Below are 66500 nucleotides of genomic sequence, written 5' to 3'. Positions count from 1 at the left end.
TTCCCTACAGCTCCTCTTTTCCTTCTGGGCTGTCACCAGAATTGCCACTTGACTTCTGTTCACATCATCATAGGCTTTTAAAAAATGCACACCCAAATTATTCCAGCAACTACCCATTACCCAGTTCCAAAGCCACTTCCACATTTTTAGATATTTGTTCTAGCAGCACTCACACTTCTAGATACCAATTTTCTGTCTTAGTCCATTCAGGCTGCTATAACAAAATACCACAAAATCAGTGGCTTATAAGCAACAAAAAATTATTTCTTAAGTTATGGAGGCTGAGAAATCCAAGATCAATTTGCCAGCAGATTTGGTTTCCAGTGAAGACTTCCTGGTTCATAGACAGTTGCCTTTTTGCTGTCTTTTCACATGGTGGAAGAATTCTGTGAGGCCTCTTTTATAGAAGCATTAATTTCACCTAATCGCCTCCTAATAATATCACCTTGTGGATTTTAATTTCAACATATGAATTTGGATAGGAGACACAAACATTCAGACAATAGCAGATTTTCATTACATATTTTCAACACTTGATTATGAATGTTTTCAAATATACAGAAAATTTGAAAGGACACCACAGTGAAAAGCCAAATAACCATCACTTAGAGACTACAGTTAACATTTTAATATACTTGCTTTAGTACATATCCATTTCTCATTCTTTTATCCATTCATCAATTCAAATTATCTTTGATGCATTTGAAAATAAATGGCAGATATCAGTATTCTTTGCCCCCAAACACTCCAGCATTTATATCATTAACTACAATTCAATATTTAGTTAAGATTTTTCCTTTTGAGTTTGTATTAGTCTTCTATTGCTGCACTAAAAATTATCACAAATTTAGAAGCTTGAAAGAATACCTGTTTATTAGATCGCAGCTCTGTAGGTCAGAAGCCCAGTATGGTATACCTGGATTCTCTGCTCAGGGTAACAAAATACTGAAATCAATGGATAAGACAGACCAAGTTCTCATCTGAAGCCTCTGAGGAAGAATCCACTTCCAAGCTCATTCTGGTTGTGGCTGAATTCAGTTCCATGCAACTCTTAGACTGAAGTCCCAGTAATTACTAGCTATCAGTCAGGGGCTGCTATCAAGTCCCAGAGACCACCAATATTATGTGTGATGTGACCTTCACTATTCAGTAGCAGAGAATATCCCTTGCACCAAATCTCTTTACTGCTTTCATTCTTTCTGACTCCTCCATCGTTTACATCTTGACCCAGATTTAAAGAGACCATGTGATTAGGTCAGGCTTACCTATATAATCTCACTTAAAGTCAACTACTATATGATATAACCTAATCACAAGAATGAAAGACATAATATTCATATTTCCAAGGATTATATAGTCCATGTACACCAGGAAGCAATGAATTTTGCATATAATCTTAAAATTCTGCCTACCATAGAAGTAAAATTTACATAACTTAAAAGACAGATCATGAATGTATCATTCCATGAATTCTAACAATTGAATTCACCCCATGAAGTTCCCTTATGTTTTTTCTCAGTAAATACCTACCTACACATCCCTCAGATAAAACCATTATTCTGATTGTAGTCTATCAGATTAGTTTTGTTTCTTCTAGGTCAGAAGTTGGCAAACTCTACAGCTCATGGGCCTAACTTTACACACTGTCTACTTTTATAAATAAAGTTTTATTGGAATATGGGCATGTTTATTCATTGACTTATTGTCTATGACTGCTTTCTCACTACAGCAGGAGATTTAAGTTTTTGCAACAGAGACCACATGGCCCACAAAACTTAAAATATATGCTATCTTACCCTTTATAGATAAATATTGTCAATTCTTATTCTAGATTTTCATATGAATGGAATCTTACAGTATGTATTTCTTTGTGAAAGGCTTCTTTCACTTACCATGTTTTTGAGATTCTTCCATGTTGCTGCATCTGTCAGTAGCTAGTTTATATACTGATTAATAGTACTCTATTGTAAGGCTACACCACAGTTTATTTATTCTTCTACTGTTGAGCACTTGCCCTTTTTCCATATTTTAACAATTATGAATAAAAATACTACAAGCATTTTGGTATACATCTTTTTGTGGATGCATGCTTTATTTCTCTTGTGTAAATACATAGCAGTAGAATTGCTAGGTCATAAGGAAAACGTATATTTAGCTTTATAAGAAACTGCCATAGTCCTGCCTACCAATGAACATAGCTCCCAGTTCCATCTGACAAGGAAGCCTAAGCAGAACACCCAGGAAGCTGTGTAGCCCATATTAGAGCCTCATGTACAGTAGCAAATGAGAAGAGAACCCAGCCAACATATCTGTCCATCTGCAGCACCAAGCCAGTGGAATTGTGTGACCAGGGAGCTCGGTGGGCAGTTCTACCTGATTTGGGTACTCAGACATTGAGCAGTAATGGCTGTGGAGCTTGTTTCACAGACCTACCTGAGCAGGGAAACAAAGTTGCAGCCTTATCCAACTGCTGAGTATAACATCAATCCCCACCTGGCTAGGAACTTGACCAGAGAATCCAGGTGACCACAGAGCTCATATTACAGCTGTGCTTGGGCAGGAAACCAACCCAGTTTTCCTATCCAACTGTTCTCAAATAGTGGCATCCTTCTGACTTCAGACTTCAGGTAGTGGCCTCACCCAAACTGAGGCATGAATTGCAAGCCTAATCTGGTAAATGTGCTACCCAGTGACCTGTCCAGAACTCCAAGCTGAGTGAAGAACCATCTCTGACAGAGTAAATCTGTAAAATCCTGAAGAGGAGACCACTTATTCATATGAACATATAACAATGCAAGGAATCAAGGATCACAATGAATTAGGTAAACATGACACCACCAAAGGAAACTAATAAAGCTCCAATAAATCAAAGGAAGGAACTGACCTTATGAACAGAATGATTCTCTTGAAGAAGTTTAGTGAAACAGAAGAAAACACAGATAGACAAATAAAATTAGAAAAACAATGCATGAATAAAATGAGAAGTTCAAAAAGAAACGGAAATCATTAAAAAAACCCAAAATTTTAGATTTGACGAATACAATGACATAGAGAGCTTCAAGAACAGACTCAATTAAACAGAAGAAAGAATAAATGAACTAGAAGAAAAGTAATTTTGAAATTATCTAGTCAGAGTATCAAAAAGAAAGCAGAATGAAAAAAAGTGGACTGATGTGATATTATCAAACAAAACAATATATGCATTACGAGAATTCTAGAGGGAGAAAAGAAAGATAAATGGACAAAATGTATTATTTAAATCAATAATGGCTGAAAACTTCCCAAATGTGGGGAGAAAATAGACATCCAGATTCATGAGGTATGAAAGGCCCCAAATAGTTTGAAAATGAAGGGAGCTATATTGAAGCACAATTAAATTGTCAAAACTCTAAGAAAAATAATTTTGAAAGAAGCAATAGAAAAGTGACTCATCACACACAAGGGAACCCTCATAATAGTATGAGTGGATAATTCAATAAAAACTTTTATTCCAGGAGAGAGTGGGATGATATATGTGAAAATATTGAAAGAAAAATATTGTCCACAAAGGATGTTATACCCATCAAAACATTCCTTCAAAAATGAGAGATAAAGACTTTCCTGAACAAACAAAACTAAGGAAGTTTATCACCACTAGACCTGCCTTACTAGAAATGTTAAAGGGTGTTTTTCAAGCAAAAATAAAAAGATGTGAATTAACAACATAAAAACATGAATGTATGTATAAAACTCACTAGTAAAGGTAAATATATAGTAGTCTAAGTCAGATTCCCTAATATTGTAATGGTGGTGCTCTAGTTTAGCAACTAGTTTTACAACTCTAGTTTAAAAGATTTTTTAAAAGTTATTAAAAATAACATGAACAACAATTTGTTATTAGATACACAAGGTAAAAATATGTAAATTGTAACATCAATAACAAAATGTAGCAGGGGGAGTTAAAGTTTACATATGTTATCAAAGTTAAGTTGTTATCAGCTTAAAATAAGACATTATATATATATGTGTGTATATATATAATTTATATAATATATAATTATATATATAATTAATTTTATATAAACTTCATGGCAATCACAAAGGAAAATCTGTAGTAAATAAACAAAACATTAGGATAAAGGAGTCTAAGCATACTGCTGTAAAAAGTTATCAAATGATAAGGCTACCCTGGTGGCACAGTGGTTGAGAGTCCGCCTGCCGATGTAGGGGACATGGGTTCATGCCCCGGTCCAGGAAGATCCCACGTGCCACGGAGCAGCTAGGCCCATGAGCCATGGCCACTGAGCCTGTGCATCCAGAGCCTGTGCTCCACAATGGGAGAGGCCACAACAGTGAGAGGCCCGCGTACTGCAAAAAAAAAAAAAAAAAAGTTATCAAATGATAAAAGAAGACAGCAAGATTGGAAGGAACAAAGGAACTATAAAACATTCTGAAAATAATAAATAAAATGGCAATAGTAAGTTCTTACATATCAATAAGTACTTTAAATATAAATGGATTAAATTCTCCAATAAAAACACATATAATGTCTGAATGGATAAGAATATGAAATCCAACAATATGCTGCATATAAGACACTCACTTTGGTTTTAAAGAACACGTAGACTGAGAGGGAAGGGATGGGAAAAGATATTTCAAGCAAATGATAACCAAGAGAAAACAGGGTTAGCTAAACTTTCATCAGACAAAATACACTTTAAGTGAAAAATGGTAACAAGAGACAAAGAAGAAGAGACAAAGACAAGAAGACAAAGAAAATCAGTCATAAGCAGGAAGTAACATTTGTAAGTAATTTTGCACACAAAATTTTAGCATCAAAATACATAAAGCAAATATTAACAGAAAAGGAGAAGTAATCAGCAGTACAATAATAGTTGGAGACTTTAATACCCAACTCTCAACAATGGAAAGATCATCCAGACAGAGAATATATAAGAAAATAGCAGATTTGAAAATCCCTATAAACCAAACAGATATATAGAGAACATCCCATCTAATAACAACAGAAAACACATTCATCTCAAGTACATATGGACCATTTTCTAAGGTAGATCATATTTTAGACCACAAAACAAGTTTTAGTAAATTTAAGACTGAAATCATACCAAGTATTTTTTCCCACCACAATTGTATGAAACTAGAAATAAATAAGAGGAAGAAAGCTGAAGAATATACAAATACATGGAAATTAAACTATATATTCTTGAAGAACTAGCAGATATAAGAAGTCAAAAGGTAAATTTAACAAAATATATTGAAACAAATGAAAATGGAATCACAATGTACCAAAACTTATGGCAGGCAGTAAAAGCAACCTTAAGAGGAAAGTATATAGCAAGAAACAGATACATAAAGTGAAGAGAAAGATCTCAAATAAACAACCAAATTTACACATAAAGTAAATAGAAAAAGAACAAACTATGCTCAAAATTAGCTAAAGAAAATAAATAATATTAAAAGAAATATAAATAAAATAGAAACTGGAAATATAATAGAAAAATGATAAAAATATGAGTTGGCTTTTGAAAAGATAAGATTTGCAAACTTTTAGCTAGATTAACTAAGAAAAATAGAGAAAGATTACTGAAATTAATAAAATTATAATGAAAGAGGAGAAATTACTATTGATACCACAGAAATAAAGATCAGAAGAGACTACTATGAACAATAATACACCAACAAATTAGACAGTTTAGAAGAAATGGATAAATGTCTAAAAACACACAACCTCCCAAAACTGAATTATGAAGTAACAAAATATGAACAGACCAATATTGAGCATGAAGATTAAAGCAGTAATCAGAAAATTCCCAACAATGAAAAGCCTATGACCAAATGTTTCACTGGTAAATTCTGCCAAATATTTAAGAGGAATTACTGGCAATTCTAAAATTTTTCCAAAAAATTAAAGACACTCCCAATCTCATTTTACAAGGCTAGCATTACTCTATCCTAAAGAGAGATAAAGACACTGCAAGGAAAGTAAACTACAGGCCAATATCCTTAATTAATACAGATGCAAAAATTCTCAACAAAATACTAGCAAAACGAATTCAACAGCACATGACACACCATGAGCGATTAGGATTTATCCCTGGGGCACAAGGATAGATCAACATACACAAATCAATAAATATAATATATTGCATTAATAGAATAAAATATAAAAATCATTTGATCATCTCAATAGAGGAAGAAAAGCATTTGACAAAATTTAACATCCATTCATGATAAAAACTATCAACAGATTGAGTATAGAAAGAATGTACCTCAACAAAATAAAAATCATATGTGACAAACCTCAGATAACTTCGTACTCAATGATGAAATGTTGAATGCTTTGCCCCTAAGGTAAGGAATAAGACATGTGTGACCACTCTTATCACTCCTATTCAAAATAGGGCTGGAAGTACTAGCCAGAGAAATCAGGCAATAAAAAGAAATAAAAGGCATCTGAATCAAAGAGGAAGAAGTAAAATTTCCTCTGTTTGCAGATAACATGATATTACATATAGAAAAGCCTAAAGACTCCACCAAAAAACACTAAGAACTAATGATGAATTAAGTACAGTTGCAGTATACAAACAAGATACAAAAATCAGTTTCATTTCTATACACTAACAATGAATTATTTCAAGAAGAAATAACCAATTCAATGTACTCTAGCATCAGAAAAAAGATACTTAGGAATAAATTTAGCCAAGGAGATGAAAGTTCTGTACCCTGGAAACTATAAGATATTGATGAAAAAAATCAAAGAAAGCACAAATAAATGGAAAGATATCCTGTGTTATTGTATTGAAAAACTTAATATTGTTTCAATGTCCATACAACCTAAAACCGTCTATAGAATCAATGAAATCTCTATCAAGATTTGAATGGCATATTTCAGAGATACAAATGACAACCCTAAAATATGTTTGAAAACATGAAAGACCTTAAAGAGCTAAAGCAATTCTGAGAAAGAAGAACAAAGCTGGAGACATCACACTTGCTGACTTCAAACTATATTACAAAGCAATAGTAACCAAAACAGTATGGTATTGGCATAAAAACAGACACATAGATCAATGGAACAGAATAGAGACCAGAAACAAACCCATGCATATATGGTCAACTAATCATTTACAAGGTCACTAAGAACACACAAAGAGAAGAGGATAGTCTCTTCAACAAATAGTGCTGGGAAAACTAGACATCAATATACAAAACAAATGGAATTAAACCCTCATCTTATGCAACACAAAAAATTTTCTCAAAATTGATTAAAGACATAAATGTAATATCTGAAACCATAAAACTCCTAGAAAAAAGCAGGACAAAACTCTTTGACATTGGTCTTGACACTGAGTTTTTGGGTATGACATCTAAAGCACAAGCAGACAAGTGAGACCTCATCAAATTAAAAAGTCTTTTCACAGCAAGAAAAGATCAACAAAATAAAAGGTAACATACAAAATGGGAGAAAATATTTACAGATATTATATCCAATAAGGGGTTAAAATCCAAAATACATAAGGCACTGATACAATTTAATAGGAAATAAATGCAATTGTAAATGAGCAAATCTCTTGAATACATATTTTTCCGAAGAAGATATTCAAATGGACAATGGGTACATGAAAAGATGCTCAATATTCCTAATCATCAGGGAAATGCAAATCAAAATCTGTGAGAATGGATATTATCAAAGAGACAAGTGATAATAAGCTCTGGTGAGAATGTAGAGAAAAGGAAATCCTTATGTACTATTGGTAGGAATGTAAATTGGTGAAGACAATGTGGAAAAAAGTATGGAGTTTCCTCTGAAAATTAATAATAGAACTACCATAAGAGCCGGCAAATCCCACTTCTGGGTATATATCCGAAGGAAGTAAAATTACTAAGTCTAAGAGATGACTGCACTCTCACGTTCCTTGCAGCATTATTTAAAATAGCCAAGACATGGAAACAATCTAAGTGTCTATGGATAAATAAGGAAAATGTGGTATATATGGAATATTATTCCATAATGTAATATTATTCAGCCATGAAATATGGAAGGAAACTTGTTGTTTGCAACAACATGGATGGACCTTGAAGACATTATACTAAGTGAAATAATTCAGACATGGAAAGACTGTATGATCTCACATACATGAAATCTAAAAAAACTCATAGAAACAGAGAGTAGATTGGTGGCTTCCAGAAGAGGGGTGGTTGGAAATGGGGAAATGGTAGAAGGTAGTCATAAGTTATTTACAAACCTCCAGTTGTAAGATAAATAAGTTCCTAGGATATAATGTACAGCATATTGTCTATATTTAATAATACAGTACTGTAAATTTGAGAGTTGCTAAGAGACTAAATCTTAGGAGTCATCAAAAGAAAAAAAATTGGGGCTTCCCAGGTGGCGCAGTGGTTGAGAGTCTGCCTGCCGATGCAGGGGACGCGGGTTCGTGCCCCGGTCCGGGAGGATCCCACGTGCCGCGGAGCAGCTGGGCCCGTGGGCCATGGCCGCTGGGCCTGCGCGTCCGGAGCCTGTGCTCCGCAGCGGGGGAGGCCACAGCAGTGAGAGGCCTGCATACAGCAAAAAAAAAAAAAAAAAAAATTGTAGCAAATGTGAGTTGATGGACGTTAACTAAATTTATCATGGTAATTAATTCACAGTATATACGTTTATAGAATCATTACGCTGCACACCTTAAACTTATACAATATCGTATGTCAATTATATCTACTGAAACTGGAAAAATAAAAATTAAAATATAAAATAATTGCAACTGGCAGAGCTTTTCCCAGAGTAGATGTATCATTTTATATTCCCACCACGAACGTCAGTTGCTTTATACTCTTTGCTAGCAACTTATTGTCAGCCTTTTTAATATTAGCTATTCTACTGAGTGCGTAGTAGCATTACATAGTGTTTTGTTTTTCATTTCTCTGTTGAATACTGATGTAGAGAATTTTTTCATATGCTTATGATCATTCATATATGTTCCTTTGTGATGTACCTGCTCAAATATTTTGCCCATTTTAATTGCTTTTTTATTATTGAGTTGGAGGATTTTTAAATATATTCTGGATTCCAGTCTTTTTTCATACATATGCTTTGCAAATATTTCTCCTAGTCTGTGGTTTGGTTATTTATTTTCTTAATGATGTCTTTTTTTTTTTTTTTTTGGGGTCCGCGGGCCTCTCACTGTCGTGGCCTCTCCCGTTGTGGAGCACAGGCTCCGGACGCGCAGGCTCAGCGGCCATGGCTCACGGGCCTACCCGCTCCGCGGCATGTGGGATCTCCCCGGCCCAGGGCACGACCCCGTGTGCCCTGCATCGGCAGGCGGACTCTCAACCACTGCGCCACCAGGGAAGCCCCTTTTTTTTTTTTTTTTGCGGTCCGCGGGCCTCTCACTGTCGTGGCCTCTCCCGTTGTGGAGCACAGGCTCCAGACGCGCAGGCTCAGTGGTCATGGCTCAGGGGCCCAGCCGCTCCGCGGCATGTGGGATCTTCCCGAACCGGGGCACGAACCCGTGTCTCATGCATCAGCAGGCAGGCGGACCCTCAACCACTGCGCCACCAGGGAAGCCCATTAATGATGTCTTTTAATGAACAGTTTTAAAGTTAGACAAAATCTATTTTTTTTTCAGAAAAATGCCACTATTGGTCAGGAGGGAAAGGGTGGGCATCAACAGGAAACACAATGTTACCAGCGGGAATAGGAAGTAACAGCAGTGATGAGGCAACTTTGTGCCACTTTGAGGAATATCACCCAAAATTACAAGTTCAAATATTCAGTCATAATTCCAGAAATAAAAGAGCACATATTAGAAATTAGAGGAGTGTTGCAGAGGCTCAAGTCCTTTAAAGGTCATATGGAAAAACTGAAAAAAAATTTATTACATAATTATCTCCTGATAACTTAAATTTTGTCTTATGTAAATTGTCTTTATATCATATAGAAATTCTCTACTTTTGTTTAGTAACTTTTCAGAGGTAGGCAGCCAATTTTAAGTACTGACCTTTAAGTACTGACCATATTAGCATGACACACAGATGAAAAATAATGAGTTGTTTTTTTGCTTGTTGAAAGAAAATTTCTATAGTCAGTCGAGGTACACTTAATCCTACTTATTATGAACTGATGTCATAGAACAGAAGCAATATATTAAATTCATAAATACAGTAATAATACCATATTGCTCTGTTATGTATTTATGTACATAATATTCAAAATACTTTATGGACATAAACTTAAAAAAGAAATTGTTTCCTCAGTTGTAGAAAGATTTTTAAGGATCCTGAAACACTTCCAAGTGATCCATGAATAGAACCCTTATCTTACTCATTCTCTGAACTATTTGTCATTTTTATTCCCATCATCAGTTTACACTGGTGTTCTCCAAAGGTTACAAAATGCATGATGTCACAACAGATTGCTTGCAGAAGCATATTGAAAACTCAGCTATCTTTTATTAAGCTAAATACGAAGGAACTTTGCAAATATGTAAAATGATGCTGCTTAGTAATTTTTTTATTTTGGACTATAATTATTTATCTTAAATATATAATTCATCTTACCATGTAATGAATGTATTATTGCTATTTTAATGGATTAATACATAATTATTTTTTTAAATTCTCATCAGTTTTAAACAAAAGCTTTTTGTTTAATCATTAAATTTTTTTTTAATGTAAAGGAATCCTGAGACCAAAAATTTGAGAACTGCTGAACTATATCATCTTATAATTTTTTTTAAGTAAAATATTCTATGATGACTGACTCAAACAGAACAGAATTCAGCATTAGGCCCATAAATATAATAATATTCCAGTGATGGATTTTTTCTGCCTTGCCTGCTAATTTTCAAAGAGCTCAAAAACACTGTAAAAAGGAGAAGGTCTTCATTTCTTTATCTGGAGGAAACTAACTACACTAATGCCTTTTTAAATCCCTTGTATTTACTCTATGTTTCCAATTCTCCATGGCTAAGTTTCTTTTCTCCCTCCCTCTTCTTCTAACCTTTAAATTTGATTGATCCTTCTTTGATATTTAAAGGCTGCATATAGATCAATTAAAATGTAAGACCCTATAGGAAAATTCTCTCTGAAAAAAGGATAAAACTGGGAAAGAGGCCTCTTCTGTACTTTGGTCATCTTTAAAATCTGGTCAGAATTAGCAGATTTGGGTCTTCCCTGGTGGCTCTGTGGTTGAGAGTCCACCTGCCGATGCAGGGGACACGAGTTCGTGCCCCAGTCCAGGAAGATCCCACATGCTGCGGAGTGGTTAGGCCCGTGAGCCATGGCCGCTGAGCCTGTGCGTCCGGAGCCTGTGCTCCGCAACGGGAGAGTCCACAACAGTGAGAGGCCCGCGTACCACAAAAAAAAAAAAAAAAAAAAAGAATTAGCAGATTTGTATTTGAATTGGCAGGTACATATTCTCCAAGGAGAAAGTCACTATCTGGAATAATATGATTAAAAGAACACATTTTATTTCCTTTACAGTAAGCACATGCATGCTTTAGTATATAATATTTGCAATTCTCTGATTAGATAAATAAAATATGTATTATCTATGACTTTATATGTTTTAAGCACACAGTATTGATTTTGGTTGCATAGCTTACTTCAACATTTGACAAATGTCCTGAGATGTGTCTATGAATACACAGTGCTTTATAAGGGTGTTGAATGAATACACGTGTATGTAAATTCTCAGAGACTGTGCTGCTGGTTTCTTTAAATATGGTGGTTATTCTCAAGGTTTATGTTATCCAACAATGCTGCCATTTTAGCCAAATGGTAACCTAATTAAAGTAGTAAAGATTTAGGAATAAAAACATACCTCATAGATATTGTGGGTTCAGTTCCAAACCACCTCAATAAAGTGAATATCACAATAAAGCAAGGCAAATTTTGGCTTCCCATATAAACATTATGTTTACACTATATTGTAGTCTATTGAGTGTGCAATGGCATTTTGTCTAAAAAACAATGTACATACCTTAATTAAAAATTACTTTATTGCTAAAAATGGTAACCATCTGAGCTTTTAGCAAGTCATAGTCTTTTTGCTGGTGGAGGGTCTTGCCTCAATGTTGACAGCTGCTGACAGATCAGGGTCATGGTTGTTGAAGGTTGGGATAGCTGTGACAATTTTTTAAAGTAATACAATAAAGTTTGAGTCATTGATGGACTCTTTCTTTCATGAACAATTTCCTGTAGCATGTAGTGCTGTATGACAGCATTTTACCCACAGAAAAACTTCTTTCAAAACTGGAGTCAGTACTCAAACTCTGCCCTTGCTTTACCAACTAACTTTATGTAATATTCTAAATCCTTTGTTGTCATTTCAACAATCTTCACATTATATGTACCAGGAGTAAATTCCATCTCAAGAAACCCCTTATTTGCTCATCCATAAGAAGCACCTCCTCATCCACTAAAGTTTTATCATGAGATTGTAGCAATTCAGTTACATCACAGGCTCCACTTCTAATTCTAGTTCTCTTGCTATTTCCACCACACCTACAGTTACTTCCTCCACGGAAGTCTTGAATCCCTCAAAGTCATCCATGAACTTTGGAATTAGCTTCTTCCAAACTCCTGTTGATGTTGACATTTTTACCTCTTCCCATGAATCACAAACATTCTTAATGACATCTAGAATAAGAAATTCTTTCCAGAAGGTTTTCAATTTACTTTGCCCAGACCCACAGAGGAATCATTGTCTATGGCAGCTATAGCCTTACAAAATGTATTGCTTAAATTAGACTTGAACATTGAAATCACACCTTGATCCGTGGGTTGCAGAATGGATGTTGTGTCAGCAGGCATGAAAACATTAATCTTGCTGTACATCTTCAGCAGAGCTCTTGGGTGACCAGGTGCATTGTCAATGAGCAGTAATATTTTGAAAGAACTTTTTTCTGAGTAGTACATTTCAGCAATGGATTAAAACATTCAGTAAAACATGTTGGTTTACATGTGCTGTCATCCATGCTTTCTTGTTCCATTTACAGAGCACAGTCAGAGTAAATTTAGCATACTTCTTAAGGGCCCTAGGATTTTCAGAATGGTAAATGAGTATTGGCTTCAACTTAAAGTCACCATCTGCATTAGCCCCTAACAAGAGAGACAGCCTGTCCTTTGAAGCCAGGCATTTACTTCTCCTCTCTAGGTATGAATTCCCTAGATGGCACTCTCTTCCAATATAAGGCTGTTTCATCTACGTTTAAAATCTGTTGTTTTGTGTAGCTAACTTTATTAATTATCTTAGCTGTATTTTTCTGGGTAACTTGCTGCTGTTTCTACATCAGCACATGCTGCTTCACCTTGCATTTTTACGTTATGGAGATGGCTTCTTTTTTAAACATCATGAACCAATCTCTGCTAGCTTCAAACTTTACTTCTGCAATTTTCTCAACTCTGTCAAACTTCATAGACTTGAAAGAGTTAGGACCTTGCACTGGATTAGGCTTTGGCTTAAGGGCTTAATATTGTGGCTGGTTTGATCTTCCATCTGGACTGCTAAAACTTTTTCCATATCAGCAATAAGGCCATTTTGCTTTCTTATCATTTGTGCATTTGCTAGAGTAGCACTTAATTTTTTTCAAAAACTTTCCCTTTGCATCCATAACTTGGCTAACGATTTGACACAAGAGGCCTAGCTTTCAGCCTATCTTGGCTTTTAACATGCCTACCTCACTGAGCTTAAATTCGTTCTAGCTTTTGACTTAAAATGAGAGATGTGCAACTCTTCCTTTCCCTTAAACACTAAGAGACCATTGTAAGGTTATTAATTGGCTTAGTTTCAATATTTTGTATCTTAGGGAATACAGAGGCCTGAGGAGAGGGAGAGAAATGGGGGAACAGCTGGTGAGTGGAGCAGTCAGAACACACTAACATCCAGTTTACTACAGTGTGCCAAGCACAGCCTAGTTACTTTTTGTATGTTACTAATTTAATTCTCATAGCAACCCTAAAGAGCTGTTATAAGTATCCTTATTTTTCAGTTGATGGAACTATGATTCAGAAAGATTAAATGACTTGCTCAGGGCTACTCAGCTAGTAAGTGGCAGAACTAGGATTCAAATCCATTTTGCTTGACTAATAGGAGAAGATAATCTGCATTCCATTTATATTTAGATTTTTGAACACATTATCATTTATGCCAGTGTGTCTCAATACCTTACACAATCTCAGGCACACAGTAGTTAATATGTTTCTTTTAGGGAATTCTAAAATGGCTTCAATTATATAAGCACAGTGGAGAATGGTGGCCTACAAATATAGAGATCTTATTCAAAGTATGATGGGCTTACATCTCGATAAACCCATAATAAGTTGAAAATATCATAAGTCAAAAATGCATTTGGGCTTCCCTGGTGGTGCAGTGGTTGAGAGCCCGCCTGCCGGTGCAGGGGACACGGGTTCGTGCCCTGGTCCGAGAAGATCCCACATGCCACGGAGTGGCTGGGCCCATGAGCCATGGCCGCTGAGCCTGCGCGTCCGGAGCCAGTGCTCCGCAACGGGAGAGGCCACAACAGTGAGAGGCCCGAGTACCGCAAAAAAAAAGCATTTAATACACCTAATCAACTGAACATAAAAGCTTAGCCTATCCTACCTTACATTAGCCTAAAGTTGGGAAAAATCATCTAACACAAAGCCAGTTTTATAATAAAGTGTGGAATATCTCAGGTAATTTATTGAATACTATACTGAAAGTGAAAACAGAATGTTTGTAAGGGTACAGAATGGTTGTAAGTAAATCAGTTGTTTACCCTCACAATCACATAGCTGACTGGGAGCTATGGCTTGCTGCTGCTACTCAGCATCATGAGAGAGTATCCTACTGCATGTCACTAACCTGAGAAAATATCAAAATTTAAAATTCGAAGTTTAGTTTCTACTGAATGCATATCTGTTTGGCACTATTGTAAAGCCAAACAAATTGTAAGTTGAAACATCATAAATCAGGGATCATCTGTATTGGGGAAAGATTAATCCTGCTTGACATTTTGGGACAGGATTGTTGTTCAATTTCAATATCTAAGAATTGAGAGAGTTAGCTTCCAATTCCTTTTGCACCAATTTGGTATACTTTTCTATTTGCTTACTTGTAAAGCTTGGATGCAAACATAGCAACAGTAATCATGCTTTACTTCTAACTTCTAATTGTCTGTAAACCAACAATAGCATACTTTATTAACTGATTCTTATAGAGCATACTTAGCATTCCAAAGCATTCCATTCCTCCTACCACAGTACCACCTGCAGCTCCTTTCCTACTCTTATCAGTGAAGTCATTCTATTCTCATGTACATGACTTGCAGTTTCAGTTTTAGATCCACCTGCTTCTATATCATATCCCTAAGATGCTGTGTGAATTACATTATTTTCTTTCCCACCTGGGTTACCAGCCTTGAAACTGTTAAGTGCATTTTGTTCCTTTTCTCTTGCCCACATAAGTTGCCAAGGATTTTTTTTTTAATGTTATGTATTAAGTCATACAGGGATAATTGAAATCTGTCTCTATATGCTTCATTCAAACCCTATCCATAGTTGGCTGAGTGAGTATTAAGAAGCACTAAGGGTACTCTCAGTGGTAGCCCAAAGTCACCAGACTTGGCATTGGAAATGCTGAATTCTAGTCCAGACTGACATCTACCATTTCTTTTTACTTTGGACATGTCTCCTAACCTCTCTGATTCTCATTTTATTTACCTAATAAATTAATTTTAGAGACTACAAATCCCTCACAGGACCTTTGCCAATGCATGTATACATGTATGTATACATACATATGTACTTATTAATTTAATAGTCATTGATTTCTTCCCCTGCCCACCCCCTCCCCAACTTAAGACAGAACTTGCAACAAGTAGAGTTGTAAGGAATTCACAAATAGTTTGAGATAGAATTAAAGTGACCGTATCTAGGAAACCAATTACTAGAAACCTAAAATAAAGGCGAGAAGTACGCTTGTGTTTTCACTAATCTCAGAGGTTGTGAAACAGTAGTAGAATGCTAACAATCACATATTTTCAAAGAATATGGGGGAAAATTAATAAGGCCATGCCCTTAGGCACTTTGAATACCTGGTAACATAGTCCTTGAGATGACAAAATATTGTGTTTATTTTCATGGAGCTACCTTTCTGTTTTTTAGAGATTTATAAGGTTGTAAAAAAGTATTTTCTTCTCTAGAAGATTATCAAAATCAGTAAAAATGCACAATTCTCAGATAACAAGATGCTACCTCAGATACAAGAATCAGTCCTCTGTTATTTCGAACTTGAAAGTTTTTCTAGTTAAATCTGTTTTGTTAATGGATTTTTTTCATGCTGAAAATCATTTCCTCATCTTTGCAAAACATTGTGTCATATTGGCTACTCAGCATGGTAACTGATTAAAAACCACTAGGTGAGAAACTGTGAAATGTCTTTATTAATGATATTAAATCTAAATAATAAATTTCAAACTTAGTACATAGGTAGATGGCATATCGTCTCTTTTGCTGATTGGAGAAGACCCATCATGTTATTATTGGAACATATACTAGTCATTAGAGTCCAGACTTAATAAGTGACAGGAAGTGGGGAATTATAGCAATTGGCCATTTAGGGCTGGGAGAAATTCTTGCCTTAATTATCTGGCTATTTCAGATAAAGGATTTTTCCTCTGAATAGTGAGAAAATTACTTCATTTCTCCACTTCTCTCTGAAGGTAGGGGATTAATCTGTCTGAAATTTTAACTTAGCTCAAATACTTGGTATATGATCTATTAAAACCTAATTTACTTTATGAAAATACTAAATTGGAGGATGGCCACTCTATTATCCTTGGACAGTTATTAAATCAAATGAATTGCAAGGTGCATCCAGTTTTGTGAGAAATAATTGTTTAGATGAAACAGCCCAAGACTTGGCTAAACAATGCTAAATCATTTATTCATCACAGTAGTCATTAATTGAGAGAACAATGGACTGGAAATCAAGAAGTCAGGGTTCAAGTCTCCAGTGCTGCCATTTAAGAGCTGTAGAATCTTAGACAATTTATTTAATCTCAGTTACCTCATTATAAAATAATATATTGAACTAAGTGCCTTCAGTCTTAGTCTGTTCAAGCTACTATAACAAAATTCCAAAGACTGGGAAACTTAAGAAAAACAGAAATTTATTTCTCACAGTTTTAGAGGCTGGGAAATAAAAAACGAAGGTGATAAAAACATGGTTTCATTCTGCTGAGGGCCGTCTTCCTGGTTCATAGCCAGGACCTTCCTACTGTGTCCTCACATGGTGGAAGGGACAAGAGATCTCTCTGAAGCCTCTTTTATAAAGGCACTAATCCCATTAATGAGGGCAGCCCTTATGACCTAATCGCTTCCCAAAGGCCTCCACCTCCTAATATAATCTCTTTAGGTATTATGATGTCTACCTGTGAATTTTAGGGAGATGCAAACTTTTAGACCATAGCATTCCACCCATGGTCCCCCCAAATTCTTGTCCTTCTCATGTGTCATCAACTCAAGAGTATACATCCAAAATCTCATCTAAATATGATTTTAATCAGATATGAGTGACATCATTCATCCTGAGGTAAGCTGCTCTCCAGCTATAAACCTGTAAAATCAAGCATGTTATGTGCTTCTAAAATAAAGTGATGTGAGAGGCATAGGATGAATACTCCTATTCTAAAAGAGAGAAATAGTATTCCCACCACAAAAAAGAAATGATAATTATAAGATGTGATAGAGGTGCTAGTTAATTCTACACTGCCAATCATATTACAGTATATAAATGTATCAAATCAACATGTTTGTTGTACACCTTAAACTTAGACAATGTTATATGTCCAATATATTTCAAGAAATAAGAAAAAAATTAAAAAACACAAAAGGGAGAAATAGGAAAGAGTAAAGGGATAATGATTCCTGAGCAAGTCCAAAACCTTAAGACCCACTGGGTTTGTGGTTTTGTAAGCATATAGGGTAGGGGGTCTCCAGAGGAAAAGAACCAGATATAACTTTCTTAACATGAGAGAAGCCATTTTAGGCCTAAGCCACTTTGCTATCTAAGCATAGCCACAATGCTTGCAGAAGAATAGGTCTCAGTAGTTAATAATTTTAAGGGAATAAAAGAAGATAAAAAACAGCTATTACCAGGCCAGGGAGATAACATAACCATATCGGATACAATATATCAGTTGTAAAGACACCCAGTTCTGTTTCAAAGGTAAAGATTAGCCCAAAGCACATTCTTCAACTGTTTTGCAAAATTCAAACCCCCTCGAGCACTCAACCACCAGATTAACTGGAAATTAAGGAATGGTAATGTTGACCTTTTCTGACCCTTGTGACTTCAATCAACTAGAGCCTGGACACTGTCAACCTTTGCCTCAATTCTGTGCTGAATTCTCCTTTGCTTAAGCCCCTCATGAATATGCATACAATCTTAGCTTAAAATTTCTCCAATTATTTTGTACAGGGAGACACTGCTTTGGGAAATATCCCAGGTGTTCTCCTTACCTGCTTCAAGTAATAAACCCTTCCTTCTCACACTCTTTGGCTTGGTTGTGTCTTTTGGCTCAACACCCACCAAGAGGCAAATCCAGATTTTAGATAACAGTCCCAACTTCCAGATACTCTGGGGTGGTGGTGGGGCCTACAAGTTTTGCTGGGTGCACATACCAGTTATGGGTTGTAGTCCTGTGCCTGTGACTCTCCTAGGTTGCAATTGCACAGGTGGCTCTACTGGTTTGTGGTCTCAGGGGTTGAGCTGTCTGCTTATCTCTGGATCCTCTGGGCATTGTCCTAGCAGGAGTTCTCTGTGGTAACCCTGTCCCTATAGTGGACCTCTGCCAGTGTTGTGTGCCTGGAGCCCTTTGTGGCTCTATCCTTTGAGATCTAAGATGATATAGCCACACTCCTGGCCTTTGAAAGCTGCACCTCGGATAATTGAGGAGGCTGGAGCTGGAATTTAAGGAGCAGAAGTCACAATATGAGGTGGCACATGGCAGAGACAGCCCATTCTTTGAAATCATTCTGCCCTGCAGGCCCTTGCACTATGGATCTGCGGTAGAAGGGGTAGTCCCAAAGATCTCTGAAATGCCCTAAAATAGGTCATTTTTCCACTGTCTTGGACAATAGGTCCTGGATTCTGTTTAGAAAGCCAGTCAATCTCTGCATTGTCTTGATGAATAGCTCCTAATTTCCACTGAAATGATCAATCCATACCAATCTCTTCATCAAATTTGGCACACCACTTGTGTTCTCTCTTAACAAGTTTTCTTATTTCTTTCAACATGAATAGCTCAAGAATTTTCCAAATTTTTAAAGTCAACTTCCTTTTTGATTAACAACTCCACCTTCAAATCATTTCTTTTCTCAAATTATAATATAAGCATTCAAGAGAAACCAGACCCCTCCTTCAACACTTTGCTTATAAATTTCTTCAGTCAAATAGTCAATTTTATTGATCACAATTTCTACTTTCCACAACACACTAGGACATGAACACTATTCAGCCAACCTCTTTGCCACTTTATAACAAGGATTGCCTTTTCTCCAGTTTCCAATAACATATTATTCATTTTCATCTGACACCTCATCAGAATGGCCTTTACTATCCATATTTCTGTTGCAGGAAGAGGGACCCCTTCCAGGGCCCGAGAGTGGGCTCTTGTCTAGCACTCAAAAATGAATGGTCGGAGGATACACACGTGCCGACAAAGCAAGAGACTTTATTGGGAAGGGGTGCCCAGGCGGAGAGCAGCAGGGTAAGGGAACCTGGGAGAACTGCTCTGCCACATGGCTTGCAGTCTCGGGTTTTATGGTAATGGGTTAGTTTCAGGGTTGTCTCTGGCCAATCATCCTGACACAGGGTTCTTCTTGGTGACACGTGCATCACTCAGCCAAGAGGGATTCCAGTGAGAAGGATTCTGGGAGGTATGGACATATGGACTCGTGTCTGGAACCAATCTCCTGCAGATATCAAGGGATGACAAAATTCTTTTAGCCTCTGCCCATTGCCTAGTTCCAAAGCCGCTTCCACATTTGTAGGCATTTGTTACAGCAGCAACCCCACTTCTTGATACCAATTTTCTGTCTTAGTCTGTTCAGGTTGCTATAGCAAAATACCACAGACTGAGTAGCTTATAATAAATAGAGATTTATTTCTTACAGTTCTGGAGGTTGGGAAGCCCACAATCAAGGTATTAGCATGGTTGCGTTCTGGTGAGAGCTGTAAACAAAAATTTTGCCCACCATTCCAGTTCTACAAGGATCAAGTCATTAGTCACTGCAGTTGCCCACTGAGAGTGTATCCTGAGGGGAATTCAGGATGGAAGAAACAGGATGAAGCATTGTGTGCTTTTAGATATATGGACTCCTAGATAGTTAAGATGCATGTCTAGGGAAGCAATTCAATGACCCCAGATTCTTGCATCTTCCCATACACAGAAAAGCACTAAAATTGTTAACTGAGATATCTGATCCTTGTGACTAGCAGTAATATTTTACCAAGATGTATGCGTGACTACATGCATTTCCCAGCCCCCCCAAAAAACATTATATGTATACTAGCTGCTCCCCTAGTTCTTTGGAGTGGTTCCTCAGAACTATCTGAGAGACTTTCTCCCAGGTTATAGTCTTCAGTAAGTCCCCAAATAAAACTGAAACTTACAGCTCTCATGTTGTGCTTTTTTTTTTCCAGTTGACAACTTTGGAGATCACAAAGGGACCCGGAGAAGACTTCTCACCTTTGCCTGAAGTCTACGAGGACTTGGAGCCTTGGTACTAGCAAAGGGTCCTTGTGCCTGTCCACCTCCTCAGTGAGTTTGGACAAATATGGGTAAAACTCTCTTGGTCTTGTATCTCCCAATTATTGGTTAATGATTCTGAGCTTCATTTGGTGATAAATAAAAAGGTAACTGACTCCTCAGTTGAGAGACACTGAGGAGGATTTGCTCAGTTGAGAGACACTGGAAAGATTTGCTCGGATAAATGACATTGAATGGTTTGGACTAGGTAAGAGGTTGGCTTACTGTCTTTCCTCAGTTTGGCTACCTTAACAGCATTTGTTGAAATAAAAGTGGAGATACCATATGAGAGCTCTCTGATCCAAAGAAAAGGGACACAGCTCCTCCTGGCCAGTTACAGATTTTTCAGGCAACTGAGAAATATACAGGAGTGGTAGAAGTGAGTCCTCATACTGTGCAGCAGTCCCATAGGGAAACCTACTCATTAATTTAAAACTTACCTATTCAGGGTTTCCCTAGTGGTGCAGTGATTAAGAATCCACCTGCCAATGCAGGGGACTCGGTTTGGAGCCCTGGTCCGGGAAGATCCCACATGCAGCAGAGCAACTATTCCCATGCACCACAACTACTGAGCCTGAGCTCTAGAGCCCATGAGCCACAACTACTGAAGCCCTCACACCTACAGCCCATGCTCCACAACAAGAGAAGCCACCACAATGAGAAGCCTGTGCACCGCAATGAAAGACTGGACCCCGCTCGCTGCAACCAGAGAAAGCACGCACACAGCAACAAAGACCCAAAGCAGCCACAATAAATAAATAAATAAATTTATTAAAGAAAAAAGCAACAACAACTTAGCCATTCAGGGATGTACAATATAAGAGTTGGCCACTCAGTACTTCGAGCACCCATGGTGATTTTAGACTGCTGGAGAGGGAAGCTGAGACACATAAAAGAGCTGAAATGACTCTAGGGTGATATATAGAGGAGTTAAGCTCACAAACAGCATACTGGGACCACACACAATTTTATGAGCAAGTTTATTCCAACAAACAGACATTAAAATGGGGAATAGAGTTTCTCAAATAGAGAAATGAGGGGCGCTAGATAACCTATGACTAATGCCCCAGCCGGGTTTATGTATGAACAGAATTTATACTTGCAAGTACTTACTTAAACGGGAATTAAAGGAAGTCCTGTCCTGAAATGGCCAAGATAGGGCTCTTTTGACATTCCAAAAACTGTGTGTGTGTGTGTGTGTGTGTGTGTGTGTGTGTGTGTGTGTGCATGCACAGTTAGAGAAAGCCGGAAGAAGGTAAGAATTCTTACTATGTCAGTCAGTCTCCTGGATCTCTACCCGCAGGGTCTGTTGGGAACAAGAGTGCTAAGAGTTTTTCATCTTTTCTAAAATTAGATTAGTGGGAGAAAATATTTGTAGGGCTAGCTCCTTGGGCTCAGCAATTCTTGGTTTGAAATTTGGTAGAGTACTCTAGGTTCGTTGATCCTTTTCCTCCCAGAAGAGGTCACTGTTTTTCTTTGTATCTGTCTTTTGTGCCCTTTGTCATGAGGAGGAAAACCATTGGTCTGATTAGGTTTTCCTTTTGTCTTGTTATGTATCCTGAGAACACGACTTATTGACCAGTGAGAATATTCTCTGGTTTCCACCATCTGAGAGGCACACATACTGGCATGCATTTAGTGGTCAGTTGAATACACTGGGATTCCAAGCTGAGCATTCTTTGTCCGACAGTGTCACTTCTCAGGGGAGTTTGTCATAAGGGCTCTCAATGTATGAGGCCTTTATCATCTCAACCTTTGTTGTTCCTGCTGTAAAATGAAGGTCTTTTTCTTAGATTATCCTTGGGAGTGAACTTTCTGCGTCTTGTGAGAGATGCATACTTTTCAATTTCTTGTGGGACACCACTTACATCCTTGGTCAAGCCATAAAAAGGCTTATTGGTTTGAGTTGCTATTGAGATCCTACTGGTCAATGGCCAAACAATGGATCCTTTGAATTGGAAAGACTTCTAAATCATTAAAATTTTAGAGAGTTCTCATCTTAAATAATTGTACCTATTTAATTGGTATGCAAAATCCCCAAAAGCCTTCAAAATAATTTCAATAAAGGATTTGTTATACAAGTCTAATGCAAGATTTAAAGATATAAATGTACCTAAAACAAAAGACAATAAGATTGACAGAGCTCTTACTGCTCGACTCTATCCTCCTTTATCTGAGTGCTTATTCTAGTAATCCTCTGTCTGGATTGCCTTTCCAAGCTGAAGAGACTATTAAACAGTTACCTTTAGAAACAGGACCACCTGAGTCTGGTCCTCTTCAGGTCAAAGGCCAAACTGAGGGCCGTAATTAAAGAATTTCTTAAACTCATGTTTTTGCCAATGGATTTCCAAGGTAAGAGGCCACTGGTCTGACTAAACTTGTAACCATAGCTAATCTTCAGAGCTAGATAGGAATGTTTTGGTCCTCTACCTTAAATTAAACGTACCCAGAGGGAAAGAAAAATATTCTAACATAGGTGGATGGATATGGCAGTCCTTCAATATCATTTAGGTGGTCACCCAACTCTTTGTAGAATTAAAAACAGCTGTCCTTGATTTTACAAATCTAGTATTTATAGGACCAAAGATGTGTCTTAAGAAACAATGTGTATGTGTCTATATGTGTGTGTGTGTGTGTTGTAGATGTGTGGTATTGCCAAAATTAATTTGTAAAAGAGCTTTATTTAGTTGGCTTAAAGAAAATTGCTTGTATAAATTCTCAGAAATCTAAAAGAAATAGACAGATGAATGGATAAAGAAGATGTGGCACATATGTACAATGGAATATTGCTCAGCCATAAAAAGAAACAAAATTGAGTTATTTGTAGTGAGGTTGATGGACCTAGAGACTGTCATACAAAGTGAAGTAAGTCAGAAAGGGAAAAACAAATACCGTATGCTAACACATATTTATGGAATCTAAAAAAGTGGTTCAGAAGAACCTACGGGCAGGGCAGGAATAAAGATGCAGACATAGAGAATGGACTTGAGAACATGGAGAGAGGGAAGGGTAAGCTCGGACAAAGTGAGAGAGTGGCATAGACATATAGACACTGCCAAATGTAAAATAGATAGCTAGTTGGAAGAAGCTGCATAGCACAGGGAGATCAGCCCAGTGCTTTGTGACCACCTAGAGGGGTGGGAGAGGGAGGGTGGGAGGCAGAAGCAACAGGGAGGAGATATGGGGATATATGTATACATATAGCTGATTCACTTTGTTATATAGCAGAAACTAACACAACATTGTAAAGCAATTATACTCCAATAAAGATGTTAAAAAAAATTAGATGAATTTAAAGTTCATGTTGTCTAGGAAATACACAGTATTAAATTAATACTTGGTATTAAATTAAATTTCTTGATTTAATACAGACAAGTCTTTAGAGTCATCAACATTAAGTATAATACTTTTATTGTGTCTAGCTTTACTAGAAGTCAAATAAGATCTTATATTTGTTGCAGAATTTGTCAGCAAGAGAAACGACTTGATATGATGAAATGCTTATAAGTAAATTAAAAATGTATTAAGAGAGTTTAGGTGAACTCTTTAAGAATAATTATGTTTTATGGTATGTCTACTTAAAAATACTTACACCAAATCTTTTTGATAACTTGAAACTTTAGAGTTTTCCTAATTTAAATGATGAAAGTTTATTGAATAACTAGGTAATTCTCATATAAATGAGATTCTAAAGCATTAATTACTGAACACAGGTTTCCTTTTATAGAGAAAATAAAGATATTTAGGACTAAATATCTAAAGATATTTAATAAATATGTTTGGTGCTACACTAAGACATTTTCTATAAGAAAGCATGTTTTTTAAAAAAAACTATAAATAGTATTTAGAAGTTTGCCAATCTACAGAATGCTAACATAAAAAATAGTTCACAATTGCTTACTTCTTAGATTTGCTAGAAATTAAGGCTTTTAAGAGTTGAGAATTGTAATTAAAACCACAAATATTAATAAAGAAAACATTTGTATGTAAAGAAAAAGAAGGTATAAAGAATGGAAACATGGGTAAGTGAAGAGAAAGTAATTTTGCCCTAAAGAAAGGTTAAAAAGAGGGAGAGAAAAAAAGGGGAAACATTGGACAAAATCTAAAGGTAAAAAAAAAAGTGACTTATAGAAGGTTTGTGGATAAGAAACCCTGAGAAAAACGTTCTGTACATGATCAGGACTGGCTAAGATTAGAACAATTTTAACTGAGTAAATGAATTTTAGTATTAAAGGTAAGATGGTGCAAGAGGACTGGGGTTGGCTGCGTGAACACAGACTGAAGGGGTTAGTGCACCATGGCTGGCCGGGAGGGAGTCCAGGAAAAGGTCTGGAGCTGCCGAAGAGGCAAGAGACTTTTTCTTCCCTCTTTGTTTCCTGGTGCGCGAAGAAGGGGATTAAGAGTGCTGCTTAAAGGAACTCCAGAGACGGGCACGAGCCACGGCTAAAAGCGCGGACCCCAGAGACGGGAGGGAGACGCTAAGGCTGCTGCTGCTGCCACCAAGGGGCCTGTGTGCGAGCAGAGATCACTATCCACACCCCTCTTCCGGGGATCCTGTGCATCCCGCCACTGCCAGGTTCCCGGGATCCAGGGACAACTTCCCAGGGAGAACACACAGCGGGCCTCAGGCTGGTGCAACGACACGCCGGCCTCTGCCGCCGCAGGCTTGCCCTGCACTCCGAGCCCCTCCCTCCTCCCGGCCTGAGTGAGCCAGAGCCCCCGAATCAGCGGCTCCTTTAACCCCGTCCTGTCTGAGCAAAAAACAGACGCCCTCCAGCGACCTACACGCAGAGGCGGGTCCAAATCCAAAGCTGAGCCCCTGGGAGCTGTGAGAACAAAGAAGAGAAAGGGAAATCTCTCCCAGCAGCCTCAGAAACAGCGGATTAAAGCTCCACAATCAACTTGATGTACCCTGCATCGGTGGAATACATGAATAGACAACGAATCATCCCAAATTGAGGAGGTGGACTTTGAGAGCAAGATTTATGATTTTTTCCCCTTTTCCTCTTTTTGTGAGTGTGTATGTGTATGCTTCTGTGTGAAATTTTGTCTGTATAGCTTTGCTTCCACCATTTGTCCTAGGGTTCTATCCATCCATTTTTTGGTTGTTGTTGCTGTTGTTGATTTTTTAATTTTTTCTTAATAATTAATTTTAATTTTAATAACTTTATTTTACTTTATCTTCTCTCTCTCTTTCTTTCTTTCTTTCCTTCCTTCCCTCCTTTACACAAAGAATCATCCCAAATTGAGGAGGTGGACTTTGAGAGCAAGATTTATGATTTTTTCCCCTTTTCCTCTTTTTGTGAGGGTGTATGTGTATGCTTCTGTGTGAGATTTTGTCTGTATAGATATGCTTCCACCATTTGTCCTAAGGTTCTATCAGTCCGTTTTTTTTCTTAATAATTATTTTTTAATTTAATAACTTTACTATATTTTATTTTATTTATTTAACTGGATCTCCTTTCTTTCTTTCTTTTTTCCTTCCTTCCTTCCCTGCTTTCTTCCTTCCTTCCTTCCTCCCTCCCACCTTGCTTTCTTACTTTCCATCTTTCCATCTTTCCTTCTTTCCATATTTTCTTCTTTCTTTCTTTCTTTCTTTCTTTCTTTCTTTCTTTCTTTCTTTCTTTTTGTTTCATTCTTTCTTTCTTCCTTCCCTCCCTCCCTCCTTTCTTTCTTTCTTTCTTTCTTTCTTTCTTTCTTTCTTTCTTTCTTTCTTTCTTTCTTTCTTCCTTCCCTCCCCCCTTCCTTCCTTTCTTTCTTTCTCTCTTTCTTTCTTTCTTTCTTTCTTTCTTTCTTTCTTTCTTTCTTTCTTTCTTTCCTTCTTCTTACTTCTACTAATTCTTTCTCTCTAATTTTCTCTCTTTTATTCTGAGCTGTGTGGATGAAAGGCTCTTGGTGCTGCAGCCAGGAGTCAGTGCTGTGCCTCTGATGTGGGAGAGCCAACTTCAGGACACTGGTCAACAAGAGACATCCCAGCTCCACATAATATCAAATGGCAGAAATCTCCCAGAGATCTCCATCTCAACACCAACACCCAGCTTCACTCAACGACCAGAAAGCTACAGTGCTGGACACCCTTTGCCAAACAACTAGGAAAACAGGAAGACAACCCCACCCATTAACAGAGAAGCTGCCTAAAATCATAATAAGTCCACAGACACCCCAAAACACACCACCAGACGTGGACCCACCCACCAGAGGGACGAGATCCAGCCTCATCCACCAGAACATAGGCACTAGTCCCTCCAACAGGAAGCCTACAAAACCCGCTGAACCAACCTTAGCCACTGGGACAGACATCAAAAACAACGAGAACTACGAACCTGCAGCCTGCAAAAAGGAGACCCTAAAAACAGTAAGATAAGCAAAATGAGAAGACAAAAAAACACACAGCAGATGAAGGAGCAAGATAATAACACACCAGACCTAACAAATGAAGAGGAAATCGGCAGTCTACCTGGAAAAGAATGCAGAATAATGATAGTAAAGATGATCGAAAATCTTGGAAATAGAATAGACAAAATGCAAGAAACATTTAACAAGGACCTAGAAGAACTAAAGATGAAGCAAGCAATGATGAACAACAAAATAAATGAAATGAAAAATACTCTAGATGGTATCAATAGCAGAATAACTGAGGCAGAAGAATGGATAAGTAACCTGGAAGATAAAATAGTGGAAGTAACTACTGCAGAGCAGAATAAAGAAAAAAGAATGAAAAGAACTGACGACAGTCTCAGAGACCTCTGGGCCAACATTAAACGCACCAACATTTGAATTATAGGGGTTCCAGAAGAAGAAGAGGAAAAGAAAGGGGCTGAGAAAATATTTGAAGAGATTATAGTTGAAAACTCCCCTAATATTTGAAAGGAAAGAGTTAATCAAGTCCAGGAAGCGCAGAGAGTCCTATACAGGATAAATCCAAGGAGAAATATGCCAAGACACATATTAATCAAACTGTCAAAAATTAAATACAAAGAAAGCGTATTAAAAACAGCAAGGGAAAAACAACAAATAACACACAAGGGAATCCCCATAAGGTTAACAGCTGATCTCACAGCAGAAACTCTGCAAGCCAGAAGGGAGTGGCAGGACATACTGAATGTGACGAAGGAGAAAAACCTGCAACCAAGATTACTCTACCCAGCAAGGATCTCATTCAGATTTGATGGAGAAATTAAAATCTTTACAGACAAGCAAAAGCCGAGAGAGTTCAGCACCACCAAACCAGCTTTACAACAAATGCTAAAGGAACTTCTCTAGGCAGGAAACACAAGAGCAGGAAAAGACCTACAATAATGAACCCAAAACAATTTCGAAAATGAGAATAGGAACATACATATCGATAAGTACCTTAAATGTAAATGGACTAAATGCTGCCACCAAAAGTCACAGATTGGCTGAATGGATACAAAAACAAGACCCATATATATGCTCTCTACAAGAGACCCACTTCAGACCTAGAGACCCATACAGACTGAAAGTAAGGGGATGGAAAAAGTTATTCCATGCAAATGGAAACCAAAAGAAAGCTGGAGTAGCAATTCACATATCAGAAAATATAGACTTTAAAATAAAGACATCAACATCAACATCATTAATCATTAGAGAAATGCAAATCAAAACTACAATGAGATATCATCTCACATCAGTCAGAATGGCTATCATCAAAAAATCTAGAAACAGTAAATGCTTGACAGGGTGTGGAGAAAAGGGAACACTCTTGCACTGCTGGTGGGCATGTGAATTGGTTCAGCCACTGTGGAGAACAGTATGGAGGTTCCTTAAAAAACTACAAATAGAACTATCATATGACCCAGCAATCCCACTACTGGGCATATACCCTGAGAAAACCCAAATTCAAAAAGAGTCATGTACCAAAAGGTTCATTGCAGCTCTATTTACAATAGCCCAGAGATGGAACTAACCTAAGTGCCCATCATCAGATGAATGGATAAAGAAGATGTGGCACATATATACAATGGAATATTACTCAGCCATAAAAAGAAACAAAATTGATCTATTTGTAATGAGGTGGATAGACCTAGAGTCTATCATACAGAGTGAAGTAAGTCAGAAAGAGAAGGACAAATACCGTATGCTAACACATATATATGGAATTTAAGAAAAAGAATGTCATGAAGAACCTAGGGGTAAGACAGGAATAAAGACAGAGACCTACTGGAGAACAGACTTGAGGATATGGAGAGGGGGAAGAGTGAGCTGTGACAAAGTGAGAGAGGGGCATGGACATATATACACTACCAAACGTAAGGTAGATAGCTAGTGGGAAGCAGCCACATAGCACAGGGATATCAGCTCGGTGCTTTGTGACCACCTGTAGGGGTGGGATTGGGAGGGTGGGAGGGAGGGAGATGCAGGAGGGAAGAGATATGGGAACATATGTATATGTATAACTGATTCACTTTTTTATAAAGCAGAAAATAACACACCATTGTAAAGCAAGTATACCCCAATAAAGAGGTTAAAAATAAACATTAAAATTAAAAAAAATAAAAATAAAGATAAAAGAACAAAGTTTTCATTAGTTATCTTTTTATAGCACAGGGGAGTCCACTTCTCTGTACAGTAGAAACGAACACAACATTGTAAAACAACTATACCCCAATAAAAAAAAAGAGAACAAAGTTTCATTTTTTAATTCTTAAAATTAATTAATTAATTTCTTTTTGACTGCATTGGGTCTTCATTGCTGCCTGTAGGCTTTTTCTAGTTGCTGCAAGTGGGGGCTACTCTTTGTTGTGGTGCGCAGTCTTCTCATTGCAGTGGCTCCTTTTGTTATGGAGCACGGTCTCTAGGTGCGAGGGCTTCAGTAGTTGTGGCTCGTGGGCTCTAGAGCGCAGGCTCAGTAGTTGTGGCTTATGGGCCTAGTTGCTCCACAGCACGTGGAATATTTCTGGACCAGGGCTCAAACCCATATCCTCTGCATTGGCAGGCGGATTCTTTACCACTTCGCCACCAGGGAAGTCCAAGAACAAAGTTTTAATGGAATATTGTTATGGTCTTGACAACAGATTTTAAAGTTTCTTTACCTTTTAAGTTATGTGTTGTAACATTCTGTATTTGCCTTTAAAATCTTTTGTCACTTTACTTGGGTGGATAACTAAGTATTGGTTCACAGTGGACTATGATCCTATTTGACCAAGTGTTTCTAAACTTTGATATCTTTGATTATCTTTCCAAATCAAATTCTAAGTGAAGTTCTTTTGACCTCTAGCTAATTTTGTGATGCTACAGAGGGCCCTGGAAACATCTGAAAGAGAGATACTAAACTAATTAGGCTTATTTTTGTTGTCAAATTACATGGGAAATATTAAATGAATGATGATAAACCTTCTTAGGTTATGTTATATGGTTAGATGTCATTAATATAAATGTTCTAGAAATTATATGAAATTTCTAAAATTTAAATGTGTCCTGATATAATGTCATCAGTTTTAATTCTAATTATTATTTTAATATTGTGTGTCACAAAAATTACTGAGTTTCTTTGGCACTTGCATTGTAATAAGATCTTTAATGGTGTGTTTTTAAATATTTTGTCATTTATAGACAGTTATTGTTTTACCCCTGTTGCTTTTACAAAAATTCCTAATCTTCAAAAACATTCAAGAAAGGACTATTTGACAAGAACAAGTTTCTGATAACTTTCGGATCATACAACTGAACTGGGTAAGAAATTAAAGAATTCTAATGGAAAATATGATGGCAAGTCTTGGTGTGGCTTTCCGGCCTTGTGAGGCATTTTAAAAGTTCAGTCTGAGATTCCTTATGAGAAGCTCCAGCACAGCCAATTCAAAAGAGCCTATATGATCAATTACATTTATAAAAATTATCAGACCAAGTTTATTGAAACCAGACATTTTGAAAACAAAATAGTCTTAATTTGGCTACATTTGGTATAAATGAGGGTAATTTTAGAGAGAAAAAGTACTTATGTTTCAGTAGATATTAAGTTCTAGTGTTCTTAATTTCTTTGACATTTTTTATTTACTTCGTAAGACTCACTTCTAAGATGGCTGTATGTGGCCATGTAACATTATTGTAAAGTTTAATTGAATTATTAAAAGAACATTCTAAGTTTCTGAAGCTTATCACAGTAAACTATTTTTTGGATGAAGATCAGGTGCTCCATGTCCTGCAACAGGAGATTATGCATACTGGAAAAGACATCATTTAAAGCGCTCTCTCCAGCCTAGATTGAAGGACCATTATCAGGTACTCTTGACTAGGTCATGCACAGCAAACGTGAAGGGAACTGAGCCTTGAATTCATATTTCCCACTTAAAAGGGCCCCTGCACTGTACTGGTCTATAGAGAGGACTGCTGACCTCAAAATAACCTTAAAACAATGGTCAAACAGAGGAGAAATTATACCCACCCTAGGACGAGAGGAAGACAACATCAGAAGCAGACAGCTATCCCAAGATTCCAGACATGACCTATATAATTATTTATAATATTTTTTGATATTTTGGATGATTGCACATGAATCAAATGTTTTTCTATCATGGGCACAATCCTATGCAAAATTTAGAAATTAATCCAATTGTTGACTTTATGGTCAGTTACCTACATCCAGCACTTTGGTGTTACCTTGGTGGATTTCTACCGTCAAAGGCTGTAATTGAGCAGCACTTAGGAAGTTTGTTCTAGAAGAAAGAAGTTACAGTTCTGTTCAGGCAACTATTGATATTACTAGATTGGATCCCCCCCTCACCTGACTATACAATCATACTTTCTTTGACCATGGTCATATATATGAATTTTCTTTAAAGATTACTCAAGCTCAAGAACATAACTTCCTGACTACGGAAGGACTGTCTCTCAGTTATGAGATGGATTTATATGGCTAAAACTATGCTATGGTTATTTAAGCCTCCCCACCACATGTTGGGAACAATTAAATCATACTAAAGACAATCAGTCCATTAACACTAGAAAATTAGGCTGAGTGCCTTATGAACAATGCCAGTATAGTTGATTTACAATATTGTGTTAGTTTCAGGTGTAGAGCAAAGTAATTGTTATATATAGATAGACATATTTTTCACATTATTTTCCATTGTAGGTTATTACAAGACATTGAATATAGTTCCTTGTGCTACATAATAAATTATTGTTGCTTATCTATTTCATGTATAACAGTTTGTATCTGTTAATCTCATACTCCTAATTTCCACCCCCTTTCCTCTTTGGTAGCCATAAGTTTGTTTTCTATGTCTGTGAGTCTGTTTCTGTTTTGTATATAGATTCATTTGTATTATTTTTTAGATTCCACATATAAGTGATATCATATAACACTTGTCTTTGTCTGACTTACTTCACTTAGAATGTACTCTCTAGGTCCATGCAGGTTGCTGCAAATGACAAATTTCATTCTTTTTTACGGCAGCAAAATATTATATTGTATGATCATCTTAAGCCACTTGTCTGTTAATGGGTGCTTGGGTTATTTCTGTGTCTTGGCCATTGTAAATTTTGCTGCTATGAATATTGGAGTGCATGTATCTTTTCGAATTAGAGCTTTCATCTTTTTTGGATATATGCCCAGGAGTGGGATTGCTGAATCTTATGGTAGCTCTATTTTTAGTTTTTTAAGGAATCTCAATACTGCTTTCCATAGTAGTTGCACCAATTTACATTCTCACCAACAGGGTAGGAGGGTTCCCTTTTCTCCACACCTTTTCCAGCATTTATTACTTGTAGACATTTTTTTATGATATCCATTCTGATAAGTGTGAGGTGATACCTCATTGTGGTTTTGATTTGCATTTCTCTAATAATTAATGATGTTGAGCACCTTTTCACATGCTTGTTGGCCATCTGTATGTCTTCTCTGGAGAAATGTCTATTTAGGTCTTATGTTCATTATTTGATTGGTATTTTTTTTTTGATATTGAGTTGTGTGAGCTGTTTGCATATTTTGGATATTAACCCCTTGTTGGTTACATTGTTTGCAGCTATTTTCTCCCTTTCTGTAGGTTGTCTTTTCGTTTTGTTTATGGTTTCCTTTTCTGTGCAAAATCTTTTAATTAGGTCTCATTTTTTTTTTTTTGCTTTTTTTTCTCTTGCCTTGAGAGACTGATCTAAGAAAGTATTGCTATGATTCATATCTGAGAATGTTTTGCCTATGTTCCCTAGGAGTTTTACGGTGTCATGTCTTATATTTAGTTCTTTAAACTGTTTTGAGTTTATTTTTTGTATATGGTGTGACAGAGTGTTCTAACTTCATTGATTTACATGTAGTTGTCCACCTTTCCCAACACCACTTGTTACAGAGATTACCTTTTCTCCATTGTACATCATTGCCTTTAAAGAAAGGGATTGGTATGGGACAGACTGTGTCAGATGAGTGGGGATATACTGGGCACACCCGATGGAAGTTCTTGGCTTAAATATTTACTTATGACCTTACGAGTTCTACTAACTATATTACTTATACACTGTCTATTTTATAAGATTATTGTTTCTTACATTACCCATTGTGCATACAAGTCTCTGACAAAAGTAATGATGGCTGAATGTATATATGATGAACATATATATGAATGTATATATGATGGTGAACATATATAGTTCTATATATTATTAATTGTAATAGTGCAATTCTAGATATGGAAGAATCAACAAGGGGAAAGTTTCTGGATAACAATAGACTAGTAAGAGAGATGATCCAGATACTTTTTAAGTTATTAGCAGGGCTTAATCCAGAAATAGCCTATTGTGTGGTCTATCAAATTAATCCTCATCTGACCTAGGAATGAGCTTTCCTAGCACCATGGGACAAATGCCTTAGTCATGAAATGCCTCCCAAATTTTGGTGAAATTTATCACAAACAGGGGGCACTGTAAACAAAAATGTTACCTGCCATTTCAGTTCTACAAGAATCATATCATTAGCCACTGCGGTCACCCACCAAGAGTGTACCCTGAAGGAAATTCAGGATGGAAAAAATAGGATGAAATATTCTGTGCTTTTGGATATACAGGCCCCTAAATAACTAAGATGCATAGCTATGGAAGCATTTCAATGACTCCAGATTCTTGCGTCTTCCCATACATGGAAAAGCACTAAAATCATTAACTGAGATATCTGATCTTCATTACTAGCCATGACATTTTACCAAGATGCATTCTTTTTTTTTTTTTTTTTTTTGCGGTATGCAGGCCTCTCACTGTTGTGGCCTCTCCCGTTGCGGAGCACAGGCTCCGGACGCGCAGGCTCAGCGGCCATGGCTCACGGGCCCAGCCTCTCCGCGGCATGTGGGATCTTCCCAGACCGGGGCACGAACCCGCATCCCCTGCATCGGCAGGCGGACTCTCAACCACTGCACCACCAGGGAAGCCCCCAAGATGCATTCTTGACCCCAGGTATTTCCCAGCCAAAAGAAACTTCTCTATATACTGGCTCTTCCCTTACCTCCTTGAAGCAGTTCCTCAGAGCTACCTCCCATCTATAGTCGTCAGTATGTCCCCCAATAGAACTGAATCTTACAGCTCTCATGTCGTGCATTTTTTCAGTCAATGGAATTCTCTTCCTGGTTCATAAATAGGGCATTCTTGCTGTGTTTTCACGTGGTGGAAGGGAAAGGGATCTCTCTGATGCCTCTTTTACAAAGACACTAATCCCATGCATAAGGGCTCCATTCTTATGACCTGATTACCTTCCAAAGGTCCCACGTCCTATTATTATCATATTGGACATTAGGATTTCAACATACGAATTTTGGGAGGATACAAAGTTTCAGACCATAGCATCCTCCACTTTTCTTTATAGCTCTAAAAATCTATCTCTAAATACAAAAATGAAATCAAGTAAATGTGTTCCTGAATTCCTGAAACTTTAAACACCTTTGGATTGTGTATTCTCATGCCTATTTTACTCTAAAAGCTCTTTAAAATAGGATGCCATATTCAGTGAGTTCAAATTTAACATGTAGTACGGGCAGTATGCAGTTGATTCTACTTCCATACCTTCAAGTCTTGGAAAAAATAACATTCCAAAGACAAGCCTAAGCCACATTCTCTGTTCCTGCCTAGAACAGAGCCAGAGTAAGTGACACGAACACTCTGTGTTGAGAACAGAGGCCTCATTCAACTATAAAATGTCACTGGGGATTCTTTGCTCTACCTTCTTGACCTTCCCAATGCAAGCCTCTTCCGAGCTGGTCCCTGGGACTAGTCAGGTGGACAGAGACAGGACTACTTCTTTCCAAAGACAGAATGAACAAGCCCATCAGTCCTCAGGGGCTTGCAGCTAAAGGATGCAGACCCTTTCACTTTTGGCGAGAGGGCAACTCAGGCTTCTTTGTCCCTCTGTTTCTTTGAAACCTGGGTAAAGCTGTGTTGTGTTATTCTACTTTCCTGGGAAACCTACCCACCTTTCTAGCCAAGCTCCTATTTTTTAATCACCCAAGCTATATCTCCACTGGGCATCCCTGGATATGACTTAGCTCTGTATGTCTGGACTTAAAGGATTAAGCTCACACTTTTCTCTCTTAGAATTTCACCTCTCACACCACCCCCACAGGAAATAGCATGTGCCAATAAATGGACTCAACCTTTTTCAAAAAACAAAATTAACATGTCGAATAAATGTGTAAGTACACAGAATTTAATGAATATTTTGATGTTTCAAACATAGTAAAGATTTTTATTTCTTTTCTGTTTGGATACTTCAAAACCAATTGTCTCTAAAAGTTATTAATTTTTAAGTCATATAGTATGTATTAATTTCAAATTTACTTGTCAGTGAAAACAAATTGATCCCTAACTGTGCCTTGTCAAACAAATGACTGAAAATATTTTAAAATTGAATGCCAAACATTAAGAGAACATTGTCTTTATGCACATTTAAGCAAATGTATTGTATGTATAAACAGTTGTAAAGAGGTAAGACTATTTGAGAATAAGTAATACTGTTAGCATGTATCTCATGGAAAATCTGTGGACTTTCAGAACACTTTTATACTTTTAGTAAGAGTAATTTCAATCTTTATTTCTTTTCCATTTGTCTCCTGCATAACAATTTATTAAGTGTTTAAGCAAATGATGTAAAAAGGAAAAACAGTGCTACTGCAGCTTCGTGGATGCACCATAGGATGAATAAATTCTGGTGTCAAAGTACGTTATAATGAAGAGATATCATATTGAGTGTTTCAAAGCACATTATCTATACTAGCATCAAACATGTGAAAACTGAAATAAAATACACAGTACTATACACTTTCACTCCAAAAATATTAAAAGTAGATATTAATCTAATAAAACATGTACAGGGTCTGTATGCTGAAAAGAACAAAATGCTGATGAAATAAATCAAAGAAGATAAATGGAGAGACATATTGTGTTCATAGACTGGAAGACTCAGCATAGTAAAGATGTCAATTCTCCCCAGTGTAACCTGCAGGTTTAACGTAATGCCCATTAAAATCCAAGCAAATTTTGGTAGACGTTGAGAAGCTTATTCTAAAATTTATGCAAAAAGGCAAAGGAATTAGAATAGCCAAAATAATGTTGAAAAGTAAAATACAATGGGAATAATCACCCTATCTTATGTTAAGAATTACTTATATTGCTACAGTAATCAACAGAGTGTGATATTGTGGAGGGGTAGACATATTGATCAATGTAACAAAAGAGAGAACCGAGGACTAGAACTAAAAAGATATGCCCAGTCGATTTTTTTTTACAAAGGTGCAAAGCAATTTAATGTAGGAAGGATAGTCTTTTTGACAAGTGGTGATGGAATAATTGGACACTATAGGCAAAAAAAAAAAAAAAAGAACCTTGACTTCAACCTCACATCTCATACAAAAATTAGCCAAAAATGTATCACAGACTTAATTATAAAATGTTAAACTATAAAACTTTTAGAAAAACTTGTACACATTTTTCAGGATCTAGGGCCATGTGGAGTTCTTAGACTTGATATCAAATGGATGATCCATAAAAGGTAAAATTGATAAGTTGGAATTCATCAAACTTTATAACTTTTGCTCTGTGACTTTGTTAATGGGGTGAAAAGATAAGCTATAGACTGGGAGAAAAATGTTTGCAAACCATATATTCATAAAAGTTCTTGTTTTTAGAACATATAAAGAACTATATAAAGACTCAAATGCTTAAAAAAAACAACCTAATTAGAAATGGTCAAGACATGAAGAGACATCTCATAGGATAACATACAAAATTGAAAATAAGCACATGAAGTGTTGTTCAACATCATTAGCTAGAAGAGAATTGTGAATTAAAACTACAATGAAATATCACTGAATGCATATCAAGGTGGCTTTGAAAAAAGAGTGACAACACCAAATTGTTGGAAGAATGTGGACAAACTGGATAACCCATACTTTGGTGAATGTAAAATGGTATAGTCACTCTGAAAACTAGTTTGTCAGTTTCTTAAAAAATTAAACGTGCAACCACCATACAACCCAGCAATCACACTTTTGAACATTTGTCCCAGAGAAATAAAAGCCTATGTTCACACAAAAATATGTATATGAATATTTATAGCAGCTTTTTTCATAATATACAAAAGGTGGAAAAACATAAAAATGAATGTCTTATTTTTAAAATTTCTATTCAATTTATTTAAACTAAACTAAAAAGTTTAGCCATTTCTCCCATCTCTCCCATCACCCCCCCCCAACCTCTTAAAACCACTAATCTGTTCTCTGTATCTATGTACTTGCTTTATTTTTAGTTTATTTTTTTTAATTTCACATTTAAGAGAGATCATATGGTATTTCTTTTTCTCTGTATGACTTAGTTCACTTAGTATAATGTCCTCCTGGTTTATCCATGCTGTTACAAATGACAGGATTTCCTTCTTTTCTATGGCTGAATAATATTCCACTGTATGTATATGTGTGCGTGTGTGTGAATATATATATATACGTATATATATAAATATACATATATATATATATATATATATATATAATCTTTTTAATCCATTCATCCATCAGTGGATACTGAGGTTGTTTCCATATTTTGGCTATTATAAATAATGCTGCAATGAACATGTCGGTGCATATATATTTTTGAATTAGTGTTTTAGATTTTTTTGGATAAATACCCAGAAGTGGAATTGCTGGATCATATGGTAGTTCTATTTCCAACATTTGGAGGAAGCTTCATCCTGTTTTTCATAGAGACTGCACCAATTTATATTCCCACTAACAGTATACTAGGGTTTTCTTTTCTCCACATCCTCCCCAAACTTGTTTTTTTTTTTTTTGTCCTTTTCATGGTTGCCATTCTCACAAGTATTAGGTGATATCTCATAGCTTTGATTTGCATTTCCCTGATGATTAAGAATGTTGAGCATCTTTTCATGTGTCTGTTGACAACCTGCATGTCTTCTTTGGAAAAAAAAAAATGTCTATTCAGATCCTCTGTCCAGTTTTTAAATTGGATTGTTGTTTTTTTGTTATTGAGTTGAATGAGTTTTTAACATATTTTGCATGTTAACCTCTTATCAGATATATCCTTTTTGGGCTTCCCTGGTGGCGCAGTGGTTGAGAGTCCACCTGCTAATGCAGGGGACACAGGTTTGTGCCCCAGTCTGGAAAGGTCCCACATGCCAGTGAGTGGCTGGGCCCGTGAGCCATGGCCACTAAGCCTGCACGTCTGGAGCCTGTGCTCCACAACGGGAGAGGCCACAACAGTGAGAGGCCTGCATACTGCCAAAAAAAAAAAAAAAGATATATCCTTTGTAAATATTTTTGAACATTCAGTAAGTTGCCATTTTGTTTAGTTGATAATTTCCTTTGCTTTGCAAAAGCTTTTTAGTTTGATGTAGTCCATTTATATTTGCTATTGTCGCTCTTGCCAGAAGAGATAGATCTCAAAAAAAAAAAAAATGACTGATGTTAAAGAGTATCCTGCTTACGTTTTCTTTTAGAAGTTTAAGGTTTCAGGCCTTACATTTAAGTCTTTATATTTAAGTAATATGATTATAAAAATCATTTATGTGGTCTTTATTGTTCCTTACAAATTTTAGGAATATTTGTTCCAGATCCATGAAATGTGTAATTGGTGTGTATATATATATATATATATATGAACATCTTTATTGTAGTATAATTGCTTTACATTGTTGTGTTAGTTTCTGCTGTATTACAAAGTGAATCAGCTATATGTATACATATATACACTCCCTCTTGTGTCTCCCTCCCACCCTCCCTATCCCAGCCCTCTAGGTGGTCAAAAGCACCAAGCTGATCTCCCTGTGCTATACAGCTGCTTCCCACTAGCTATCTATTTTACACTTGGTAGTGTATATATGTCCATACCGCTCTCTCACTTTGCCCCAGCTTACACTTACCCCCACCCCATGTCCTCAAGTCCATTCTCTACATCTGCATCTTTATTCCTGTCCTGCCCCTAAGTTCTTCAGACCATTTTTTTTTAGATTCCATATATATTGCACTGAATCTGTAGATTGCTTTTGGTAGTATGAACACTTTAACAATATTAATTCTTCCAATCCATGATATGGTATATCTTTCTATTTATTTGCATTGTCTTCAATTTCTTTCATCAATATCTTATAGTTTTTGAGTACAGGTCTTTTAACTCCTTGGTTAGATGTATTCTGAGGTATTTTATCCATTTTGATGCAATTGTGAATGAAATTATTTTACTAATTTCTCTTTCTGATACTTTGTTGTTAGTGTATAGAAATACAACATATTTTTGTATATTAATATTGTACCCTTTGACTTTACTGAATTCTTCATTAATTATAAAAGGTTTTTTTGCTGGAGTCTTTGGGGTTTTGTATATATAGTATCATGTCATTTGCAAATAGTGACAGTTTTGCTTCTTCCTGTCCAATTTGGATGCATTTATCTCTTTCTGTTGTCTGATTGCTGAGGCTACAACCTCCAATACTATTTTGAATAAAAGTGGCAAGAGTGGGCATCCTTGTCTTTTTCCTGATCTTAGAGGAAAATCTTTTGGCTTTTCACCATTGAGTGTTATGTTAGCTGTGGGTTTGTCATATATGGCTTTTATTATGTTGGAGTATATTCCCTCTATACTCATCTTGTTCAGTTTTTTATCTTAAATTGATGTAGAGTTTTATCAAATGCTCTTTCTACGTCAATTGAGATTACATGATTTTACTTAAATTGAAATATAGTTAATTTACAATGATGTGTTAGTTTCAGGTGTGCAGCAAAGGGATTCAGTTCTACATAAATACACACACACACACACACACACACATATATATATATTCTTTTTCAGATTATTTTCCCCTTATAGGTTATTACAAAATATTCAGTATAGTTCCATGCATTATATGGTAGGTCCTTGTTGGTGTTCTATTTTATATGTAGTTGTGTGTATATGTTAATCCCAATCTCCTAATTTATCCCTCCACTTTCCTCCTTGGTAACCATAAGTTTGTTTTCTAAGTCTGTGTGCCTATTTATGTTTTATATTTAAGATCTTTTGTATTATCTTTTTAGGATTCCACATATAAGCGATATCATATGATATTTGTCTATGTCTGGCTTACTTCACTTAGTATGATAATCTCTAGGTCCATCCATGTTGCTGTCAATGGCATTATTTCATTTATTTTTATGACTGAGTAATATTCCATTGTATATATATATATATATATATATATATATATATATATATATACCACATCTTCTTTATCCATTCATCTGTTGAGGGACATTTAGATTGCTTCCTTGTCTTGGCTATTGTAAATAGTGCTGCAATGAACACTGGAGTGCATGTCTCTTTCAAATTATGTTTTTCCCCATATATAGGCCCAGGAGTGGGATTGCAGGATTACAGTAAGCCCCCTACATATGAATGAGTTATTTTCTGATAGTGCATTCGTAAAACCAACTTGATTGTAAGTCCAACAAAGTTAGCCTAGGTACCCAACTAACACAATCAGCTATATAGTACTGTACTGTAATAGGTTTATAATACTTTTCACACAAATAATACATTAAAAAACACAAAAAATAAAGAAAAAAATTTAATCTTACAGTATATTACCTAGAAAAGTACAGAGGTACCAGCTACACCACCGCTGCTTTTACCCTTGCTTTGGGACATCCTGGGCTTGAAATAAAGATACTGTGCTACTGTACTCTATACAGTACTGTACAGTAAAGTACACAAAAGCACAACCACTTGTAGAGGGTACACACACATGACAATGTAAGCCAGATACATGAACTAGCTTATGTGATTTGACATGTGAACACAGGTTCACATCTTTGAAAGTTTGCAATTTGAAGGTATGTGTGTAGGGGACTTACTGTATATGGTAGCTCTAGTTATAGTTTTATAAGGAACTGGATACTGTTCTCCATAGTAGCTGCACCAATTTACATTCCTGTCAACAGTATAACAGGGTTCTTTTTTCTCCACACCCTCTCCAACATTTACTTTTTGTAGACTTTATGATGATGGTCATTCTGACCAGTGTGCAGTGATGTTGAGCGTTTTTCATGTGCCTATTGACCATCTGTATGTCTTCTTTGGAGAAATGTCTATTTAGGTCTTCTACCCATTTTTTGATTAGGTTGTGTGTGTTCTTTTTTTTTTTTTTTGGATATTGAGCTATATGAGCTGTTTGTATTTTTTGTATATTAACCCCTTGTCAGTCACATGGTTTGCAAATATTTTCTCCCATTCTGTAGGTTGTCTTTTCATTTTGTTTATGGTTTCATTTCCTGTGTAAAATGTTTTAAGTTTAATTAGGTCCCATTTATTTATTTTTGTCTTTATTTTCACTACTCTAGGAGGTATATCCAAAACAATGTTGCTGTGATCTATGTCAAAGAGTGTTTGGCCTATGATTTCCTCTAGGAGCTTTAGAGTATCCGGTCTAACATTTAGATCTTTAATCCATTTTGAGTTTATTTTTGTGTGTGGTGTTATAGAATATTCTAATTTTATCCTTTTACATGTAGCTGTCCAGTCCCAGCACCACTTGTTGAAGAGACTGTCTTTTCTCCACTGTATATTCTTGCCTCTTTTGTCATAGATTAATCAACCATAGGTGTGTGGGTTTATTTCTGGGCTTTCTATCCAGTTCCATTGATCTGTATTTCTGTTTTTGTGCCAGTACCACACTGTCTTGATGACTGTAGCTTTGTAGTATAGTCTGAAGTTAAGGAGCTTGATTCCTTCTGCTCTGCTTTTCTTTCTCAAGTTTGCTCTGGCTATTCGGGGTCTTTCATGTTTCCATACAAATTGTAAATTCTTTCTTTCTAGTTCTGTGAGAAATGCCATTTGTAATTTGATAGGGATTGCATTGAACCTGTAGATTGCCTTGAGTAATATATTCATGTTGACAATATTGATTCTTCCAATCCAAGAACATGGTATATCTTTCCCCCTGTTTCTGTCATCTTCGATTTCTTTCATCAGCGTCGTATACTTTTTGGAATTACATGTATTTTACCTCCTTAAGTAGGTTTATTCCTAGGTGTTTTATTCTTTTTGATGTGACAGTAAATGGGATTGTTTCTTTAATTTCTATTTCTGATCTTTCATGGTTAGTGTATAGAAAGGCAACAGATTTCTGTGTATTAATTTTGTATCCTGCAACTTGACCAAATTCATTGATTAGCTCTAGTAGGAGGATTTTCTATGTATAGTATCTCATCATATGCAAACAGTTACAGTTTTACTTCTTTTCCAATTTGGATTCCTTTTTTTTCTCTCTTTTTTCTTCTCTGATTGCTGTAGTTAGGACTTCCAAAACTACATTGAATAAAAGTGGTGAGAGTGGACATCCTTGGCTTGTTCCTGGTCTTAAAGGAAATGCTTTCAGCCTTTCACTATTGAGTATAATATTAGCTGTGGGCTTGTCATATATGGCCTCTACTATGTTGAGTTATGTTCTCTCTATGCCCACTTTCTGGAAAGGTGTTGTATCATAAATGAATGTTGAATTTTACCAAATGCTTTTTCTGCATTTATTAAGATGATCATATGGTTTTTATTCTTCAATTTGTTAATGTGGTGTGTCACACTAACTGAATTGTGGATATTAAAAAATCCTTGCATCCCTGGGATAAATCCCTCTTGATCATGTCGTATGATCCTTTTACTGTATTATTTGGTTCAGGTTGCTAGTAATTTGTTGAGGATTTTTGCTTCTATGTTAATAAGTGATATTGGCCTATAATTTTCTTTTCTGTGTGTTATCTTTGTCTGGTTTTTGTATCAGGGTGAGGGAGGTCTTATAGAATATGTTTGGAAGTGCTTCCTTCATCCTCTGCAAATTTTTGGAGTAGTTTCTGGAGGATAAGTATTAACTATTCTGTAAGTATTTGGTAGAATTTGCATGTGAAGCCATCTGGTCCTGGACATTTGTTTTTTTTGGAGTTTTACCCCAGGAAACAAGAAAAATGTCAAATAAACAACCTAACCTTTTACACCTAAAGTAATTAGAGAAAAAAGAACAAACAAAACCCAAAGTTAGTAGAAGGAAATAAATCATAAATATCAGAGCAAAAAAAAAATGAAATAGGGATGAAGAAAACAATAGAAAAGATCAATGAAACAAAAAGCTGGGTCTTTGAAAAGATAAAAATATTTCTAAACACTTAGCCAGACTCATCAAGAAAAAAAGAGAGAGCTCAAATCAATAAAATTAGAAATGGAAAAAGAGTAGTTACAACTGACACCACGGAAATACTAAGGATCATAAAAGACTACTACAAATAACTATATGCCAGTAAATTGGACAACCTAAAAGAAATGGAGAAATTCTTAGAAAGGTACAATCTCCCAAGCCTGAACAAAGAAGAAATAGAAAATATGAACAGACTAATTACAAGTACTTAAGTCGAATGTGTTATTACAAACTTGATATAATTATCTTCCTTATTAGATTTCTGAAAGAGTGCACAGGAGATTAAATTTTTGACTTTTCACATATGGAAGCATGCTTATTTTACTCCCATACTTGATTGATAAATTGTCTAGATATAGACTTCTAGGTTGTAAATTAATAATTCTGAAGTCATGATTCATTGTTTTCTAGCTTCCAGTTCTGTTGTCCAGAAGTCCTTTGCCATTCTTATTCCTTCTCTTTTGAATGTGAACTGGTTTTTATATGTGTGTGTGTGTACACACATGCACATGTGCTCATGCAAACAGGCATGCATGCATGTATGCATGCACCTGCACAAAAGACAGAAAGGGGGTAAGGAGAGAAGGAAAGGAGAAAGAATGAGAATTGTAAGTTTGAAGGTGTCCTAAGGTTTCTTTTTTTTTTTTTTTTTTTTTTTTTTTTTTTTTGCGTTACACGGGTCTCTCACTGCTGTGGCCTCTCCCGTTGTGGAGCACAGGCTCCGGATGCACAGGCCCAGCGGCCATGGCTCATGGCCCCAGCCACTCTGTGGCATGCGGGATCCTCCCGGATCGGGGCACGAACCCATGTTCCCTGCATTGACAGGCGGACTCTCAACCACTGCGCCACCAGGGAAGCCCTGAAGGTGTCCTTTTAATCCATAATATACTAAAACTTCCAGATGATGTCCTTTGACATTTTTCTTTTTTAATTCATTATGATGGGCACTTGATAGATCATTTAAATCCAGAAATTTAGTCCTCCTAATGTTCTTGCATTGTTTCTTTGATAATTCATGTTCCATTTCTTTTTTAACAAAGCATCCCCAAATTTAATAGCATAAAGTAAATATTTATTATTATTTTGGAAGTTTTTGTTAGTTTGCAGAGATCACTTGAGTGGTTCTCATTAGGAGTCTTTCATGTGGTTACAGTCAAATGGTGGTAGGGGTTGGAGTCATCTGAAAACTTGACTGGCTTACTGTCCATGATGACTTCTTCATATATGTGTCTGGCAACTCAGCTGAGATGGCTGAAATATCTGAGGGTCAGGCAGTCATTTCCTTCCATACACAGGCTTCATCAAAGCATGGTTATATCGGGGTAGTCAGATCTCTCACATGGAGGCTGGATTTCCCCAGAGCACACATTCCAAATGTGAGTGTTCCAAGAATTAGGAAGCAAAAGCCACTCATCTTTTTAAATCAGTTGTTCTCAGCTGGAGGTTATTTTGCCCCTACCCCAGGGGATATTTGGCTATGTCTGAAGATATATTTAGTTGTCACAAGAGTAGGGGGGAGGGAGGGTACAACTGGATTCTGGATAGCAGAGGCAAGGGATGCTGTTAAACAGCCTATGGTGTACAGGACAGAGCCATACAACAAAGAATTATTCAACCTCAAATGTCAAAAGTGCCAAATTTGAGAAACTTCATCTTAAAGTTTCGGCTCAGAACTGGCACAGCATAACTTCTGCCACATTCTATTGGTTAAAGCAGCCATAGGCTAGAAGTTTGGCCACTAGAGACTTTGGCACAAAAGTGGTCTGAATTCAGTGATACCAGGTACAACTAAGGATGAAGGTAAGGTGCTTTTTGAAAACATCACAGTGAATTAATTGAAAGGGTACATAATAATCAATGAGACCATTATATTTAATTTTATCTGTCAAACTGGAGAGTAGTTTGGATGAGCTTAACATTAAACCCATGAACTTTGAGTTAGCAGATTACCCTCCATAATGTGAGTGGGCTCATTGCAATCAGCTGAAGAAAAAAAAAAAAAAGACCGTCTTCCCTGGGGAAAAGGGAATTTTCTAACTGACTGCCTTCATCTGAACCATTGGTTTTCCTGGTTTTCCAAGCCTCTGGTCTTCAGGCTGAAACTGCAATGTCGACTCAGATCTCGAGCCTATCAGCCCATACGACAGATTTAGAATTGCCAGTTTCCATAATCATGTGAATCAATCCCTTATCTCTCATTCCCCCCCCCCTCTCTCTATATATATAATTTCCTTCCTGTTGGTTTTGCTTCTCTGGAGAATCCTGACTAATACAGACACACACAGCACCCCTTTTTCTTGGGTTTTCAGAATACCTGTAGTTAAACTTACACATCCAGACAAGAGTTTGAATGATTTCTCTCCAGAGAAACTCATTAGTTGAAGACAGAAGGCTCATAGAGAATGACATTGGTAGATCTAGCTCATGAAATGGCCAGACTCCTACATATCGTCCCATAGTGCCATTAATTGACAAGCTCCACTTAACCAGCTTTTTTAGCATCTCATTCTTAAATTTGAACATTACATATTTTAAATCACCAGGAATTTGAAGAAAGACACTAACATTAAAGGCAGATACTAAAATAAGCCAAAAATGAGGAGGGGAGGACCTTGGAGGGAATATAGCAACCCAAGAAGTAGAAGAAAACTTAAACAAAACAAAAACCAGAAACAAATTGTTGTAAAATTGATATCAGAAGACAGAAGAGAGAAAATGTTACATCAAGAAATAAGAACAGTGTGACATGAAAAAAAGAAAGAACAAGAAAATAAAAAAGTACAAAATTCAATAGACATTTTGATGAAAATATAAAGACATATCCAAGAAAGAAGAAAAAGACAAAGAGAAGAAAGACAGGAGAGAAAAGGTTTTTTTGTTTTTTTGGTTTTTTTTAAATAGGGGATCAATCCAGAAGATTCAACATCCATGTAGTGGGAATTCTGAAAACAGAGAATGAGGAAATGAAGATTTATGGTAGCTAATCTCCAAAGATGGCTCCCCCATGAACCATGCCCTCCTGTATTCATGTCCTTGTTTATATTCTTTCTCTTGGATTTGGGCTGATTTTTTCATTTTCTTTTTGACTAATAAAATGGGGAAGTAATACATGGCTTCCCAGGCTAGGTCATTAGAAAACTTGCAACTGGTGCCTGGGTTTCTTGCAACACACATTTTGAGGGTATCCAGCCACCAGCCACCTTATAAGAAGTTAGACCACCCTGAGACCACCATGCTGCATGGGTTAAAAAAAAAAATCCCAATAAGTTAGCCATGTGAAAGATCACCCAAGCAGTATCTAAGCTGAAGTGTAGACAGGTGATTGAAGAAACCATCCTAAATGTCTGCTCAGTTAAGCTTTCGGTTGACTCCAACACCAAACACTATGTGTCTATAATTACATGGGAAATCTTAAGTGAGAACCTCCCAGCTGAGTTCAATCAACCTATGTGTCTAAGTAAGTGGATGGGCACCTCTAATCACCTACAAGTACTAGCTTCTCCCAGGTCTCTGTTATTCCATTTATTAGCCACCTTACTATTCTTCTATAGCATTAACAAAAATTATAATTATATAATTATTTGATTGAAAAATATATTGGTTTCTTCTGGTGCACTGTAAGATCTATGAGGGCAAGGAAGATCCCTATTTTCTTCACAGATATAACCCCTGTAACCTGATTGACACATAGTAGGTACTCAACAAATATTTATTGACTAAATGAATTAAAGAATCTAAGTTGTAACACTGGTGAGTGAGGTCATTTCTCATTGAATTTCTAAGATTATTTTTACAAAACAAACAAAAAATCCTACTGTGTGGAAAATGCTTGTGGATTAAGCTTATTTGAGAGATGGTATAATTTAGTTCAAATCCTGGAAACCATGGATTTGCCACAAATAAAACAAATTGATCAGCCTTTGTGCTTAGTTTCCTTATCTATGAAAATGAGGATAATAATAGTACCTGCCTCATAGGGTTGTTATATGTAAATATGTTTATTTACATATATGTGTAACATATGTAACATGCTTAAGAAAGTGCCTGGCACATAGTAAACACTTTTATATGTGTTAAATATTTGAAGAAGTTATTTCACCCTTGGTCAGAATTCCTAATCTATGTGAAAAAATAGCCTTTTAAGCCACTGATATTAAAATATTTTGAAATCATTCATCTCACTTTCTGATTTCCCCTTCCTCTCTTCTCTAGAAAACACACACATGCACACACACACACACACACACACACACACACACACACACACATCTTCCCCCATTATCTGATCTGGAACTCAATTTCTATAACCACTGGAGTTCATTCATATTATTTAGTAAATTACACCAAGCCTAGACTGCAGATTACAGTTACTAAGGAATTAAATGCATATGTTGTCAAGTAACATAGTAAATCATAGTTTAGGTTTTTAAGGAATATTTAATTTTTATGAATTTAATTTTTAACTTCTAAAGAAAGGAAAACCATTTTGATCTACACTATTATGTCGTACTTGATATAAATATGTAAAGATAATGTTCATGGGAAAAACAACATTTAGAAAAAGAGAGTTTATAAAATATGTAATAAACAACCAGAATGAACTGTAGTTACAAAGAAAATATGTGAAAGAAAATGATTGTTACTCCATATAAAGCTGGACTTTTGCCTACTTACTATTTTCCAACCTAAGAAAGTCAACATAATCTGAAAGACTATTCACGTCAGGCAAATAAATTGATAGGTAATAATATTAAATCCATGTATTTTAAGGTAAAAAACAATCATATCTATTGTGTAAATATCACATTAAAAAGCCTCTTCTGTATTCTAGAAAAATACCTTCACACAAGTCACTTACCTACTGCATGGTTTAGATTTAACTTAATTTTAGCACAGGAGCTTGTAAACTGCAGCCGATTTGGTGGGCTTTTTCTCCGTTCCTTGTATGCTAAGCAACTTGTTCCAACAGTTCTGTTTTTAAATTTTGGACAATTGCCACAATAGTATCTTGAAGACAATTAAATTTTTAGGACCAAAACCTTATTATCTGAGGATTTTCAAAACCCGCTTTTTAAAGATAATATCAAGATATATCTGTGTGATCTCAGTAGGTAATTAATAACACCTATGGTTTATGAGATTAGACTCCAGCTCTGACATGCCTTTGTTCTATGTCTCCCTTTCTTCATACCACCCTAAACATGGAATTTTTATAAGGATTAATAATGTTCAGCATGAAGCATTTTAAATATTAATGGGAAGCATTAAGGGCAGTCCTTATACAGCAGATATTCCCCTGAAGAACTGTGTATAAATACTCGCTGTTTTTTTTTTTCATGGTACAATAAACTGAATCAGTTTCCCATCTAATTACAATACAATTTCAAAGTTTAGTCCCATTATTTTTTTTTTTATTCTGAGGCATTCCCTCAAGCTTATGAATGGGGCAAGTCCTTTAAAGTAACAACAGAAAAGTTTAGATGAAAACTTCAGCACTACATACTCAGAAAATCAATTATTGTGTTGAATCAATAATATGCTACCAAAAACTTGTGCTGTCAATCAGATACTTAACAAAAGATGCTTCATATACTGAAGAAACTCCAAGTGTACTTCTTGAACACCATTTCTCTGTGGGGTTCCCTGAAGATTTTTTTATACCCTTATTTATTTCTCCCCATCTTTAGTGAAGATTGTTCTGTTTTGTAGATTTATAATTTATATTCACTTTCACTTATAGTCATGGTGTGCTGTCTCTATAAATTAGCACTCCCCTACTCCACTCCTCCTCTCACACCTTACTATCATTGAGTTTTTTAGAAGAGAAATTGTGGGAAGCAAAGTTTTGATGATAAAGGGAAAGTAGGATCCAATTAAAACATCAAGAAATAAAACAATACAAGACCCGAGGAAGAAAATTTACTTTAGCATCATAGTGTGAAACAATGATCCTCCTATAGTATACCATGGCATTTTGTCATATGAGCACTTTATTATAGAGTTAAGATAATGTTGTAAGGTGAAGGCGCCTACCTTCTTTATGTAGAGGGTATACTTTCACAGGAAAATTAAGATTACTCATTACCACAGTTCTACCAGTCACCCGGGATATGTTCTTAAAGAGGAATGCAGGATTGTTACTTTTATTTTAGCCTTAGCAGTGAAGGGGATCAAGGTGCTTTAAACAACACATTTCTGTGCTGGAAGTTGAGGACAATTTTTATGGTTGCAGAATATGGCTAGAAAGTGGGGGATCCAGGCAAGTTACCTAGATATTTAACCAGCCCATTTAAGTTGTTTTTTATTACTGTAGCATTGTAGTAAGTTCTGAGACAGAGTAGGAAATGGTGCAGGGCCTGCCAGCCTTGGGAAAGAGGTAGAAGCAGAAGTCTATGCTTTGAAAACTGGACTTCTGAACTTGTGTATTTCCATTTTTTATTCTTAATATTTGAGAAGCCAGGGAAATTAGGCAGAAAGAAATAAAGGCATCCAAATTGGAAAGAAAGAGGTAAAACAATCTCTATATACAGATGACATAATCTTTTAAATAGGAAAAACTCTGAAGAAAACACAAAATACCTGTTAAATCTAATATACAAGTTCATGAAAATTGTAGGATATAAGATCAATATTAAAAAATCAGTTGCATTCTGCACACTAGTAATGAACAATGCTAAATTAAAATCAAGAAAACAATTCCAGTTACAGCTTCAAAATGGATATAATACTTAGGAATAAATTTGATCAAGGAAGTGCATGATGTGTACATGAAGAACTACAAAATATTGTGGAAAGAAATTAAAGGCACCCTAAATAAATTGAAAGACATCCTGTGTTCATGGATTGGAAGACAATTTTGTTAATATGGCAATGTTCCCCAAATTTATCTGCATATTTATTATGACCCCTATCAAACGCCAAATGCCTTTTTCCTTTTTTTTTTTTGGTAGAAATGAACAAGCTGATCCTAAAACTCATAAGGAATTTAAAGGACTGGGAACAAACTTGGAGGACACATACTTTCCGAAGTCAAAACTTACTCTAATGCTATGGTAGTCAAAAGTGTGATACTGACATGAAGAAAGACCTATAGATCAATGGTATAGAATTGAGAGTCCAGAAATAAACCCATACATTTGTGGTCCATTGATTTCTGAACAGTGCCAACACCATCAAATGGGGAAATAGTCTTTTCAAGAAATGGTGCTTGTAAATGAATGAATATGGGACCCTACTTCATACCATACACAAAATTTAACACAGGATGGATCAAAAGCTTAAATGCAAGAGATAAAATTATAAAACCCTTCATACAGGTATACATTTTTGTGACCTGGGGTTTGGTAACAGATTCTTAGATATGTCACCAAAGACACAAACAGAAAAGGATACTATCAAGAAAGTTAAAAGACAGCGCATAGAATGGGAAAAATATTTTGCAAATTATCACACCTGATAAGGGACTTGTATCTAAAATATATACATGTCTTACAACTCTGTACTAAAAAGACAATACAAGTAAAAAATGGGTTAAGTCTTTGTTAGACATTTCTCCAAGGAAGTTATCCAAATCACTAATAAGCACATGAGAAAATGCTCAACATCACTAATTATTAGAGAAATGCAAATCAAAACTACAATGAGTTATCACCTCACACTGGTCAGAATGGCCATCATCAAAAAAATCTACAAACAATAAATGCTGTAGAGGGTGTGGAGAAAAGGGAAAGCTCTTGCACTTTTGGTGGGAATGTAAACTGATACAGTCACTATGGGGAACAGTATGGAGGTTCCTTAAAAAACTAAAATTAAAATTACCATATAACCCAACAATCCCACTACTGTGCAAATACCCAGAGTAAACCATAATTCAAAAAGATACATGCACACCAATGTTCATTGCAGCACTATTTTCAATAACCAGGTCATGGAAGCAACCTAAATGCCCATTGACAGATGGATAAAGAAGACGTGGTACATACATACAATGAAATATTACTCAGCCATAAAAAGGAACTAAATTGGGTCATTTGTAGAGACATGGATGGACCTAGAGACTGTCATACAGAGTGAAGTAAGTCAGAAAGATAAAAACAAATATCATATATTAACACATATATGTGGAATCTAGAAATATGGTACAGATGAACCTGCTTGCAAGGAAGAAATAGAGACACAGATGTACAGAACAAACATATAAACACTAGGAGGGAAAGGGAGGTGGGATGAATTGGGAGATTTGGATTATACACTAATATGTATAAAATAGATAACTGATGAGAACCTGCTGTATAGCACCGGGAACTCTACTCAATGCTCTCTGGTGACCTAAATGGGAAGGAAATCCAAAAAAGAGGGGATATATGTATACATATAGCTGATTCACTTCAATGTACAGCAGAAAATAACACAACATTGTAAAACAAATATAACCCAATAAAAATTTTAAAAATAATAAATAAAAGACAATCCATAGAATGGGAAAAAGTTTTGCAAATTATTACATCTGATAAGGGACTTGTATCTAAAATATATACATGTCTTACAACTCAGCACTGAAAAGACAGCCCAAGTAAAAAATGGGTTAAGACTTTGTTAGATACTTCTCCAAAGAAGTTATCCAAATCACCAATAAACACATGAGAAGATGCTCAACATCATTAGGGAAATGCAAACAAAAATTACCATGATTTTGATCACCCCCAAATCACCCCACTAGGATTTCTATAATAAAAAAGACAGACAATAACAAGTGTTGGCAAGGATGTGAAGAAATTAGAACACTCACACATTGCTGGTGAGAATACAAAACGCTGAAGCCACTTTGGAACTGGAAGTTCCTCAAAAAGTTAAACATAGAATTACTAAAATAATCCAGTGGTTCTACTCCTAGGTATATAACCAGGAGAAATGAAAACATACATGTACACAAAAACTAGTACATAAATGTTCATAGCATTATTCATAATTGACAAAGCATGGAAACAAATATTCTTCAACAAACAATGTAGTACAATATATTATTCAGCCACAAAAAAAATGAAATACTGATACATGCTACAACATGTGTGAACATGAAAAATTATGCTAAGTGAAAGAAGCCAGACACAAAAGGCCACGTGTCACATGATTCCATTTATATGAAGTATCCAGAATAGGCAAACCCATAGAGACAGAAAATAAATTAACAGTTGCCAGAGATCAGTGGTGGGGCTGGTTGGGGGGAATGAACAGAGACAGCTAACTGGTACTTTGTTTCTTATTTTGGTGATGAAAATATTCTGTAACTAGATAGTGGATAGTGATAGTGGTTGCACAACATTGTGAATATAGTAAAACCACTGAATTGTATATTTTGAAATGGCTAAAATGGTGAATTTTATGTTATGTTTATTTTGTCTCAGTGCAAAAATATTTTTAATGTCTTTGTGAACATCACAATAGAAAAAAAATGAAGCATTATAATATTTCCCTAATTACATTTTTGGAGTTATAACAAACTACAATAATCTTTGAAAAGAATTTTTATTAAGATAAATCCAGTAAAATTTTGTGAATACACATATTGTCAGAACTGCCCTTCTGAAATTAATATTTGTATTTCTTTTAAAAATGGAATTACAATTTTATTTTTTCCCAAGCTAATATCAAAGTTATATTTGGGAAAGATAATTCTAATTCTTAGCATTACATGAAAATAGTTCACCTTCTTTATAAAAGTAACCTAGAGAACCACAAGAATGTTTGAGGAAACTCTTTTGGGATCTCCCCATTTTGTGAAATTATCATATATAGGAGTAAAATTAAAAGTCAAAGATTTAACACATAACTTACAGAAAAAGTGTATTCACTGACAAAGTTGAAAACATATTTTTTTTCTATATATTCCACTATTATAATTACAAAATTTATAGATAAAGGTTTCATGTTAGGAACTTTGTGACTATTAACCAGTATGAAGATGTTTTGAAATTAAATTGATACTAAAGAAAAGTTGTGTTTATAAAATATTTGATAAAAATATTCATCTCTCTTAACATTGCAACATGAAGGTACATATTACCAAATTATGAAACCATATAGGGCAGCTTTAAACAACAATCTGAAACTCTACTTTTTTTCCATCTTCTTTTTTGACCTCTTTTCTTTCGGCTGTTTCTTTTCCAATTTCAGCCTTGCTTTCATCTTCTTTGCCATCTCCTCCATCTTTCCTGTCTCCTTTTCCATTTTCTTCCTCTTTTCCTTCTTCCTTTTTTCCATCTTCTCCTTTCTCTTTTTCATCTTCCTTCTCATTTACACCTTTATCCCCCTTTCCATCTTCATCCTCTTTTCCATTTCCTTTCTCTTTTCTATCATCTCCCTTTTTTTCATCTTCTTTATCTTTACCATCTTCAGATTCTTTTCCATCTTCTCCTTTCCCCTTTCCATTTTCATTCTCTTTTCCATTTCCTTTCTCTTTTCTATCATCTCCCATTTTTTCATCTTCTCCTTTATCTTTTCCATCTTCAGATTCTTTGCCATCTTCTCCTTTCCCCTTTCCATTTTCATTCTCTTTTTCATCTCCTTTCTCTTTTTCATCTTCTCCCTCTTTGCCATCTTCTCCTTTCCCTTTTCCATCTTCACCCTCCTTTTCATCTCCTGTGTCTTTTTTGTCTTCTTCCTCTTTTCCATCTTCTTTTTTTCCACCTTCATCTTCTTTTTCATATTCTTTCCCTCTTCCATCTTCTCCTTTCTCTTCTTCCTTGTTTTGATCTTCTCCATCTCCTTTCTGATCTTCTTTTTCATCTTCTTTTCCTTCTGCTGCCACTGTTCCTTTCTTCTCTCCTCTTTCTTCTTTGATATCTTCAACTTTTTCTTCTTTTATTTCCTCTGTTTCTTTTTCAGGAGCTGGTGTCTATATGTATAGAGAAAAAAACCAAGATTATATTTGTAAATTTGGAACCATTTCCCCTAAATACTTAGGATTATATCTGTTTTATGGAAAAAATAATATTTCATCTATAAGAAAGTAATTTTCCTGTGGAAAAGGCCTCCTAAATAACACATCATAAGGAAACCTTATAAGTAATAGGATTAATTAAAGTATCTCCACACAAATATGCACAAACAGATATTTGGAACAATACATTTGGGGAAACGTATTCATATAAATAATTTTCATTACAAATATGAGGAAACAGAGTAAATACAGAAAAAATGAGTAGCATGCATGTAAACAAATTATATTCCTTGAAGAAATAATACATTTTATTTCTATAATGGTAAGATTTAGGTTTACTTTGTAAAAAGTTACTTGAAAAGTCTTCTATCATATATCATAGGATCACTTACAAAAGACTTTCCCTACATGCATAGGTCTGGTTTATAGATTTGGCACTAAATCCCATTTTCATTTTTTTAACTACAATACCTAGAAACATGGTATGCTAAATATGTAAAGCAAGACCTATTGGAAATATACATAATGATTTGTTTTGCAATCTGAAGAGGAAAGAAGAATCATATATGATCTTGAAAAGATATTTACAAATAGCCCATGTGCTGACAAAAGCAATAGAGGATTGGTCTGTATTTAATAAGACAGTCATTAGATTATTAATAAGTCATAATCTCTGGCATTGTTCTATTAATATCAATGCTAACACACTGTTCCCACTACCCATACCTGTAAATTCTCAATTGTAATTTGTTTTCTTTCTTTTCCCCTTATATACCATTATACTAAATGCTATAAACAGAATGTTTGTGTCCTCCAAAATTCAAATGATGAAACCAATTTCTAATGTGATGATATTTGGAGGTGGGGCTTATGGGAGGTGATTAGGTCATCAGAGTAGAGCCCTCATGAAAGGGATTTATGTCCTTATAAAAGAGGCCCCAGAGAGCTCTCTCACCCTTTCTATCATGTCAGGACACAGCAAGAAAACTGCCATCCATAAACCAGGAAGCAGGTCCTCATCAGACACCAAAAATGCTGGTGCCTTGATCTTGGATTTCCCAGCCTTCATAACTGAGAAATAAATTTCTGTTGTTTATAAGCCACCCATCTGTGGTATTTTGTTACAGCAGCCTGGACAGACTGACACTATAGAGCCATACTCATTTAATGTTTCTCAATGTTTAAACTACAAGACAAACAAGATTTCTTCCAGTGGCACCCATTGTTAAACTTTCAAATGGACAAAACTGTTAATATTGGAAGATACCTCTATAATGTTAGCTTCTCCATTTTCAGCAGTTTCACTGTTGTATTCTTCTTTAACAACTTCTTTCTTGGTTTCAGCTATGGCTTTGGCACTTGCATCTGTGTTTTGTTCCATCGTATCATTTTTTGTCTTCATTTTCTGTCCAGCAACACAAAACAATAAAAAAAATTACACAATTTAACTGATGTGTCGATTAAATGGCCTATTGTTTTACCAGTTGTTGTAATAATTTACGGAAAAGCTTTAAAATATCCATATAAACTTAATATCAACAAAATTATCGCTTGACACCTTCAGTGTCATTATAAACCTGAAATGGTATTAAAATGAATAATATTCCTGATATGAATCAAAGAAAGTTTCTTTTAAGTGAGAAACAACAAGTTAGAATGCTGACCAGTGGCTACTCAGGGCCAATTGCTAGCATCAGGTTACACTTTGATAAATTAACTTTCTTTGACTAGAGGGGACCAGTTTATCCCTGTCATGTCTAATAATTAGCAACAGGGTTTTTGACTGCTGAGCCTCCATTGGTAATAATTAAGAGAAATACTATGTTAGGGAGAGCAGCAATTTAGATGTATTTGAAAGAGGTCACCTGTGGACATTAGTGATTCAATATTTGGGTCTACAAGTTTCTGAATGACTTAAATCATAATTTCTTTACCAAGAAAGCTCTTTGCCTAAGTGTGTATGTAATACAAAGAGCACTGGGTTCAGCATCCAGCAAACATGTGTTTTAAATCTGGATCTGTTTCTTACTTGATGTGATCTTGATCAAAATCAGAAATCTCTTTGTGTTTATTTCTTCATATGTAAAAGAGAGTAATACCACCTACCTACAGGGATGTAATAAGGAGCAAATGATAAAATATATGTGAAATTACTTTAGAAACTGTAAAATGCAATATAGATATGTTATTATTCTTTGAATACATGAGAAACTGAGAGCCAAGGAGTGTAAAGTATTTTAAAGTCCATGATTATATATTATCTGTTTTATTCTATCACTGTCTTTTATTTTGAAAGGAAATAAACAGTGTTTACTATTTTAACAACTTATAAATTGAGTACTTAATTTTATATATAGTGACCAGGAAATGCAAAATAGAGAAAAACCAAAAAGAACTTTTCTCTTCAGTTGTCACTTACTATGATTACTAAACCTATGGCCATAGTTTTAGCAATATCTTTTTTGGGCCTCTCACTGTTGTGGCCTGTCCCGGTGTGGAGCACAGGCTCCGGACGCGCAGGCCCAGCGGCCACGGCTCATGGGCCCAGCCGCTCTGCGGCACGGGGGATCCTCCCAGACCGGGGCACGAACCCGCACCCCCTGCATCGGCAGGCGGACCCTCAACCACTGCGCCACCAGGGAAGACCCGCCCCCTCCTAGCTTTAACATTTTATGATGTTAAGAATTCAACTTATCCTTAAAACATCAATCATACCTCAATAAACCAGTTCTAAAAATGAAATACGATCATATTATATTCACACATATTTACACATAAATAAATAAATATAAATATAGGGGAAAAAGTGAACTTAATATTGAGGCTATTTCTAATGTCTTTAACCACAACATTAGAGTACAGAAGCCTATATGAGATCAACTATGTGAATTCGAGAATAATGTATGTGAAAGCACTTTGCAAACTGTAAAGTATTATCAAATGTTAGTTACTATTATTATCACAAAGCATTACTTTTGTTACTAGAGTTTACACCTTTTGTTTCCCCAGGAGTACTGGTATTATGACTATATGACGTCAAAAGCACGTATGTTTTATGGATCTAGCTAGCTAAAATTTTGTTTTGTCTCTTCCTAATGAAAATGCAGAAACATAGCAGACAACCACAGAGCACAAACAAATATTTCTGACTCTAAGGGCTGACATGTACCATATGGTATAATGTATAATGTAATATATCACTAACTGAAAAGAAAATAAAGCAAAATGATGAACTGTATGCCTTTCTGAAAAACTATTTCTGAAGAAAAACAAGTTTCTCTCAACATTGCATGCTGAATATTTACCCTTGGAGTTGATGTTCTTTTGGACTTCAACTCTGGTGTAATGGGCACAGGCAACTGGGGGAAAAGAAGGAAGAAACCATAATTGAAGATAGATCACTAACAATGAAGTTCAGCCTCGTAATTAAAATAAATGGGTATAGTTCAAACTGAACACTAAGATAAAAACATTTCCTTGGTCAGAAAGTTTCTTAAAACATCAAAAACAAATCTTGTATTAAATAACTAGTATTGTCTAGGATTCTCTGAATTTTAAAATTACATTTTACAATACATGGGCAGCTTTTTAAAAAGACTACTTACAGCAGACAGTCTGGCTGATCTTCTCTTTGGCTATAAGTTAAAAATAATTATCAGTTAAGAGAATTATGGATACACAAAACTAGAAATATTTATATTGTGGTGAAAATATTTAGTGTAACACTAAGTACATATTGTCATTAAGAAGCATTGTGTACTTGATTTAAAAAATATCGTAGGGGCTTCCCTGGTGGCACCGTGGTTGAGAGTCCGCCTGCCGATGCAGGGGACACGGGTTCGTGTCCCGGTCTGGGAAGATCCCACGTGCCGCAGAGCGGCTGGGCCCGTGAGCCATGGCCGCTGAGCCTGCGCGTCCGGAGCCTGTGCTCCGCAACGGGGGAGGCCACAAGTGAGAGGCCTGAGTAATATATCTATATCTATATATATATATATATATATCATAGTAAAAATATACGTTTTGATTTTTCCCTCCTCTGGACCCTTCATACAACTAAGGAAAAAAGAATCCCAAATTAAATTTCAATTGCTAGGCTAAATGAACACAAAATGGCTAGTAACAAGGAGTATATTTAGAAATGAAAATACAGCCCCTTCTTGCAAACTAACAAAGGAATTCTTTGGCTTAAAAGGAAGAAGCTCTCTCCAGATCTTAAGCACAAGGTCCTAAGTTCCATAGAGTTTGGAGTTTTCAATATCTACTATATTTCTGAGAGAGCTCACTGGCATACCATATTGGTACTCATATGGTACAAATATTAACCAGCATTTAGTTTTTAGCTGCTTATGTGTCAAGTTTATAAACCAAGTGAATTTTTTCAGATCCTCAAACTAAAGAAACTTACCTCCTGCCTCATATCACCTTGATCTGCAGCCTATACAGGGGAGAAAACCACACAGAAATAAGGTCATCGATATAAACATATACTGATGTATCCAAAAATATTGCCTATAGATTGCAGTTGCAATATAACAGCTTTACTTTTTCCTGGATTCCTGCTCAAGTAGCCACGTGTTAATGCCTAGTAGCCTGCTGTCTACTAAAGTGCAAATTTGCACCAAGATGCAAATGAATTCCCAAGACATAAGTTTATACAACTGATAGTCAATTTCATCCTTTTGTGTAAATTGCATTTCCTAAAAACAAACCTTTTTTAATTTTAAAATCCACCTGTTGTAGCCAGGGTTAAAGCCAAAAAGTGTGGGAGCGGGCAGAATGAAGGCGGAGCTTCATGCAATTTCCCTGTCCGTTTAGCTTTATGCTCGAGATGCAATTGTACTTATCTGATCCTCTCTTCTAAATGGACTATTCTCCCCTCCAAGTTGTGCATACAACTACAACCCCCACAATGCCCTGGTGTGGGGGAACCCTCTTTGTTACAACGTCAATGCGTTATTCTGAGAAGCCGGCTGCGGATTTTAAAACTTCCCGCCACTACTTGCTACAAGGTTGCTGTCAGCTATGTAAAATAGCAAGACCCATTGCACAAGCCTAGAAAAGCGCAGCGGCGGGAATCTCAGGCAGGGGGATGCTGATTAGAAACCATTGCTTTCCGTATCTGAGCAGCCCTTTAGCCTGGGAATTATCGAGCTATTGCACGAGTCATACAGCCCCAGAGGACCGGGGAATTTCTGTCTTATTCCTATGTTCTAAAAATATGGAAGGCGGACGAATAGATAGGAATAGTACCAAAACAATCATAACGCCTTACTTAGCACAGTGTTTTACAATTTTATCAAGCAACGAAACAGCGATCGATTTCACTTCTAAGGGAACTTCCCCCCCAAAAAACAACAACAACAACAACAACAACAATAACACCGAGAGTGAATTTATTTCGCGTCCAAGAGAGAAACCACGATCTTTTAAGTGAGGGTTTGCAGGAGACTTGTAGCCCTTGAATAGCTCATATCAATTCTGCGCGTCTAAAGTAAACAAATCCATGCTACCCTAACATCAGCAATAGTTTATCTGACGCATTTCTCTTGTCATCCTTCCATCTTTAGACAGTGAGTGAGCTTGGAGAGTCCCAGATCTCTCAGCTCCAAAGTTGCTAATTACAGCTGTGAATCTCTCCCTTCTCTAGGACAGTTTGAAGTCTGCGCCGCCTAATGGCACAGGATTACCATTGCATAGCCATCTGGCATGACAAGAAGCAGAGGAGGGAAAAAAAGGAAAAAGAAAACGGGAAGAACAAAGGCAAATACGGGAGAAAGCCATGGCTTTCGTTCCCCCAAACTGGACGGTTCCCGGAGAAAAGCTGGAGGCTGAGGAGGAAACTAGTGCCTGTAAGTGTGGTTGGGAGAAGTCTTCTCCAATAGGGTAAACGGAGGAAGGGGGGGTGGGGTAGGAAGCGACAGTACAGCGCTATGACTGTTTGTAATTCAGCATGGAGACAACTCTCAAGTGATTCTTATCCTTAAACAAAACAAGCCAAAAGTGAACTACTAGTTGCGTGAGAGACCATCCTCATCCTTACACCAACCGATACCTGCCCTTCCCTCCCCTTACATTCAGCACATCACAAAATCAAACTAGAAGCCAAAATACTTTTAAAAAAATCTCTCCCGATTGGGAAATATGTATTTCAGTCTCTAATCCCCCTTCTATCTTCCTGTTTCACTTACCTTTCTTTTGGGCATTGTTGCAGCTCTCTAGAGGAGATATTAACAGCAGGAAAAAAGCCGAAAGCAGTCTCTACCCGACCGCTCAGAGAGCAACTGAGTTTTCATTGAATGAACTAATTGCAGCACGACCTGTGCTCGCCTCCAAAAAAAAAAAAAAAAAAATCCCTCGTTATTGGCAACATTAAACGCTCCAGACGCAACCAAACTACGTGAATGGTTAGCAGGAGTGGGAGCCAAATTGGAGTGACAGGCTGTCAGGCCAATAAGGGGAGGCGACTATCCCAGGGGGCGTGGCCCACGGACTTGCCCGAAGCCCTCGTTGCCAGCTCCGACCGCCGGTGGGGTAGAGGAGCCCCCAGACTTCGTGGATGCAAAGTGCTGAAGCATAAAACCGACGGGAAAGCTGGAATTGTCTTGATTATTTTTTTGTTGTTGTTTTTGTTTTTGTTTTCCTTTTATGTAGTAATGACAGGCGAAAGTCATTGCACTTGCTTTCTCCACGGTCTCTGAAAGCCCCACTTTACTTCCTCGAGACAAAGTGCTTTAGAGACATTATTGAGCTTGGGCTCCAGTCTTTCCATTCTACCTTTGGCAGAAGGATGTAGATGAACTGAGAGGAGCACTCATTCAGAAAGTAGAAAAGAGTGGAGCTGTTTCTCAGGTTGTGGGAACTTTCCGCCAAAGCAGAATTGTAGTACTGGCAGGATCAGGGTGCCAAACGGCGCGTCTCCCGCAGATGGAGAGCAAGAAACTGGGAGCTGTAAGAGCAGGAGGAACCTGAAGGTGGAGACATTTGATAGATACCTTTATCCCACTTGGTGGTAGTCCACCAGGAATTCAATGGGACCCCGCGTGAGGTTTGTAATACCAGAGGTCTATCCTGAGGAAAAGTGCTGATACAATGGATTATGAATCCAAAGGTGGCATTTAGTGAAGGAACTAGGGAAGGTGCCATACATGAAAGTGTTTGGGAATCAAGTGCCTGGACTCGGATAAAGCAATTAAAGCACTCACCTCTGGTGAAAATTTAAGGATGTGCCCCAGACTCAGGAGACTGGGATGAGGCAATTGAGGTGAATCATGCAAGTGCAGGGCAGGATCTTGATTTTATTTAAAATTGATATTTTGTTCATCATGGACGTTTTTTGCATTAGTTAGGTCTTTAAAATAGTGCTTTAAAAATTTATCTTCATTATCGAGTTTTGGGGTGCCTCTTATAACTTGTGCCTAAGGAGAGTGCCCCCTAACATCACTCTAGTCCTAGGCATCATTAGGTGGCTTTCTACTCTAAAAGAGGCTTCTATCTGCGTTCCCAAGTTAGTTCCTGAGACCTAAAATTTGTGAGACTGGGGGTGGGGATTCGTGAATGAGGTACTTGATATTTATGTGTAAAAATGTAGGACCCTGAAGCACCTTTTCAGAATGCCTTACTTTGGATTTTGTAACACCTAATTGGGTTTAAACTTGTTTCAACCACAGCCGAAATCCTTATGCTGGAAGGTCAATCAAAAAAAGGAAGTTAACCCTTTGAACAGTTACTTAAAGGAATAAACTCATTTGTGTTCATGTGGATTAAAACATTGCAATCATTAGTTTTAAAAATATTCATAGCTGTTTTAGAATACCAAACCATCCCTTCAAACTAAAATACAGCCTAATGGAAGAACCTATCATTTTTACCTTTACACATTCTTCCCCAGCACCTACAGTGTGGAATTAAACAGATTAGGTAGTAGAGAATGTTTGCAGCTCAATTTCCCTCCTCCAACCTCATATTACATTCTGATTCAAGTAGGTAAATCAGAAAGACATTTAAATTGCTTCCTTTTCCCACAGTTATTGGGATCATCCCTAGATTCCCTAGATGCCTCTTTAACTCTTATGGTGAAGGCATTACTGGGAGAGCCTAGATATGTTTCAATCATTTTCTTTTCCAAGAGTTAGAAGGTAAACATAAAATTTGGGTTCCATATAAGGATTGCTTCATAAGGATAAGGAGAAACATGAAGAGAATGAAAAATGTGTCAACACTGGAAGACACTCAGCAAATTCGTATTTAGCATTATTTTGTGAGTTGGATTTTGTTTTTATAGACTAGCCTATGAAACTGCAAAATGCTGTGGTATGCAAAGTTGCCTTACATGGTTTCTGCCCTTAAGAATTTATATAATTGTGTAGGATAAAGCAAGCAGATACAAACATTTGTAAATCAAGGTTGCTTGCATCATGTGAGTGGTACAATATAAGTTCAATAATAAAACAGATGAGAACTATGGTTTAGGACTGAGATCACTGGAGAAGGATTTTGTTGAGGAGGTAGTATTTGACTTGGCTCTGAACCATTGGATAGACTATTATAGAAAATGCAGAGGCAGGAAAACTTTGTAATTTTTCAGGGAACAGAATGACTAGTCCAGGTGGATTGAAATAAATGATCGTGAGGAGTCTTGGGAGGTAAGGCTTAGTCTGGAGGCAAAGAAGAAACGTGCAGGTCAGTGTGGTCTAAGATTCCTCTTAAGTTTGTGAGCAATTTTCTTTTTTGGTCCATTTCCCTTCCTTGCAGTCTAACCTGTTGCATCTGTGATTTATGTCCTATCAGATTGAAACAATAGTCATGCATGCATACAAAAATTTTCTAAGGTTGAAACATTTCTCTAATTCCTGACCCCCACCACCATGTTCTTTTTTCCAACCATTAACCAGGATAGTCTTTTGTAGAAACCAACCTGCCCTAGGCTTTTTGCCTTTGCTATATTTTTACCTCTGATTGCAGCCCCATTGTCTTATATCTCTGCTTATCAAATGTCTATCAAACTGTTCAGACCCATCAAATATCACTTCTTTGACAAAAGCCTTATCCAATCATTTCAGTCCTAAAAGATTCTATCTTATTACACTATACAATTTAAATTGTACCACTCATATGACACAAGCAAGCTTTGATATTTTCTATTTTCTCCCCAACCACTCAGTCATATAACTTCACGTTGATTTAAAATTTTATATACTTATTTCTCCTTACCTAAATATTTTCTTAGCACATTACGCTCTACATATCTCCTATAGAATTTACTAACTTTAAAAACTATTTTTCTAAAATTGATAAATTATTCCTTAAGTAATTTTTTTGGTATAATTGTCAAAGTGAGAATTTTTTTTGGCTCATTAAAAAAATACATTGGCTTATTTCTCTTTTTTTTTAAAGTATAATTTCCACTTCATTGTCTTTCCAGGGAACAGTATTTCTTTAGTCTTTAAGGACTTAGCTCCTTACATGGGCTTTGGTGAAGGTCGCGGGGCTGCACCTGCAGGTTTAAATCAGGATGGAGTTGTTCGGTCCTTCCGGGCTTTCCGAGAACGATTCCTGACTACCTTGCTGTGAATGGCACAACTCACGCAGTAATGCAGTTTCACATACAGCTTGGGAAGCACATAGGCATTGAAAACAATCGCTTCGGAAATGTCCCTAAAGGCTGTGGCCTCTACGATGTTCCGAATGACGAACTTCTTAATAGCCTTATCCTAGGGCACGCAACGGGCACAGTTGGTACAGCGAATAGGCTGCACGTGGCCACGGCCCTTTTTGGCACGACCATTGTTCCTTCTTTTCTTGGTCATCTTGGAAGCGAGGAGGCGACAGAGGAGCTATTTCTCTTTTTTAAATTATTTATTCATGACTATGAAGGTTAATTGCTGGATAATTCTCTACAGGGCTCTCTAATTTCTCCTGGGTATTAAGAATGCCTACTGCCATCCACAAAACTTACAGGAACTGTAGCATGCCCATTTAGTAACCACTGGGAAATGACACAGGAAGATATGAACAATTATAAAGGAAGGACACCAACATTAAACTGTTTGAGACAGAGAATCCAAAAGAAAGTAGTATTTATGAGAAAACGGATGTTAGGCAGTTAAGGTAAAAGAGGTCATCAAATGTTCTATATATTCTAGCTTAAAATGATATATATGTTGCATAATTCAAAGTGTTTCTCCATATACAGCTTTGCATGCAATGGGATCTCAAAGATACTGATTGATTAGTAATGAATATCTTCTTTTCCATATTAAATTATGTTTAATTTTGGCCTCATCCATTACCATTATTATTATTATATTTCTAAAAAATGAAAAAACGTCAGAAAACTACCTACTATTGTTTGAAAATAATGAGGTAAGGCTTCCATTATATAATTAAAATCTGTGTTTTAAATACATTGTCACTTGGTATTTTCACAGGGAAAAATAAATGGTAAGACTACAGTGAGCCAAAATACATAAATACACTTATTTTGAGCCTTATATAAGATTGATCTGAGGAATTTGCTTAGATTGATGACAGCACTTACCTGAGACTCTGGAAAAATTATAATACTGAAGACCCAAAGCTTCCCATATCCTATGTTTATTTACAGTAGGCTAGAGATTAATAAAATAGTGAATTATTGAGCGATCCCCAATATGAAGGATCTGGAAAGTATGTTTCCAAAGGTAAAAATAAATGAGGCTGCTTTCTAGGGGAAAAAGGAATATAATACAATTATTTGATTTTAATTGTAAAATGTCTACCTATTTTTAAAATAATTATTTGAGGAAATCCTATATTTAGGCTCTCAGACCTTAAAGCTTAAAGGAGGCTGTTGAAGATTTTTTAGTTTAATCCCCTTGGAATACAGATGAATAAATAGTCCAGGGAGTTAAATGACATGCCCAATATCATCTATTGAATGCACAACAGACTTTTTTGGTTTTGTACTAAAAAATGTATCTATGGTTGTGATATTAACAATTACACAACTTATACAGAAATGTTAGTAACTATGTGGCATATTTGGTAAATACAAATTTTGTTCAATTGCTGGCCATCAGCCTACTTCAGATAGCTTTTTTATGCTTATTCACTGGATCCTCCATTCATTTATAATCTTAAACTTGAATTCTCTAGTAAGTTTCAATTAACTCAAGAAAGTAGAAAACTTAGGGAAGAGAAATTCTACTTTCACGTTTTCTTCTTTTTCCTTTTTAGTCTAAGGTAATTCCAAGGAATGTGGGTTTTTCTCCTAGAACTTGACAAGTACTTGCCTATGCTGTCCTCTTTCTTTTGCCAGCAAAGAAGTTTTCAAATAAAATTGCAGATGAGCTTTCTCTTTGACTAAAATTATTCAAAGATTTCCAACTTCCAGTAGGTGTCCTCATTTATTTGAAGAGTTTCAAAGTTTCTCACTTTAGGGATAAAGGCTTCTGGTTCCCTTAAACTTACTAAATTCTATCGAACTTTTTTAAAAAATAAATTTATTTATTTAGTTTTGGCTGCGTTGCGTCTTCTTTGCCGTGCGTGTGCTTTCTCTAGTTGCGGCCAGCGGGAACTACTCTTCGTTGTGGTGTGCAGTGGCTTCTCTTGTTGCAGAGCATGGGCTCTAGGCGCCCGGGCTTCAGTAGTTGTGATGTGTGGGCTCCAGAGCGCAGGCTCAGCAGTTGTGGCACAGGGGCTTAGTTGCTCCACAGCATGTGGGATCTTCCCCATCCAGGGGTCGAACCCATGTCCTCTGCATTGGCAGAAGGACTCTTAACCACTTCCCATCCAGGGAAGTCCTATCTATTGAACTTAATTTGTGGTTTGATATGGTTAATATCTGTTTTTGCATGAAATGAGACTTTTAAAATCTTAATTATTTTTAAGTATTTTACCATCAGCTTCATATTACAGAAGCATAGATGTTAGTCCATAGCCTATAAACTACTAAATGTATATTGGGACACTTCTACAAGTTGTGTGAATATCATGGTATGCTAACACAGTGGCATCTTTAGTTTAAAACAATTATCTTTTGGCTTTATGTATTTTAATTTATCTTAATGCTCCAGGCTTCTTCTATCTCATTAGAAAGCTCACTAATGCTGGTTATCCTTGTAAAAATAAT

General features: G+C 36.3%; 1 protein-coding gene and 1 pseudogene across 1 annotated transcript; both read right to left on the bottom strand.

Moving 5' to 3' along the window:
• Window positions 1-12451: 12451 nt before the first annotated feature.
• On the bottom strand, window positions 12452-60683 carry LOC103068983 (high mobility group nucleosome-binding domain-containing protein 5-like). The gene is made up of 8 exons (XM_007453706.1): window positions 60580-60683; window positions 58797-58826; window positions 57997-58026; window positions 57697-57750; window positions 55659-55796; window positions 54272-54346; window positions 14846-14909; window positions 12452-12639 (listed from the first exon to the last, which is right to left on the bottom strand). Exons 1-8 carry the CDS (start codon window positions 60592-60594, stop codon window positions 12452-12454), a joined length of 594 nt encoding a protein of 197 aa, XP_007453768.1. The 5' UTR covers window positions 60595-60683.
• Window positions 60684-63849: 3166 nt separating this feature from the next.
• LOC103091559 (40S ribosomal protein S26 pseudogene) lies at window positions 63850-64197 on the bottom strand (annotated as a pseudogene).
• Window positions 64198-66500: the final 2303 nt, after the last annotated feature.

Source organism: Lipotes vexillifer, unplaced genomic scaffold (genome assembly GCF_000442215.2).
Source record: "Lipotes vexillifer unplaced genomic scaffold, Lipotes_vexillifer_v1.1 scaffold599, whole genome shotgun sequence".
Classification (NCBI taxonomy): Eukaryota; Metazoa; Chordata; class Mammalia; order Artiodactyla; family Lipotidae; genus Lipotes; species Lipotes vexillifer.
Note: the sequence above shows the minus strand (reverse complement) of the source record. Positions and strands in the feature narration are given on the sequence as shown.

Excerpts from the sequence above, each read along its gene's own strand:
- LOC103068983 (XM_007453706.1), bottom strand. Across the intron at positions 54,347-55,658 it reads GAGAAGCTAACATTATAGAG|ACACCAGCTCCTGAAAAAGA; the intron begins GTATCTTCCAAT and ends CTATACATATAG. Across the intron at positions 12,640-14,845 it reads AAATTTTGATATTTTCTCAG|ATGTCATTAAGAATGTTTGT; the intron begins GTTAGTGACATG and ends TTCTTATTCTAG.